Here is a 72,089-nt window from a genome sequence, read left to right on the forward strand (position 1 = left end):
TTTCCAAGCTCACATAATTGTTGGCAGCACTTAGTTTCTTGTGGGTTGCTGGACCGAGGGCCTCAGTTTTTTGTGGGCTGGAGGCTGCCCTCCACTCCTCACTGTGTGGCCCTCTCCATATGACAGCACACAAGATTGCAGCTTGCTTCTTCAAAGCCAACAAGAGGGAGGGAGAGTCTCTTAGCAAGACATTAAAATCTTCTGCAACACAATCACATCTGTGTAATCACAGACATCGTATCACCCTTGCCATATTCTGTTGCTTAGAAACAAGCCCCATGTCCCACCTACACTCAAGGGAGGGAATTATATAAGGACATGAACACCAGGAAGTGGGGATCATGAGAGCCACCCTAGAATCTGTCTGCCACAGGTGGGAAAGTTTGAGAAGCAAAACCTTAAGCTATTGCTGGCTATTAACATTTTAGCTGTAATAATGTATCAATCAAGAAACAGATTAAGTGCTGGTTATAGGTGCAGAGTACAAAAAAGCAGTAGTAAAGATTGTTTCCTTTTATGGATCAAGATACAACCTATTCACAGGGGAACAGTTAGCACTATGCCAACTTGAACAATAATAACTGTGTATTTGAATTCTTTTTATTTAAAACATAAGAGCCCTAGAAAAGAAGGGCCTTGGCAAGACAAAAATGAGGCAGGGCAGAAGATGAAGGGAGAGTCCAGAAAAGGTTGGAAAATGAATGAGAAAACAAGGAGGAGAGAGATACCTAGACCCATCTCCCTGAAAATGTAAGCGTCCAGTCCCATCTCTGACCTTGCTGACTCTTAGATCCAATTCCTTCTCCTTGCCCAGATTTTGTCTGACTTCCAAGCTCTGATGGTATTGCTCATCCATGAGGTGATGTCGAATAGTAGTTACTTACGTGGACTCTGCTACCCACTGCTTATCTCTGGTCCCCAGTTCCACCCCTTATCAGGTGGGTAAATTGTTCACATTATGAATGCTTACCAACTGTAAAATAGAATCGTAATAACACTTCCTTCACAGAGTTGATGGAATGAAACAAATTGTGACATGGAAAGTGCTAGAACAGCACCTAAACACAGTAAAGCCTTCAGAAATGAGAGCTACTACTATTGGTTTTTGAACAAGCATTGACTGGGTGTCAGTTATGTGTACAAGTAGACCATCTCTTTCACCACCCAGTTATTCGAGGACCATTGGCAAATTCCATCCTTGTTTCCATATTTGACAACGCCACTGTGTTGGCCTTAGTAATGCAGTGCTTGGCCGTCTCAAACATTTTCTCATAAAAATAAAAAGCTGAATGCATCATAAAGTTCTCTATTGATCTAAAATTACTGTAATTCGCTGCAATAGTTCTGAATGGATATGGTTCAGCCAATTTATTTTCCCCCTCCTCAAAAAGAAAAAGTAGGATTCACAAGCCCTCATCTATCAAGTGTAGTCGGCCTCTTCAATGTAATGTCATGAGAAATCACTGACCTGTAATGTAAAATCACTCGCATCCGTAGTGGTAGTCACCCTTTCTGCATTTCGACCATGAAATTTCACCTCATGTTTATGCCTCATTTTCCGTCTCCCTTAGAATTTAAAGCTAGAGTCATGATTGTGATTCCAGTATTTTAAAACATTTCATCGTAGTAGCCCCTAGGGCCTAAAGAAAGACATGAAATCTGACGATTGTTGCTCAGTTTGGGGATATATATAACTCTTGATGTAGCACCTCACTACTCAATCTGGTAGCTCTCAGACTACATTCTCAGCTATATTTTTATCTTCCCTTTACAAAATCCCTCACCTATTGCATTTCTGCAAAGATTCGTTTAAAGCAGTGCTTCTCAAACTTCATTGTGCACACTTTCCCCTGAGAGTCTAGTTGAAGTTCAGATTCTGACTTAGTGCACCTCGGGTGGGGCCCAAGGTTCTACATTTCTGACAAGCTCCCAGGTAATGCCCATGCTGCAGGTCAAAGGACCACACTTTGAGTAGAAAGGATTTAAAGGACAGATGCCAAAAACAGTTACAAAATCTAACTCAGATGAGCCTCTTGAGAGATTCTGACCAACTCTCAACTGTGAAGTCAGCTCTCGATGCTGAAACTCAATCTTGGCTGCTCTGTGAGTGCCATCTGTCGTGGCGTTGCCCAAACAGAGGTGTCCTATGGGTGATGGACCCTAAGAAAGGGTGGCGGCTTCATGTTTAATCAGACTTTTAAAAGCAAAAGCTGTCTTTAAGCCAAAGAAAATTCACCTCATATTTCTCAGTGTAAAAACTGGAAGGGGGTGGGGGAGGGAATAGGGAAAAATTATATCATTGATCTATTTATGCTCAGAAAAGAGTATGCATCCTATCCCCCAGCTCTGATCTGGAGATTGTGTTTCCAGAGGGCATGTGTTTTTTCCACCTTCTGCCAAGAACAACAAATGACCACAGATGGGCCCAGCGATGGCTTTGAGCTTTGATCTTTCAGAGCCCATATTAAGTGGTTGAAAAAAATGCCCTGTGAAATCAATGGGTTAAATAGTTTTGAAGTCAGTTCCGCACAATGGAAACGAGACGACTAGGGCACAGACATGATCGCCGTAGCCCCGTCTCAGTATACTTGGAGAAGAACGGAGACTCCAACAGTCCTTTTAAGTCTTTGTGTCGTAAGAATGGGTGCATGTCAGAATCACTGGGACCGTTAAAAACAGACGCCTGAGTCCTGCCCCTAGGGTCTGATGTCAGTGGTCTGGGGTAGGCCCAGGGGGTTCTAATGTGTAGCCAAGGCTAAGAAAACTCTTCTAGACCAGTGAGTCTCAAAGTTGAGTCAGCATCCAAACCACCTGGAAGTCTCGTTAAAACAGATTCTTGGATTCTACCCTCAGATTTCCTGCTTTAGTTGGTTTGGAGGTAAGCCTGAGAATTTGCGTTTCTGTTGATAAGTGGCCCCATTTGGTGCCGCTGCTGGTCTCAGGCCACACTTTAGAGCCATTGTTTTATATTAGGGGCCAGCCGTTTATGGCCCTGGGACCAAATCCTGCCCTCCAACTGTTTTTATAAGTAAAGTTTTATTGGAACACACCATTGCCCATTTGTTTACCTAATGCCGGTGGCAGAGTTGAGTCTTTGCAACAGGGACCATTTGGCAGTAAGTCCTAAAACATTTACTTTCCGGTCCTTGATATAAAAAGTTTGCCAACCCCTGCTCTAGGTGCAAAAGGTTAAGGAAACTATATTATCTGTTGTCACATTTTTACTCTATAGAGAGATGGGTTACAAGAAGGGTGGGCAGCCAGGAATGGAAGGGGAAGGGGGAGCCGGGGAAAGGGATCATGAGGGCGCTTTACAATTTACCAAGCCACAGTATCACCCTCTGTCTCTTTAAAGAAACTCACGATGATGATGTCTTCTGTTTGTTTCGCCCAGTGGTTCTCAAAGTGTGGTCCCTGCCACACAGCATCACCATCCCACAGAATGTGTTGGCAATGCGAATTTTCAAGCCCGACCTAAGACAGACTGTTTGAGAAACTCTGGGGGGAAGAGCCCAGCAATCTGTAGTACAAGGTGATTTGGATACACACTCGAGTTTGAGAACCACTGGCGTAGTACTCAGAGTTTACAAAGACCATGGACCTCATTGAACTCACCACAGAATGGAAAGCTTAGTCCACTTTGCTCTTTGAGTGAATTCAACACTAAGTTAAACTTCTGAATGTATCGTTTTTTTGTGTAAAAATGTAAACAAATGGTATGACCTCTGGAGGGAATACTTGGGTGTATCCAAACAACCGGAAGTTGAAGGAAGGCACTAGTTAGAGCAGGGTCTCTAATGTTAGGGTATCAACATCAAATGGACGAGGGTTTGTGAAGACACAGATTCAGTAGGTCTGGGGTGGAGCCTGAGAATTTGCATTTCTAACAAGTTCCCTGGTGAGGCTCATGCTGCTAGGCCAAGGACCACTGCTTGAGAACCGCTGAGTTTCAGTATTATCTGTAGCCTTCTGTAAAACTGGACTTTCTTACGAGCTCTGAGTGTCTAAGGAGTGTGAATGGGTATGTGGTGGGTCTAATGAAGACCAGACCTCTTTCATACATCTTTGTCAGAGAGTGGGAGCAGAAGGGAAAGGCTGAGACGTTACTTTGGGATTTGAATAGGAAAAAAAAAAACCTCAGTTGCAAAATCCCGTTTCTTCTTACAGGTAGTAGATTGGAAGTCAGAGCCAGCAGCAGGAGGCAGTTTCTTTTTTTCTCTGGAAAGCTGTAATTAATGATGAGTTGACATGTTAGATGTTTTAGATATAAAAACTGTTGGTGAAGCAGGCAGATTTAGAGGGAGTGAACCCCAAGAGGGCTGCAGCTCAGTGGCATGAGAACTCAAACACATTCTGCAAGTAGAAAGCAAAAGTGCACATAAATAGGTATCGGCAGCAGTTGAGTCCAGAGAGTAGCGTCCTTGGTGGACTCGTGCGTTTCCTATTTTCCTAATTGCTCCCCATCCTTTGACCCTGCTGCTCTATGATGTCGTTTAGTCGTGTTGTTGCGAAGCTTTCTCTCTGTCTCTCTCTCTCTCAGCTGGGCTTTCCTTTGTGGCCCCTTCATTCTCAGGTGTGCTTTTGGTGGCTGCCAAGCTTTCCCAGGCTTCTGTCTTCGCAGATCAGCAACCTCAGCCAAGGGAACTACTCTTTCCCAATAGTTGAAACCCCAGTGCAGGGATTGGCTCTGACTTTGGTCAGTGCGTCTCCCCAGGTCACTCACTCCCAGGGATAGAATACCCTGGGATTGTCCCTGGTTTCTCGGCATGGTGTCAGCCTTACCCAAACCCCTTGGACTGGGGGTGGCAAAGGTATGGTCCCTTGAGGACCACCAAGGGGAACGGGAGCTGGGAAGTACAGCCGCAGAGGCCCTCTTCAACCTCTCTTCACTGAGGAATGGGACTAATGGCTTTCTTGAGAGTCAAGAGCAGAGTGTCCCACGCTAGGCTTCATTTTGAGAGCTCTCAGGTCTGGGCCAGTATATGGAAGGCTTTGAATGGGAGGAGAACGAGAAAGAGCGTGGACATTCTTACCGGTGGAGAGCTAATAAGGTTTTGGAGCCACATGATGGTGTAATGGAGTAATTTTTGAAAGAATTCATTAAACTCATCTCACAAGGAAGCTTGAAAAGCAGGGAGACAGTTTAAGGACCACTGAAACACGACAGAAGTAGAGCGCTATGAAAGAGAGCTGTGGAGCTGATGGGAGGAAATGTACTTGGTAGACCATCTTGTCTCTCTAGGAAGTTGGTAGACTTGTTAGACACAGATGCCAACTCCACACATTCACTCACCAGGGCTGGAGTCGACAGGGGGCAGGTGTCAATCCCCCTGGCTTGGCTGGGAGAGCCACCAACAAACCAAGTTCCTTTTTTTAAAAAAAATTTTTATTTTATATTGGAGTATAGTTGATTAACAATGATATGTTAGTTACAGGTGTACAGCAAAGCGATTCAGTTATACCCATACAAGTATCAATTCCTTTTCAAATTCTTTTCCCATTTAGGCCAAACCAGGTTCTGCGCCTTGGCCCCTGTGGGCACTGCTACTCCCTTATACACCCCCAACTCCTGTCGCCTCTTCCTCTTCTTGGCCTAGGCTCCACCTGGATCATCAATGTCTGCTTCTGTTCCATTTCTGCCCTGCTTATCTTGAGCGTTGGCTTTATGTTTCCTAATATAGTTTATATCTTTAACTTAGTGTGAAATGTTTAGAACTAAGGAGCCCTCAAGCTGTGAACTTACAGTCTTGCCATCTTGACCAAAATCTGCCCACTGGCTCATCTTAAAAACTTTCCCAAGCATTTTATGACACGTTCCAATCCTGGCTACCCAACGTCACTCCGTTGTCCCTCTCAATAGTAAAGGGAAAAGCGGAGAAACTATATCTAATTTACTTTATAAAAAATACAGTTGGGGAGGGTGGGAGGGAGGGAGATGCATGAGGGAAGGGATGTGGGAACAGGTATATATGTATGACTGATTCACTTTGTTATAAAGCAGAAACTAATAAAAAATTAAAAAAAAATACAGTTGGATAACTTTTCTATACATGTCAGTTTAAAAAATACTGTGATTAGAATCAGAGCTGTAACAGATCTGGGTAAAGTAATTTTCAAAGTGTACCTTATGAATCGTGAATAATTGTGTTGACAGTAAACAAGGAGGACATGGAGAATTTTACGAAAAATATGAGAAGCTTATGGTTTTCGTTAGTAGAGGAATGAACCCAGTGTAGTGTGTCTTGGGAGGGAAGGGACAAGCGCCCATCAGTATCACCACTGAGTTTGCTACTTTGGTCATCATTCAGTAGTGGCTTTCACTATGGGCTTTTCAGATAAACGTGTACTGAAAGGGACGTGGCCCTGTGTCTGCCAGTAGTGCTCAGCTGATGTCCTGCTCTATCCTCATTAGTGCCTTTGGCTTTTGCTGTCTGGTTCCACAGGATGCCTGCGTGGGTGAGCCTCAATGGAGGGAAATAACTGGATAGGTTATATCGTGGGTGTACTTTTGCAAATGTGGTATTTCAGCAGCCTGGAGAATTACCAAGGCAAAAGGAACGATTCTGCAGGCAAATTTAATGACTTTTAAAGAATGAGCAATTCCAAATTCCAAGTCTCAAATGAGGTTCTTATCGACTTTCTCAGGTGTTTAAACAGGCTGCTTTCACTTGGAAATCTTAGCTTAGGGCAAAGAATCAGAGCGGATGTCGAGTTTCTTGAAGTCTTTTTAAATTACAGAGGTACTAGAGGCTTACAAAAACTATTCAAAACAGTGGTTTAGAAATTATAAAATGCAAGCTTGCTGAACTCATCCCTTACCTTCTAGGGTAGCTTGTGAAAAGAGCTTTCAGTCCATTTTCTGTGCATATGTCTATATCCATAATATATCTCTGTCTATAATTATATCTATAACTATAGCAATGGCTCTCAACTGGGGTGGTTTTGCCCCCAGGGGCCACTTGGGAATGTCTGGGGACATTTTTGCTGGTCAAAATGGGGCAGGGGTAGAGGCTACTGACATCTAGTAGGTAGAGACCAGGGATGCTGCTGAACACCCCACAGTGCACAGGACGGCCCTACCACGACGGATTATCCTACCCAAAAGATTGAGAGTGCCATGGCTGAGAAACCCTAATCTCAGATTTTCTTTATATAGGAAAACTTTAACAAGGAATGATGGTTTTAGAAGATAACAGTCCTGAGAATTAAAGCACCTTGATTTCTTAGAAGTTTTCATATGGGGCATCTACCTACTAATGATCTAGTTTTCTTTTCTCTTTCTCGTTAGAAGTCTTCAAATCGTTTTTAGAGCAAACACTGGAATACATTTACTCCCAGTTCCATTCATTCATTTCGGCCTTAGGGATGTGGCCAGGTTGTTCCTAGGCTGGGGGGATTCAGGGCAACAGATGTCGGGTTTGGGGCTCCACAGCTGCTTGGATGAGTAGCCCCCCAAACCCTCACAGCAGAGATGCAATGGGGGAAGGGGAGCTCCTGGATGGCACCAGGCAGCATCTGAGGCACAATCTGCTCCTTCCTTCTTTCCTTCCTTCCAGAGAATATCTTAGAAAACTTTAAAGCTCTTAGGAAACTACTTACAGAAAAGAACAAATACACAAAATCAGAACATTTCAGGTTCACCATTCTATATGGAAGAAGTAAAGGGAACAAGATGGAGGAGAATCAAGTTCAAGGTCATTCGTGGGTGTTTTGGAAATCTCCTTCCATAAATAACGTTTCATTATGCACTTCTGTTTCAAAATATGTTAAATCATTAATTAGCATTTGTCACCAATAGATATTTATTAAGCACTGAATGTGGGCCTAGCATTTTGCCAGTCACGATGCATATTTATTCCAGCCTAGTAAACATGAAAATCCTTCCTGTGGCCTTTGTCAAATACCATGATTTGTCACTTGCATGAAATCTAAATGTTCTTTATCTCACGTTTACTTTAAGCCTTCATCATTGAAACGGGTGTATGGTTGAAGAGGAAAAACTACAGAGCGTTGAGTCAGGCAAACCAGCTTGAATTCCAAATCCCACTATTAGCTTGCACTAGGATATGGTTGCAATTTCCTGGGACAAAAACATCCAAAGTTTACCCCAAGATAATGTCACGCACGATACCTTTCTCCTAGCTCTTTGCTTCTTCTGCTCAGCTTCTAAGGAGATCAAAGGAGAAACAAATACATCCAAAATCCGATCATTTCCCACCACTCCCACTGCGCCACCCTGCTCCCAGGTACAGTCTTTCCTAGTAGATTAATCCAGATTCTTCTCATCTGTCTCCCTGCTTCTGCCCGGGCCCCGCTGCAGCCTCTTCTTCACAGAGCAAGTGGAGTAATTTTCTCAAGAAGGAAGAAAGACCATGTCATGCCTCTGCTCAACAGCCCCCAAAGGCTCCCCATTTCACTCGAAGCCAATGCTGCATCTTTGGCTCTCCCCTCCTCAGGGCCTTTGCACATGCTGCCCCCTCCACCTGGAAGCCCTTCCCTCCCTCAATGGTCAAGGCTCACTCTCAGCTCCAGTATCACTTCATCAAAGAGGACTCCACCAACCATCTTCCCACCGCCACAGCACTCCTTGTGCTCCTTTCCCTAAAATTGTCTCTCCACATCACTTATAACTCACCCAATCCACTTTGTTTATTGGTTATTATCTGCCCCATTAAAATGAAAGTTCCATGTGGACAAGAATTTTTTTCTGTTTTATGCATGGCTATATCCCCCATGGCCAGAAGTGTGCCTGGTAAAAATATTTGTTTAATGAATAAAAAATAAAAAGTAAACCTCTTCAATAACTGCTTCTACTTTTCTGCCCCACTGAAAGGAGTACAGGTAGACCCAATCATGAGGAATGCTGAGCAGATGAGGATCCATCCAGATTTCTTTATACCCAATTTCAAATGTAAAATATCTAGTTAGGGTTCTTTGATTAAGTGGCTAATTACAAAATCTTTTTGATAATTGGTTAATATATGCAGAATGCATAAAAATGTAGCCAGATGTATTACAGATGTGCAACTAACAGCAGATACATCTTTATATTGGCCAAATCAAGTTCTTCCACCAGTCAGTTCACCTTCTCCTAGCTGGGGGCAATATTTTGCCAACCTCTTGAGAGGAGAACCAAATATCAAGTAATCCCTTTGATTTTTCTTTCTCTTTTCCTTCTGCCAGACAAACTCACTAACGGCAGGTCTCCGAGTTCTGTATATGACTCCTTGTGTGGGTGTTCAAGATAAGCAGGTAGCCCAGCACTGTCTAAGAGAAACATAACATGAGCTACGTTTAGAATTTTCTAGCATCTTAATTGAAAAAGTAAAAGGAAACAGGTGAAAATTATGTAATTTGAATAATATATTTTATTTCACCCAGGATATCCAAAATATTATTTCAGCAAGTGATCAATATTAAAAAGATTAATGAGATATTTGGCGTTCTTTTTTTGTATTAAGTCTTCAAAGTCCAGTGTGTATTTGATACTTACATCACATCTCAGTTTGGACCCATTTCAAGTGCTCAGTCACCACGTGTGGGGCTAACGGCTACTGTTATGGATTGGATGTTTGTCTGCCCCCCAAATTCATCTGTTGAATCCCGTCCCGCCATGTGATGCTCTTAGGAGGTGGGGCCTTTGGGAGATCATTAGGATGGATGAGGGTCATGAAGGCAGAGCTTCATGAATGGAATTAGTGCCCTTACAAGGGTCACAGAAGAGCTTGTTGCTTTGTGTTCTCTGCCATGTAAAGATACAAGAAGATGGCCGTCTGTGAACAAGGAAGCGGGCCCTCACCAGACACCGAACCTGCCAGCACTTTGATCTTGGGCTTCCGGCCTCCAGAACTGTGGGAAATGCATATTTGTTATTTAAGCCTCTCAGTCTATGGTGTTTTGTTAGAGCAGCCCGAGCTAAGACAGCTACCGTATTGGACAGTGCAGACGTGGACTTTCTTTTTAAGTGTCTCAGTGGCCCAGTTTAAAAATGTTATTACTTGCTCACTCAAACAAAACAAACTTTTGAGCGCCTACCATGTGTCAGGCGCTGTTCTAGGCTACAGCAGTGAACAAAGCAGACAAACTTCCCTTCCCATCCAGCATTTATCTTCTAGTCATGAACAGAGTAAGTGGTAACAGGTTCATAGCAGGGAAGACAAGGGGTAATGCCATGGAGAGGTGTGACAGGGAGAGCCTGGGGTAGGGAGGGTTGTAATTGTAAGAGGATGGTTCTAGAAGGCTTTGCTGAGACCATGGCCCCTGAGCAGCCTGAGGGAGGTGGGAGAGTCAGGCGCAAGGACATCTGGGGGAAGAGGGCTCTAAGTGGAGGGCAGAAGGGGACGGAGGCCGTCCGTGGAGTGTCCCGGAATCTGTCCTAGGGCCACTGTGGCCTGGGTCGGCGGAGAGAGCGAGAGGCAGCGTGGTAGGAGGGGAGGTGGGGGAGGGGAAGGGAGCTTCATCGGGACTCTGTGGGACTTGGGCTTTTCCCCTGAATGTGGGTGGGAGCCTTGTGAGGGTTTTAAAGTGAGTAAGACCTACTAGCACCTTCTGACCAAGTCCATACATTTGCTGCAAATTCTGGTGCTCTTTTTCCCTATGTGTATTTCTGCACATTGCCCTAGGCATGCAGGCCTAGAATGCACAGCTGGGTGTGAAATGTGGGTGATCTCTTCAAAAGTGGCCCTCATCCGAATGGACTTGAGGACACGGGGAGGGGGAAGGGTAAGCTGGGACGAAGTGAGAGAGTGGCATGGACATATATACACTACCAAATGTAAAATAGATAGCTAGTGGGAAGCAGCCTCATAGCACAGGGAGATCAGCTCGGTGCTCTGTGACCACCTAGAGGGGTGGGATAGGGAGGGTGGGAGGGAGGGAGACACAAGAGGGAAGAGATATGGGAACATATGTATATGCATAACTGATTCACTTTGTTATAAAGCAGAAACTAACACACCATTGCAAAGCAATTATACTCCAATAAAGATGTTAAAAAACAAAAGTGACCCTCATCCTATTATCTGTTCTGCAACTCTTTTCTCTGCTATGATGGCTATCAGTGTTGGTAGAATGATGTTATCATTTTTGTTATCTCTTGGATAATTATTCATTTGGGTAAAAACCCTGATAGTGATGGGTGATGTCCTAATGATACTATAATGGTGAGGAAAAGGATTGTGATGGGAGGTGTTTTATCTCACGTGTGTGATAATGATACTCTTGTAGTACATGATCTGGGCATAACTAAGAAGCAGAGAGTGTTGTTATGATATAAATTAGTATGTTTAGGATTGTTATAATTGGAATATACTTTATAATAGCTGTTATTCATCCTATATGGGCAATTGATGAGGAGGGTGTAATTTTTTCCAGGTGAGTATGGCTAAGTCTGCCTCAGCCTCCAGCTATGATTTATAATATCACTATGATTAATAGTATATTTAGGTTGATGGATGGTGACATGTGGTATAAAACTGATAGGGGTGCACTTTTGTCATGTAAATAGCATCAGGCCTGCTGTTCATGGAATGCCTTGTGTTACTTCAGACACTCAGAAGTGAAATGGGGAAGTCCTACTTTTGTGACAAGGGCGATTTTCATGAGGGTGGATGCTGCTGGATTAAAGATTTCTGTTATTCTTTGTGTTCTTTGACCAGAGTACATTAGATTAATGATAATAGCCATTATAAGTAGTATTGATGTGGTGGATTGTTTTAGGAAATATTTCTTGGATGCTTCTGTAGCTTATGGGTTCGTGTTTTTTATTAGAATGGGGCTACCATTAACCAGTGTGAGCTTCTTATACAATTATATTTCCTGAGATAATAGTCAGTAGAATGATAGTAAAAACAATGAGAGTTTATTAGTACAGGAAGGATATACGACAACATTTTGGGGGTATGGGCCTGAACCTTACTTAGAGAACCTAACTATATAGCATGTGGTGTAATGTGGTAGCATGGAGAATGTAAAATTCTTAGGAAGAATTCAATTCCAGGAATAAGAGCATTGAAACCTCTGTGATTTACTCTATCAAAGTAACTCTTTTGTCAGACATATTTCTTAAGTTTGTGGTGGGTTGCCTGGTATGATGACAGGTAGCGAAAACTCTCATGTACATAGGGCTAATGTTAGTGGTAAAAAAAACTTTTTGTAAGAGATGTAGACGTTGATCATGTCAAACTTCTGGGTCGGATGCTCAAATTCATAGAAAGGAGATTGTTAGATGTGTTTTAGTGATGACTTGGGCTGTATATAATTCTGGCACCTAGGGATTGTCGAATGCTCCTAAAAATAGATTGTTGTGGAAATGTTGATTATAAGGAAATTGACATAATCTCTAGGAAGGACGGGGTGAATGGGCCTGCTACATTTTCTACACTGAAGACATACACAGGTTTTGATTCTACTTCTGTTAAATCAAGTGGGGCTTCATTGGATTTCTGCTACTGTGGAGATAATCAAATTCTGGGTAGCAGTCAGAAGAAAATTAGTCATAGGTGTTCGTGTAATAATTACTGTTGAAAGTGTAAATGATCCATTTATCAGTAAGACTGAGAATAGAATAACTGGTACATTACTTCATATGAGATAGTGTGTGCTACTGTCCCTAGAGCTCCAGTGAATGAATATTTTGAATGTGAAGCTCATCCAGATCTGAGGATGGAATAAATGGCTAGGTGTGATATGGCTAATATAAATAATATGCCTACATTTATATTAGTTAGCGGATAAGATACGGGAAGAGGAATTCATGTTGTGAGAGCCAGGGTTAAGGCTAGCATTGGGGCAATAATATATAAATTGATGATGTTGATGGACATAGTGGTTCTTTAATAAGAAATTTAAATGCCTCAGCAATGGGTTGTAGTCATCCATGGGGGCTGATGATTTTTGGCCCTTTCTGGATTTGTATATAGCCTAGGATTTTCCATTTAGTTAATATGAGGAATGCTATGGTGAATTAAATTGGGTCATCTGTGAAAGAATGTTGATTATAAACATACTCTTAGGAAGAGGACTTGAACCAGCACAGATAAAGGTTTCAGTTTTACATAATTACTGGGCTCTGCCACCGTAACAAACCCGGTTCTACAGTAGGGTATGTATAAATTAATTGAATGTAGATTATATCATCATTTAGTTTCCAGACATTTTGTAAAGTAAGCCGTATTGCTCTTGTCCTTTCATACTGGGAGAAATCTGCAATAGACAGAAAGCAACCAGGATGACTCCAGTCTGAACTCGGATCACCTGAGACTTTAATCGTTGAACAAACAGACAATTAATAGCAGTTATACCACTGACATGTCGTGATCCAGCACCAAGGTCATAAACCATATTGCCGATATGAACTCCAGAATACAATTACACTGTTATCCCTAGTAAAACTTGTTCCGTTGATCAGTGTTTTAGAAGAACAGGTGATAAAGCATTTTGACTAGCTGGTCGAAATTTTAATCACTCAGAGGTGGTTTTATTCTCCGAAAAATAAATGGTGCATGGGCACAAGGCGCACTGGCTTCAGTAGTTGTGGCGCACAGGCTCAGTAGGTGTGGCCCAATGGCTTAGTTGCTCCGTGGCAAGTGGGATCTTCCCGGACCGGGGATCGAACCCGTGTCCCCTGCATTGGCAGGCGAATTCTTAAGCACTGCATCACCAGGGAAGTCCCAGAATCGCGGTCTCCCTTTTAATATACCTTAAGCCCAAAGAATCCATGGAAAATTGTTACAGAAAATAAGACAATAAAATATTGTAAGGACTATAACAGAAGCATGTAGTACACAGTTCATATAGACACATCCCAAGCAGTTACAAAGTATATTAAAAGGGAGGCTGCAATTTTATTTATTTTTTATTATATTTTTTGACATCTTTATTGGAGTAAAATTGCTTTACAATGATGTGTTACTTTCTGCTTTATAACAAAGTGAATCAGTTATACATATGCATATGTTCCCATATTTCTTCCCTCTTGCATCTTCCTCCCTCCCACCCTCCCTATCCCACCCCTCTAGGTGGTCACAAAGCACTGAGCTGCTCTCCCTGTGCTATGTGGCTGAGGGAGGCTGCAATATTAAAAGAATAAGATAAATTATACCCACAAACTCCCAGTATTTCCTGAAACATTGCAATCTGAAACCCTACTGTAGGAAGCCGAAGATTCCAGGAGACATTCTACAAATGAAGGACTCTAAACCCTGTGGTTGGATAAGGAATTCTGGAAGGAAGGTATCCTCACCCAAGGAGAGCAGGTTCCTATACTTCTCTAATATCACATCCCTGTACAGTTCCCACTGATCTTAGTCCAGGCATTCTCACTCCTCTTGAGAGAAATCTATGGGCACATCCTGGAATGTCAGCAGTCCCTGAAATTAAAAGTACACATACCGTGTGGCCAAGGGAAGAGTTCATAATGTGACCCAAGAAGAAAACAGCAAGTTAAGAGAACTGGTTTTAATTTAGAAGAGTGTCTTCAATTACCCACTAATATATATACATATATATATATATATATATATATATATATATATATATATATTTTTTTTTTTACAGAGTAACTTTCTCTACCTTATTTCTAACTAGAAGAAAAGAGTATGGCATGTGATCCACAAAACCAGTATAGAGACTATACTTATCTGGAAAAGAAATGATAAAATGATGGTTTCAACACAGGCATATGCATTTTTGAGTGTTTTATTTATATCAAATTGGATAAAATGTGTGTGTTTCTCAGACGGAAAAGACACGTCGAGGTAGAAATGTACCTATCAACGATTCATGGGTACACAAGTACACTGGGGAGATAGTAAAAGTGCAGATGGTGATTCAGTAGGTCCGGTGGGCCTGAGTTCTATTTTTTTTAACAAGCTCATTTTTAACTAGTGATGCCACAGTCTCTGATTCATTAACGACAATTGTGAATAGCAGAGACATAATTAGAAAGGTAAAAATTCATATTTAACTTTGAACTTAAAGTGTTTTATGGATTTTACACGTTTAATAGAATAGGAAGCACAGCAGCAACAATCATTTGTGAATATTTACTGTAGAGCGCGTTTCTTTCTAACGTTTTTGTGTAGGATTCCAGGAAAACTGCCTGGGCTGCAGTGAGAGTGGGCGGGGCCCTCAGGTCGGGCCGCCCCTCCAGGACCCCCGACGGGGCCCTGCGCTCCTGGCGGCTCCCTCCCCCCCGCCCCCCCTCACTCCCAGAAGGCCTCGGGGCAGAGCGGTCCCACCCCCTGCGCCCAGAACGGAGCCCGCGTTTCCACATTGCTGGAACTCCCGGCTCGGGGTCTCTTCCCTCCGCCGTCACGGAAGTGCCCCGGGGCCCGAGGGGAGGGCGGCCTCACTGAGGCTGCCGGCTGTTGAGGGGCCCTGGCGGCCGAAGCCGCGACAGTCGTGGGGACGGCGGGCCGGGTAAGTGGGCGCAGCCCCTCCGCCTGGTCCGGTGCCCGGGCGGCAGCGCAAGACCAGGTTCTGAGGGGCAGGGGTTCGCTGCCACCCGCCGCTGCTGTGCAGGAAGGGCTGCCCCCAGCGTCTGGTCCTGGGGAATTTCGGTCCCTCCTCTCGTCCCTGCCCTCGGCCTGGCTCGTGGGGCCTGGGGGGCGTGGGGAGGGGCGTCTGCCCGAGCGTCCTGAGGGGAAACGGGGCAAGCGAGGCGCAGGGTCCGGCTGCAGCGTCAGCGCCCCTCCCCCCGGCTATGGGGAGAGCGGCTAAAAACTCCTCCCGAGGCTCGCAGGCCCCTTATTCAGCCGAGTCCCTCTGTGCTCCTTCCTCCGTGAGCTAAAGTACAGGGGGGAGGGGACAGGGCAGGGGACTGGCGCAGGTAATGGGGACCATCAACAGCTGATTGTTAACTAAGGAAAACCAGCTCTAACGTGAGGAACGGAGCGCTCTTCTTTCTATGCGAAGATGCCAGAGTCTGGGCCCACTGAAATCCTTCTTTTGTTATGCACCTCAGCGCCCTGGGGCCTGCAGATTCTGTATTTGCATATCCTGAGTTCCTCAGGGCCCACGCCTCACACTGGAGGGCTGCAAGGGCTGATGACTGTGACATCCTTTGTTTACTGAGATGGCAAGAAATATTCCATTTCTCACAGGCTTGAGGGGCACAGAGTGAAAAGAGTAGGAGAATCTCACTTGGCATGTAATTTACCTTATATATATATAATATTTATATTTAACTGTGCTAATAGAGGCTCTCAAGTCCAATCAACTTGTACTACTGCCCTCTATGTATTAATTTCATCAATATCATATGATAAATGCCTATAAAATTGACTTTATTTAAACAGGATAATGATTTTTAAAGGAAACACAATAGAAATATCAACAAAAATGAAAAATAATAAGGGCAGTGGAATGCTGAAATGTTCTGTCTTTATCATTAAAGTGGCAGAAAATCATGTATTGGTAGGCACTGGGGGCAGAGGATGCCTGATATTATATCTTTTTCATATTTGTGCAGTTGTTTCAACAAGTAACTTAAAAACAAAATGGAAAAACAAGGAGGTTTGTGCCTGAGATCATGATGATGCGAAACCAGGGATGGCCACCTTGTCCCAGGTGAGTTAAGTTTACCTGGCCAGGTAGACTGCACAGCTCCTGAGAAGCCAGGGCTGGAATTCTTCTGCTGGGTGCCCCTTAGCTTCTGTGACTTGATTGATTGTGAGTCATGTTGGGGGAAAGACCTGATCACAGGAAATGGGTGGAAACAGAGTGATTTGGGGAGCAGCTAACAACATTCATCACGGCTCACGGCCTGAATGAATTTTAGAGAAGCAGGAAAACAAATGCTTCTTATGGAATCAGAGTATGTGAGGGCTGCACAATCCGAGAAAATGAGGAACACCCATCCCATTTTCCAGATGAGAAAACAGAGGCCCAGCAAGGTGAAATCCCTCACCCAAGTTGCACCTGTCTCTCCTCCCCACTACATGGTTCATGAAAGCAGGACTCTTCCTGTCTTGATCACTGCTGAACCCCAAAAAGGGCCAGGCATCTAGCAGCTGCTCCAAAAATTTTGGTTGACTGTAGGAACAATGCTGTTTCTTTCTTTCTCACTCTTATTCAGGATTGTGCCAAGAACCCCCCAGGTTGCAATGTAATTCGATAAATGTAAATATTAATTGAGTTTTGTTGTGATGAGGACTTAGGCTTTGAAGGTAACAGACTTGGTTCAGATCCTGGTTCTGCCACTCAGTAGCTGTTTGGCTTTGGGAAAATTACTAAACCTCTCTGAGCTTATTTCCTCCTTTGTATAGTGGGGATAAATGTATCTGAGCCAGCAGAGCACCTGCATGAGAAATGTGCACTAAATATGGGTCTTTCTCACTCTCCCATGCCATCTCTCTGTTCTTTCCAGAGAAGTTGTACAGAAGGGTATAGTACTTAAAAAAAATTAATTACTTAATTTTTGACTGCGTTGGGTCTTCGTTGCTATGCGCGGGCTTTCTCTAGTTGCGGTGAGTGGGGGCTACTCTTTGTTGGGGTGTGTGGGCTTCTCATTGCGGTGGCTTCTCTTGCTGCGCTTGTTGTGGAGCACCGGCTCTAGGCGCATGGGCTTCAGTAGTTGTGGCGCATGGGCATAGCTGCTCCGCGGCATGTGCGATCTTCCCTGACCAGGACTCGAACCCATGTCTCCTGTGTTGGCAGGCAGATTCTTAACCACTGCACCACCAGGGAAGTCCGATATAGGACCTTTTAAAGAGGGGGTTTAATTTATTTCAGATAGTGTACATTTTTCTTGTAGAAAAGATTATTCCACTATAGAAACATTAACGCGCAATACCACTACAAATGCAGTATTCTATGGGTTAGATATTATCAGTCACATTTTTTAAGTAACTGGGCAAATGCCAAAGCACTAGCAACAGGGGAGTAAGAAGACTCAAATCTGGGGTGCCCCCACCCCAATTTCAAGAGCAGTGTGTGTTTTTCAGCTCCATATTTCATCTGGTCTTTGTTTCTCATCCATCCTCTGTGTCTGCCTTTCTCAAAAGGCTCAGATCCTCCACGTTCACACCTTCCCGGCTGGCTGTGCCCCAGCTCCCGTCCTGGAACCTCTGCATGCATGGGTGTTCCTTTTCTCCCTGTGCATCACCAGCTTTGCCAGGGAACTGCTGCATCGTGCACCGCTTGCTGTACCCCAGAGTACCTAGATCCTTCTGGTACATGAAGTACACTCTCATCACCATGAGTGCACGCCCATCCCCTTACCTTATATCCTGCCTCTAAGCCAGGCTTGGGGGTGACTACAGTGTGCATTCAGCTATGTGAGGGGCTGGGATCAAAATGAAGTTCCCAACTTTTGAAGCTGCAGGCTTGAGGGGCACACCGTGATTTAAAGTCGGGTCACCTGACTTAAAGGGGGGGCTGATTGATTTAAAGCCAGGGCAGCTGACTTAAACCCTGTGTCCCTCAGCTGCAGGACGAGACCAACTTTGGCGGTGCACGGGTTCGCTCCAAGCCAGCACTGCTGTTCAGGAAGAGCTTCCAGTAGCGCCCTAGTGCAGGGGGACTTGGTCCGTTGTCCTGCCGCTGCCCTCAGTGGGGGGCCACCTGCTCTTCTGGAGGAGAATCAGGGAGGGGGAATTGCAGAGACCCGGCTGGAGTTGCGGCACCCCTTGTCTGACGGCAGGGAAGTGGGGGCAGGGCTGTGCGGTGTCCTGGGACTGGACTCACCAGGTCGACTTAGCCTCTCAGCCTCCTCACCTCCCCCCACACACCCCACAAGGGTCTCCAATAATATGTAATTGTGCCTTAGGTTCTTGGTCTTCAAACTCATAACCAGGTTCCCAGGTCCCTTGACTCATCCAATTCCTCTGTGCTCTTTCTTCTATTAGATACAGTCCCAGAGGGAGGGGCTGGGGGATGGGACTGGAGGGACCCCGGCAGCACTGGCCTCAGCTGACTAAAGAGATCCGGGGCCTGCGCTCTCACATATGTGCGAGGACCCTTAAGGTGGAATCGAGGGGGCCAGTTAGAGGCAGTCCTTGCTGCCTCAAGTGAGTATGGATCACCGTCGGGTGGGGAGCACACTGAGCCTTGAGAAGTACTGTTAGGAGGATGTGTTCCTCCCTGCGCTTCAAGGACGTGAGTGGGCTTCAGGGCTCCAGTTCCCCTCCAGGCCTCCAGGTCCGACTGCACCCCAGCGGCCTTGCAGACCTGGCTTGTTGTCCCAGACCTTGTCAGGCTCCAGGAAGGATCCAGACTGCAGAGATGGTGCCTGAGCGCTCCAGCTTAAGAGGTGCTGTCCCTGGGGACCCAACAGTGGAGGGAGGAAGGGTGAAGGGAGTAGGGGGGTGGGGTAGGGAGGGGTGGCTGCCCTGGGAGACGTTGAGAGAGAAATATCGCCCCCACACCCCCTGCCCCCTGCACCTGACCCATTGATGCCGTAGGATCTCAGGGCCGTTTAGTCAGAGATGCCTCTGTTTCTTTACTCCTGTGTTCAGAACTATGCAAAACCAACTCTTCATCTTCTTGCTGCCTTGCCAGGACTTTTCAAGCACTGTTCTTTTGAAGCACTCATTCCCTAAACTGCAGTTTGGAGCTGTCCCAGCTACGTAAAAGTGTTTTCCTTAAACTGAGACTAAATCCTTCTCTTTTGGAAAGATGACCTTCCCTTCAGAGGAGATCGTCTTTTCTGCCCATTCCTTCCTTCTCCTTCCCTCCTAAGAACCCCTGTGCACAAAGAGCTTGGTGATTTATTTTTTGCTTGATGTCAAAAAGAAACCTTCCCCATGCACCCCAAAAACCTTTCCTGGAACATAGGTGTTTCCAAAGCATGACAGTGTTTTGCAGTTAGTATACCCTGGGTAGACTGCCTAGCAATCCCTCCAAGAGCCAGAGGTGAGCGACACCATTACTTATTTGATTGGATGCCCTTCAAGTTTAGGAAGGTCCCATTCTTATGTCCCAGCAGATAAGACAAGAGCCCTGGATGGCTGTGGCTGCGATTAGATAACTTCTGATGGTTTTATTTCCCTTACTGAGCTGCTGCTTCTAGGTTAAATTCATCTTATTACCTGTCCTTTTTTTTGGGGGGGTGGTGGTAAGCGGGCCTCTCACTGTTGTGGCCTCTCCCGTTGCGGAGCACAGGCTCCGGACGCGCAGGCTCAGCGGCCATGGCTCACGGGCCCAGCCGCTCCGCGGCATGTGGGATCTTCCTGGACCGGGGCACGAACCCGTGTCCCCTGCATCGGCAGGCGGACTCTCAACCACTGCGCCACCAGGGAAACCCTGTAACATGTTTTTGTATATAATAATTTATCCTAGATATACAAAATTGTGAGAATGGGTACCATTTTTCACCACTTAAATGAATAGATCGTACACTTTAAATGCCAATGTTGTGTGTTACATGTCATTTTTTAATTCCTTGATTTCCAAAACTTGTGTTTATTTAATTGATTTCTATCTGATAATCAGTGTCTCCCCTTTATTGTTTCTTACTTTATATTTTATTGATCTATAGTTAATTTACATTATTATATTAGTTTCAGAGGTACAACATAGTGATTCATAAATGTTTAGGTTGTTCTCCATTTATACTTATTATAAAAGAGTGGCTCTATTCCCCATGCTATACAGTACGTCACTGTAGATGATTGATTTTATACAAAGTGGATTCTTCCTCAGAATCTCCTACCACTATTTTGCTCCTCCACCCTGTCTCTCCCTGCTGGTAACCACTAGTCTGTTCTTTAATCTGTGAGTCTGTTTTGTTGTTGTTGTTGTATTCAGTTGTTTAGATGCCACGTGTAAGTGATAACCTACCAGGCTTGTTTTCTCTGCGGCTTATTTTACTAAGCACAATACCCTCCAAGTCCATCCATGTTCTTGCAAGTGGCAAAATTTCATTTTTTGCTGAAGTCATCATAAAAAATCATTTTTATCCCCTAACCTATTGATGAACACTTAGTTTGACTCTACATCTTGGCTATGGCAAATAACACTGTTATGAACATTGGTGTGTAGTTAACGTTTTTGAAATAGTGTTTTTGTTTTCTTCTGATATACCCAAGAGTGAAATTGCTGGATATTATGGTAGTTCTATTTTTAGTTTTTTGTGGAACCTCCATTCTGCTTTCCACAGTAGCTGCACTATTTCACATTCACATCAAGAGTTTACAAGAGTTTCCCTTTCTCCACATCCTCACTAACCTTTGTTATTTGTGACCTTTTTGATGACAGCCATTCTGACAAGACTGAGGTGATATATCTCATTGTTTTGATTTGCATTTTATTGCCAATTAGCTATGTTTAGCATCTTTGTGAGCTCTGGCTGTCTGTGTGTATTTTTTCTTTGGAAAAATATCTATTTAGGTCTTCTCATTTTTTTAAAAAAGATTTTGGGTGTTGTTCTGATATTGAGATGTATGTGCTGTTTCTGTAGTTTAGATATGAACCCTTGCTTGGTCATCTTTTTGGTGTTAACCTCTTATCATGTGCAAATATTGTCTCTCCTTCAGCAGGTTGTCTTTGGTTTCCTTTGCTGTGCAAAATCTTTTAAGTTTAGTGAAGTCCTATTTGTTTATTTTTGCTTTTGTTTCATTTGCCTTAGTAGACTGAACCTAAAACTGTTGCTTTCATTTATGTTGAAGAATGTTCTGTATTTTCCTCTAGGGATTTTATGATCCTACATTTAGGTCTTTATTCAGTTTTGCGTTTATTTTATATGTGGTATGCTAAAATACTCTAGTTTTATTCTTTTCCATGTAGCTGATCAGTTTTCCCAGTACCACTTAATGAAGAGACAGTTTTTTCTCCATATTGCCTGCTTTGTCATAAATCAATTAAATATAAGTGTGTGGGCTTATTTCTGGGATCTCTATCCTGTTCCAGTGATCTTTGTGTCTGTTTTTGCTCCGGTACGATTCTCTTTGATTTCTGTCGCTTTGAAGTATAATCTGAAGTCAAGGTGCATGATGCCTCCAGCTCTGTTCTTTCTCAAGATTGTTTGGCTATTTGGGGTCTTTGTGTTTCTATACAAATTTTAAAATTACTTTTTCAAGTTCTGTGAAAATGCTTTGATATTCTGATAGGGATTGCATTAAATCTGTAGATTGTCTTTGGTAGTTTGGTTATTTTAACAGTATTAATTCTTCCAGTCCATGCACCTGCTATATTTTCCCATCTTTTTCTGTTGCCTTCAATTTCTTCCACCAATGGCTGATAGATTTCTGAGTACATGTCTTTTTCCTGCTTAGGTGTGTTTGTTCCTAGGTATCTTATTCTTTTTGGTGTGATTGCATATGGTATTGTTTTCTTAATTTTTTTCTTTCTGACAGCTTTGAGTTTTGTTTTTTCTTCTTTTTCTAATTCCTTCAGGTGTAATGTTAGGTTGTTTATTTGATATTTTTCTTGTTTCCTAAGAATAAGCTTGTATCACTATAACTTCCCCCTGTGAACTGCGTTGGCTGTGTCCCATCAATTTTGGATCATTGTGTGTTCATTTTCACTTGTCTTGGGTACTTTTAGAATCCCTCTTTAATTTCTTCAGTGTTCCTTTCTTCCCCTTTTATTCCCTTCATCTGTGATGTGAGGACTATCTTTAATATTATGTTCGGATTTCTTTCAGTTGTGTGTGTGTGTGTGTGTGTGTGTGTGTTTGTGTGATTATTTAAGTTGCTGAGCTCTTAATTTCACATGGACACTAACAACCCTGCATTGTTACTCTGCTCCCCCACAGTTACTGAATTTGACCTTATATTTTACATGTACTTGTTTTGTGTGTCCCTTAACTTCTTATTGTGAATATAGATGATTTTATTACTGTTTTCTTTCATCCTTCCTATTAGCTGTGTACATGGTTGATTTACTGCCTTTGTTGAATATTTGCCTTATTCAATGAGGTTTTTCCTTTAGTAAGTTTCCTTTCCTAATTTTTATGTTTCAGTCGTGGCATTTTCTTTTTCACTGAGAAAAGCCCCTTTAAGATTTCTCATAAAGCTGGTTTGGCGATGCTGAGCTCTTAGTTTTGCTTCTCTGTAAAACTTTAGATCTCACCATCAAATCTGAAGGAGAGCCTTGCTGGGTAGAGTTTTTTTTGTTTTGTTTTGTTTTTTGCGGTACACAGGCCTCTCACTGTTGTGGCCTCTCCCGTTGCGGAGCACAGGCTCCGGATGTGCAGGCTCAGCAGCCATGGCTCACGGGCCCAGCCGCTCCGCGGCATGTGGGATCTTCCCAGACCGGGGCACGAACCCGTGTCCCCTGCATCGGCAGGCGGACTCTCAACGACTGCGCCACCAGGGAAGCCCTGGGTAGAGTATTTTTGGATATAGGCTTTTCCCTTTCATGACTTTAAATATACCATGCCACTCCTTTCTGGCATGCAGAGGTTATCCTGAAAAGTCAGCTGATAACTTTATGCAAGTTCCCATGTTTGTAACTTGTTGCTTTTCCTTTGCTCCTTTTAATAGTGTCTTTTTATCTTTATTTTTTTGCCATTTTAATTACAATGAGTCTTGGTGTGGTCCTCTTTGGGTTGATCCTGTTTTGGCCTTACTGCGTTTACTGGACTTGGATGTCTGTTTTCTTTCCCAGGTTATGGAAGTTTTCAGCTCTTATGTCTTCAGGTATGTTCTACACTGCTTTCTCTTTCCTTTTTGCTTCTGGGACCAGTATAATGCAAATATTAGTACACTTGATGTTGTTTCACAAGTCTGTTCAACTTTCCTCATTTCATTTTAATCTGTTGTTTTACTGTTCATCTTCAGTGATTGCCAGTACTTTGTCCTTCAGTTTTCTGATTCATTCCTCTGTATCATTTAGTCTACAGTAGTTTCCTTTTAGTGTATTTTTCATTTCAGTTATTGTATTCCTCATCTCTGTTTTGTTGTTCTTTAATGGTCTAACTCTTTTTTAAAAACTTCTAACTTCTTGCCCTGGTTGTCCATTCTTCTCCTGAGTTCCTTGATCATCTTTATAGTCATTACCTTGAACTCTTTGTTGAGGAGATTGGCTATCTCCACTTCACTTAGATCTTCTTCTCACTTATTATCTTGTTCCTTCATTTGGATCGTGTTTCTGTGTCATCTCATTTTTCTTAACTTGCTGTTTTTATTGCTATGTATGTAGTAGGTTCGTTACATTTCCTGACCATGGAGAAGTGGCCTTTTGTAGGAGAGGTCCTATGTGTCCCAGCAGCCCACTGTCCCCTGGTCACTAGAACTATATGTTCTAGGTGTATCCCCTATGTGGGCTGCTTGGGCTCTTCTGCTGTGGTGGGCTGACTACTGTGGGTGGTCTGGTAGGCTTGGCTGCCCCCAGAGTGCTTGTTTGCCAGACTCTGCCTTGTATGGAGGCTGTCTGTGCTGCTTGGTGAGGCTAAATCATAAGGCAGCTGGCTGAACAACTGTGGGGGACACCAAATCTAGTGCTGGTTCACTTACGGGTAGAACTGCAGTCCAGGTGATATCAGGGCTAGTGCCCAGTCACTGGTCCTGGGGCTACGTTCACTACTGGGAGGAAGACACAGGTCCTGAGTTCTGGCTGCAGGGCCCAGGAGTCGCAGAGTTGGTGTTGGATCACTGTTCCTGACACATCTATCTGCAGGGTCTGGGGGTATCCCTAATCTTGTGTTGGCATTCTGATGGGCAGGGTTAGGACCCAGCTGAGTCCATGGCTGCTTCTGGCCTGCAAGTGAGTGTTCTGGTCACACACGCTGCTGGGCTGTGGTATTCCTGGAGCTGGTGTGTGCCTGTTGGTGTATGAGGCTGATCCCACTGCTAGAGCAGGTTTGCTGTTGGGTAGGTCCAAGCTCCATCCAGACCCTGTGCAGTAATCACCTGCCAACGGTGAGGCTGATTCCAAGGCCAGAGCAGGCTCACTTGTCAGAGGGGCCAGGGACTCTGGGGCTGGTGCCTGTCCACTGAGGTGTGGAGGCTGGTCCTGGGGCTTTTGGTGGCTGAGCCCATGTCCAGGGCCAGCTGTGCTTTGAGAGGGTCTGAAGGCAGCCTGTTTGCTGGTGGATGAGGCTATGCCCCTGCTCAGTTAGTTGCTTGGCCTGCGGCATCCTAGTACTTGTGTCTATAGTCTGGTGGAAGTGGGTAGGCCAAGTCCTGAGGCTAAAATGATAGAGGGAGGAATCTGAAATTATGCTTGCTGGTACCAGTTGCCACGAGGTAGAAGGAGCTCCCCCAAATGGCTGCTGCCAGTGTCTATGACCCTGAGGCTGTGCTGTAGTTGCCTCTTGCCTCTCTGGGAGACTCTCCAAGATCAGGAGGTAGGTGTGACCCAGGATCCTTTCAAATGACTGCTTCTGTTCTGATTCTCAGGTCATGTGGGATTTTGTGAGCATGTTTTTTTTTTTGCGGTACGCGGGCCTCTCACCGTTGTGGCCTCTCCCGTTGCGGAGCACAGGCTCCGGATGCACAGGCCCCAGACGCACAGGCCCAGCGGCCATGGCTCACGGGCCCAGCCGCTCCACGGCATGTGGGATCCTCCCGGACCGGGGCACAAACCCGTGTCCCCTGCATCGGCAGGCGGACTCTTAACCACTGCGCCACCCGGGAAGCCCTGTGAGCATCTTTTAAGTGTGGAATCTCTATTTCCCACAACCCTCTGGCTCTCTGGAAAATAAGCACTACTGGTCTTCAAAGCCCAACTTTCTAGGAACTCTTCTTTCCAGCACAGGATCCCTGGGCTTGGGAGCCTGATGTTCTGTTCATACCTCTTGCTACCTGGGAGCACCTCAGAAATTGTAATTATTCTCCCATTTGTGGGCCACCCACCTGGTGGTATGGGTTTGACTCTATTGAGATTTTGCCCTTCCTTCTTGTCTTGACGAGGTGCCTTCCTTATATCTTTAGCTCTAAGACATCTTTTATGGTAGGTCCCGGCCTTTTTCATCAACTGCTGTTCTGTAAACAGTTGTGACTTTGGTGTGCCCATGAGAGGCATCAAGCTCTGGGTATTTGAATGCTACCATCTTGGACAATCTCTCCACTTCATTCTTAAATCATATTATTTAATTTTTCTTAGTATCTTATTTGATTAGCGACAGTTTGAAATCTATTATCACTCATGTTTACTTCTCCTGTTTTAAAAAATTGAATAGTGCATTCATTCATTTTGAAATGAAGGTAGTGACCTGTGAATTTCCATACCTCAAAAATCAAATATAGGACAAAAGCCTTTTCTACCTGTGTTACCCTCAAACTTTGCACCCCACCCCAGCCTGGGGATTAACCTCTTGCACCCATGCTCACCTTCTGTTTTTGGGCCGTTAACCATCACTGCATCTGTATGTGTGTTGACAAAGTGAACTCTAGTCTTTGCAGTTTTTGTGTTTTGTTTTTTTGGATTAGGGAACAGTCCTACTATGAATGTACATTTACTGGTCTGCTGAAGTTCATATATAAACCTGTCAAGCACATTACCAGCATTGGAATTGCTTGTATATACACTTTGATAAATTTTAGAGAGAATGGTAGAACAGAAGTAAATTGTATTTCAAATCCCACAGTATTCTCACACCATGAAAACCCTTCCCTTTTTAATATATTTGTGTGTAGTTTATCTTTATGCCCATACTGTATTTCCCAGAGATGAGTAAGTGCTATGTTTCTTGCTAGCACATTTACCGTATTGTTCAAAGTCAGGTATTTAGTGGTTTAACATGATCATATTTCCATGAACTTGCAAATACAAGATCTTGTCTCACACTGTCTTTTACTCCCTGCTGTTTTATATTGCCCTCCTAATTCTCAGTCCTGGTCTTTCTTTATGTTTTTTTTTTTTTTTTTGCGGTACGCGGGCCTCTCACTGCTGTGGCCTCTCCCGTTGCAGAGCACAGGCTCCGGACGCTCAGGCTCAGCGGCCATGGTTCACGGGCCCAGCCGCTCCACGGCATGTGGGATCCTCCCAGACCAGGGCACGAACCCGTGTCCCCCGCATCACCAGGCGGACTCTCAACTATTGCGCCACCAGGGAAGCCCCTTTCTTTATGTTTTTCATCAACCTGGATAGGTTATACTATTTTCTCCCTTATTCAAGACCAATAGGATAGAATAGAACACCCAGAAATAAACCCTGATATATGGCCAAATGATTTTTGACAAGTTTCCAAGACTTTTCAAAGTAGAAAGGATAGTATTTTCAACAAATGGTGCTGAGAAGTCTTGTTGTCAACATGCAAAAGAAGGAAGATGGACCCTTACCTAACATCATATGCAAAAATTAATGAAAATGTATCAAGAAACTAAATATAAGACCTTATAAAATAAAAAGTCTTAGAAGAAGACACAGGACAAGAGCTTCATGACATTGGATTTGGCAGTGTTTTCCTCAATATGAAACGAAGGAACAACAAAGGTACAGCTAACAAAAAAATAAACAATTTGCAGTACATAATTAAAAAATGTGTATCAAAGAAATGTAAACAGAATAAAATGGCAACCCAGTAGATGGGAGAAAATATTTGAAAGCCATCTATCTGACAAGAGATTTCTATTCAGAATATACAGAGAACTCCTATAACTCAACAAAAAGCAAACACCCTGATTCAAAAGTGGATAAAAGACTTGAATAGATGGTTCTTCAAAAAGATGTACAGGGCTTCCCTGGTGGCGCAGTGGTTGAGAGTCCGCTTGCCGATGCAGGGGACATGGGTTCGTGCCCCAGTCCGGGAAGATCCCACGTGCCACGGAGCGGCTGGGCCTGTGAGCCACGGCCGCTGAGCCTGCGTGTCTGGAGCCTGTGCTCCGCAATGGGAGAGGCCACAGCAGTGAGAGGCCTGCGTACCACAAAAAAAAAAAAAAAAAAAGATGTACATATGACTAAGCACTTGAATAGATGCTCCGTGTCACTAAATGCATGTTTATATATTTGTGTGCATACATACACACACAAGCACACACACACACATACACAAACAGAAAACAAGTATTGGTGAGGATGTGAGGGAGTTGGAAGCATTGTGCTCTGTCAGTGGGAACGTAGAATGATACAGCCGCTTTGCAAAAGAGTATGGCAATTTTTCAGATATTGAAAAATAGAATTACTACATGATCCAGGAATTGTACTATGAGGCATACCCAAAGGAATTGAAATCAGGGTCCTAAAGAAATACTTGTACTCCAGTGTTTAGAGCAGTAATAATCACAGTAGCTAAAACATGAAAGCAACCTAAGTGTTCATCCACTAGTTCCTGGGTAAACATAGTGTGGTATACCCATATAATACAATATTATTCAGTGTTAAGAAGGAAAAGATCTAGGAATATGCTACAACATGGATGAATCTTGAGGAAATTTAGCTACCAAAATGCCATTTTTGTGACTTTTAGTGAGTCATAACAATACAACTACTTATTTCAATTATATGGGGTACTTGGTACAGTCAAAACCATAGAAATTGGGAGGGCAATGATGCTTTTCAGGTGGTTCTGGAACAAAAAGGAAAGTTATGTTTAAAGGATATAGAGTTACAGTTTTAAAACGTAGAAAAGAATTAGAAAGATAAATGGTGATGTTCATGGCCCAATAATATGAATGTATTTAATATCACTGAACGGTGCAGTTTATAATAATTAACATGTTATACTTTATGTTATTTGATTTTACTAACATACAAAATTGGGAAAGAATGTAATATCAGGAAAGGGAGTGGCCCTAGGATAGAGCAGAGAGTAATCAGAAGGGTGAGACACTGCATATTTTGGAGAAGAGCTGAGAGTCTTCATTGGACAGAAGAGACTTTATAAAAAAGAAAAAAAATTACTCTGAGGGTGTATTAAATAGATATCTGTGGGTGTACTGCTATCTCCCATGGGTTATCTTAAAGAGTCTTTAATAAAGTCCATACGGCTTGCTGAGGCTTTTTTAAAAACTGGATTCCCTAGGAGATAATTAGAGGGTGGTACTTAAGTCTATATCTAGGTTGACAGATTTTGCAGGGAAGACGAACCTGAGAACAGTGAAGGTCCTGAGAGTGTAAGTACATGGAAATGAGAAAAAAATTATAAAGGGAATTAGGAAAACTTTGGACTTCGAAGGTCATGTATTACTGAGTCAGACCTGAGGTTTCTAAGGAGTTATATACAAAGTTGCTCTTTGGATTACTTGTTGATAAAGATAAGTGGAAAAACTAGAGTCGTTTCCAAGTGTAGGTAAGATATAATGAGAGGATGGAGGTGGAAAGTAGGGAGGCCCAGAGAAAAGTGGGAAGGTCCTATTGGGCCAAGATGGTGGTAATATCCAGCAGAACAGGTGGTAGGGCAGACTGTGGATTCATCTTTCTTATTTCGGCTCCCCACCTCATCCTTAATAAATCTTTGGGAATATTTCATTGCTCTGTGACGCAGGTACAGAATTCGAGTGAGGAGACTACACCCTCAGTGTCCAGCTGTCTGAGTCCTCAGTGTGCTTCAAATGATGGAGAACTATTGCTTCTTTATGAGAAGAGTTAGTACCTCGTAGCCAAGCTTAAGCTGGAGCTTATGCAATATTGATTCCATTTTATATCTACTGTTGGCATGGAGGTTCCTCCTCCTCTTTTCTTGACCATTATGAAATGAATCTATATTTCTCAATATTTGGGTATATCAGATAAATACATTAAGTAAAGGAATCTTATATATTGCTCCCTGCATAGTTTGCTCTTTCTTGTTTCTCTTTTGCCTTTAGGAAATTAGCACAGGGAGAGACCTTGAAATGTTCTGATCAGGAGAGATTAGAACATCATATTTCTAGAGAGGTTGGTTGGACAGAGCAGGGGTCCCAGTGAGAATCAAAGCCTCTGTTTCTACTTGGAAGTGTACCTGTATAGAGAAGAGGGCTCCAGGCAATATCCTAGAATATTGCAATGTCCCTGTGGGAGATCCTTAAGAGAGGCAGGATCCGGTACGAGATCAGTGTACTATGACATGTTTGTCAGTCGTCTGATGTGAGATTCTCAGAGCCAATCCCATATGGTAGGGCTGAGTGCAGAGTGATGAAGAACCTGTGAAAGCCTCTGATTGCATGTTAAAGATGAAGCTCTGATTTTGGGGAGAATTTTCTTACCTGACTGAATGTCACCCTTCTGTGGGGATGAGATTCTGTGCTTTTCCTCTCTTGATGACCACTGACTGAAAATCATTAGAGGATCATGTCTAGAAAGCATTCTTTATTTAATTTCTTAAAGAAGAAAACATTTTTATCCACTTTCAAATTGAGGATCAAGGGGAATGACACCAGTGAAAATGTCAGTAGGGAGCTCTGGCTTGTGTCCATCCCCAGAAACACTGACATACGTGGTAAAACCTGTCAGAATGATCTTATCAACACATGTAAGTTTTCTTTTCTTTTTCACCCTGTAGATTTATCTTTCATTGAAACTTAACTTACTACAGGATGTGGAGAATAAACAGGGAAGTAGAAATTGTATTTCCTGATGAGAGAATCACTAAGTCACATTAGCTGTTCTGAGCTATGTCTTACTCACCGTGACTAATTAAAACAAACAAACAAACAAAACACTTTTTTTTTGGTAAGTCAGTTCTGACATTTCCTCGTTAAAGCCAAGGTAACAGATACAGACTTAGATCTACCAGAATTGAGCAAAATTTTGATTGTACCTGTGTTGAATATATGAGCATGACCTGCTACAAATCTTCATTATACTTATTGCCACAACTGACAAATTCCCTTTTTCCACTCCTGATATGTTGCATGTAAGGAATGCATAGGTCACTAACCCCAGCTGGTCACAGGTAAACTCTGCCACATGGATTACTGCATGTTTTCCTGCTGGAAGACCACACATTCTCGAGTATCATGCCTCCAGAGTATCTAGGCTCTTCTTTTTTCTGGATAAAGGTTAGATAATCACCTAATTTTATGAGAAATATATAAATTGTATTTGCATATTCTTCAGGTTTTTATTTATCCATTCCCTTTCAAGTCCTAAGTGCAAATATTAAAGTGATTTCCAAGAGGGTGGTAAATAAGACAGCTACATTTATGCTCCAAAATTAGCAATAAAGCATAATACAATTGTAAATGCATTAATGTGTGATTAATATGTAGATACTTAACGTAAATGCAATTTTAGTAATGCTTTGTGGAGAGATTCAGAATCTAGGTATTAAAAAAAAGAGAAGGAGTTCTTGAAACTCTCAGGGAATTATAGAGAAGTCTTTGTGTCTATAAATATCAATCTGAAATAATGCATATTCTCAGAAATAAACTAGGCATAAAATTGTAGGAAAGCACTTCATGAAATGAAAGAGCATGTGATGACCATACAAGGAAAAGAATATTCTCCGAGAATAATGAACAGTGTGGAGTTCAGCAGAAGGGTAATACAGATTCAGAGAGTAATACTTTGGAGAGCCTAATTATGAGTTCCTCATATTTCATCTTTGGAGAGACGGTAGTCATTTGAAATATGATGTTATAAGATGACGTTAACATACTTAAATACTTTCGTTTAGAAATGACCACGTAGAACCAGAATAAATGAAAGAGAACACAAAATTATGTTTTTGTTGATTTTTGAAGATCTCAGGTGAGTGCTGATAATTTAAAAATACATGATGTCTTTCACTGCAAAGTAAAGGAGCTGTTACAGTGGAGGATTCCTGGACTGAATGTCAATATTATGACATAGTGTGAGTGTGCTTCGTGTTTGGTAATTGCAATCATTGTTGCTCTTGTTGTGGTCATCCATTTACAATGCTTGGTGTCAGTTGATTTATCTTTTGTAAAAACAAAATACAGTATGTGTGTGTGAAAAAAACATACATGATGTCTTGATAAAGTTGTATGGAATTTGAGATCTGGAAAAAAGCATTTCTTTTCTGTAATGCTAGGATGCTAATTGGACATTTTTGCAAGAAAGAGATTTCAGAATGCAAATCTTGTGTCTCTAAGGTGGGAAGTCAGTTCATGGTGGAACATTCTATTAAACTTGTGTGAGTGCAGAAATATTTCTTTGGAAGGAAGAGGTCACGAATCCCTTTTTAACAGTTAGTGGTTTATAGTATACTGAATGAGCAAAATGGCTATTTCTGAACTTTAGAAAAAAATAATATAGTTTTTCTGCATTTATATTATGAAGCTGATGTAGAATATCAAAAATTCTTTATTTTGAAAAACAGTGTAATCAATTTGACATAATTCATATATATTGAACCTGTGGTACACACACACAAAACTTACATTAAAAAAAATGGGCAGAAGACCTAAATAGACATTTCTCCAAAGAAGATATACAAACTGCCAACAAACACATGAAAGAATGCTCAACATCATTAATACTTAGAGAAATGCAAATCAAAACTACAGTGAGATATCATCTCACACCAGTCAGAATGGCCATCATCAAAAAATCTAGAAGCAATAAATGCTGCAGAGGGTGTGGAGAAAAGGGAACACTCTTGCACTGCTGGTGGGAATGTGAATTGGTACAGCCACTATGGAGAACAGTATGGAGGTTCCTTAAAAAACTACAAACAGAACTACCATACGACCCAGCAATCCCACTACTGGGCATATACCCTGAGAAAACCATAATTCAAAAAGAGTGATGTACCAAAATGTTCATTGCAGCTCTATTTACAATAGCCCAGAGATGGAAACAACCTAAGTGTCCATCATCGGATGAATGGATAAAGAAGATGTGGCACATATATATAATGGAATATTACTCAGCCATAAAAAGAAACGAAATTGATCTGTTTGTAATGAGGTGGATGGACCTAGAGTCTGTCATACAGAGTGAAGTAAGTCAGAAAGAGAAAGACAAATACCGTATGCTAACACATATATATGGAATTTAAGGGAAAAAAATGTCATGAAGAACCTAGGGCTAAGACAGGAATAAAGACACAGACCTACTAGAGAATGGACTTGAGGATATGGGGAGGGGGAAGGGTAAGCTGTGACGAAGCGAGAGAGTGGCATGGACATATATACACTACCAAAAGTAAAATAGGTAGCTAGTGGGAAGCAGCCACATAGCACAGGGAGATCAACTCGGTGCTTTGTGACCACCTAGAGGAGTGGGATAGGGAGGGTGGGAGGGAGGGAGATGCAAGAGGAAAGGGATATGGGGACATATGTACACATATAGCTGATTCACTTTGTTATACAGCAGGTACTAACACACCACTGTAAAGCAATTATACTCCAATAAAGATGTAAAAAAAATCTTTTGCACTTAAGAAATATTTTCTAGTGTAGTTGATTTACAATGTTGTGGGTTTTTAAAATATGTTTATTGGAGTATAATTGCTTTATAACACTGTATTAGTTTCTGCTTTACAACAAACTGAATCACCTATATGTACACATATATCCCTATATCCCCCTCTCTTGAGCCTCCCTCCCACACTCCCTATCCCACCCCTGTGGGGGGCATAAAGCACCGAGCTGATCTCCCTGTGCTATGTGGCAGCTTACCACTAGCTCTTTTACATTTGGTAGTGTATATATGTCAGTGCTACTCTCTCACTGCGTCCCTGTCTCCCCTTCCACCCTGTGTCCTGAAGTCCGTTCTCTACATCTGTGTCTTTATTCCTGCCCTGTCACTAGGTTCGTCAGTACCATTTTTCTATATTCCTTATATATGTGTTCGCATACGGTATTTGTTTTTCTCTTTCTGACTTACTTCATTCACTCTGTGTGACAGACTCTAGGTCCAACCACCTCAATACAAATAACTCAATTTTGTTCCTTTTTATGGCTGAGTAATACTCCATTGTATATATGGGCCACATCTTCTTTATATATTCATCTGTTGATGGACATTTAGGTTGCTTATATGTTCTGGCTATTGTAATAGTGCTACAGTGAACATTGTGGTACATGTATTGTTTTTTCTTTTTTTGGGGGGGAGGTACACGGGCCTCTAAATGCTGTGGCCTCTCCCATAGCGGAGCACAGGCTCCGGATGTGCAGGCTCAGCAGCCATAGCTCACGGGACCAGCCGCTCCACGGCCTGTGGGATCTTCCTGGACTGGGACACGAACCCGTGTCCCCTGCATCGGCAGGCGGACTCAACCACTGTGCCACCAGTGAAGCCCAGCCTGTGACTTTTTGATTCTCATACTCTCAGGCGATAGGCACAGCAGTGGGTATGCTTGATTGAATGGTAGCTCAATATTTACCTTTTCAAGGCACCTCCTTTGTGTTTTCATTACTGGCTCTTACCATGTCCCACGTTGAACCAAGGGTAGGCATTTCTCCACAACCCCTTCAGCATTTATTGTTTGCAAAATTTTTGCTGATGGCCATTCTGACTGGTGTGAGCTGATAGGTATTTGTAATTTGGATTTGCATGTCTTTAATTATTCCTAATGTTCAGCTTTTTCCACAAGTTTTAAAATTTCTGTTAAACAAAAACAGAAAAAACGGTGAGTACAATAAACCTCTTGAAATTGTCTTCTTGGAAGGTTGCCATCTTTTGAATTTTTTGGTCGATTTTCGACCACAGGATTTTTCTTTTTCTTTTTTTTTTTTTTTTGCAGTACGCAGGCCTCTCACTGCTGTGGCCTCTCCCGTTGCGGAGCACAGGCTCCAGACGCGCACGCTCAGCAGCCATGGCTCACGGGCCCAGCCGCTCCACGGTATGTGGGATCCTCCCGGACCGGGGCACAAACCCGTATCCCCTGCACCGGCAGGCGGAGTCTCAATCACTGCGCCACAGGGAAGCCCCCCAGTATTTTTTTGAGGGCAGGTGTCATTTACAGGCCTGCAATGAGTGTGAATATTTAGTGACCGTTAGAACTGGGGTTAAAGCTGCTGTTGTGGGAAATGGCCACAAGGGGGCAGCATTTCTCCATTCCCAAATCTGGTTACTAGGGCAGCAGAGCCTTTCTGGAAGTCCTGTTCCTAGGTTGTAAATTACAATGGAATGTGCCAGGAAAAACCCCCATGAGTTTATGTCACATTACTTCTTGTTCGTTGTTTTAATTTTTTTTTTTTTTTTTTTTGCGGTATGTGGGCCTCTCACTGTTGTGGCCTCTCACTGTTGTGGCCTCTCCCGTTGCGGAGCACAGGCTCCGGACGCACAGGCCCAGCGGCCATGGCTCACGGGCCCAGCCGCTCCGCGGCATGTGGGATCTTCCCAGACCAGGGCACGAACCCGTTTCCCCTGCATCGGCAGGCGGACTCTCAACCACTGCGCCACCAGGGAAGCCCTAATTTTTTTTAATCGGGGTAATGATTAGAATATTGTTTGTCCTAGGTGTACACAATCTGGTTCATTTGTACATTACATATATATATATATATATATATTCATGTACAGAGCCACTTCCCATGTAAATTATTGCAGAGTGTTCCATAGACCTCCCTTGCTATATGGTCGGTCTTTTTGATATATGTATTTAATAGGTATTTGTACATGTATGGTAACCCTAATCTTAATTTTTCCATTCCCCCCATCTTTCCTTTTAGATAAGCATAGTTTGTTTTCTAAGTCTGTGAGTGTCTTTCTCTGTGGAAATATGTTCATTTGTGTCAGTTGTTAGATAATGCCTATAAGTGATATCATAGGATATGTCTTTTGCTTTCCGACTTACCTCATGTTCTGTGATTATCTCTAGGCTCATCTGTGGTGCCCCAAAGAGCAGTGTTTCATTGTTTTCCATGGCTAATATTCCATTGTGTACATGGACCACTTCTTCTTGATCCATTCATCTGCTAATGGACATTTTGGTTGCTTCCATGTCTTGGCTATTGTGAAAATTCCTGCAGTGCAGCTGTTGAAGCCTGTGCCTTCTCGACTCTGGACTTCTCAGGTGAGAGTCTCAGCGGTGGGCCTGCTGAATGGAATGGTGGCTCAATTTTTACTTTTAAACGCAGCTCCTTTCTGTTCTCATTATTGGCTGTTACCACTTTACATCTCACCAGCAGCTAGAGGGTACACAGTTCTCTAAAAACCCTTAAGCATTTATTGTTGGTAGACTTTTAGCTGATGGTAGTTGGCATGTGTGAGTTGAAACCTTTTTGGAGGGTAGATTCGCATGAGTCTAATAATTCCTGATGTTGAGCTTTTATCCATTTTCTTCTTTTTTGAAAATGAGTGAGTAAAACTTACCCCTCCATACTATCTCCTTGAAAAATTGGCCAGTTTTGAATTTTTGGGCCATTCCCTACCTCAGGATATTTTTTGACGGCAGGTGTCCTTTACAGCCCTGAGTCCTTGTGAATGTTAAGTGACCATTAGCTGTGGGTTTAAAGCCGCTCTTGTGGGAAGCGGCCCCAAGGCGGCAGCATTTCTACATTTCCAACTCTGGGTTTTTGGGCAACAGAGCTTTCCTGGAAATCCTGTTAGTTAGCTGCAAATTAGAGTGGAATTTGCCAGTGGAAACCCCCATAGCTTATATCTCCTAAATAGTTGTTTGTTTTTTAACTTTAATTTTTATTAATTATCAGAGCAAATTTGATAAAAATGTAGATTCTCCTAGGTGTACAGTTTCTGGTTCATCCTACCAATGTATCTGTCTATTCGTCTTTGGATCCTTTTCCGTGTATGTTATTATAGAGTGTTAAGTAGACCTCTCCGTATCCCATAGGTACTTTGTGATTATATATTTCATATGTATTAGTACATGTCTGTTAACCCCCATGTCCTAATTCATAGATTCCTTACACCTTTCCATTTGGTTAAACATTAATTGGTTTTCTGAATCTATGCGTGTCCTTCTGTTGGAAATTATTTCATGGGTGTCAATGTTTAGGTAACACCTATAAGTAATGTCATAGGATGTCTGTCTTTCGGTTTCTTTCTTACTTCAATATGGGTGATTATCTCTAGATCCTTCTATGGTGGTGCCAACGGCACTGTTCCATGCTTTTTCATGTCTAATATTCCATTGCGTACATGGACGACTTCTTCTTGGTGCATTTTTCTGTTGATGGACATTTCGGTTTCTTCCAGGTCTTGGCCCTGGTACATGTTGCTGCAGTGCAGGATTGTCAGCCTGTGTCTTTTTGATTCTGGTCTAATCAGGTGAAAGGCCCATGAGTGGGCCTACCAGATCCCATGGTAGCTCCATTTTTACCCTTAAACGCACCTCCATTCTGTTCTCACCACTGGCTGTTACCAGGTTACATCCCACCAGCAGCTAAAGGGTACGCAGTTCTCTAATACCCCTTCAGCATTTATTCTCTGTAGACTTTTTTTGCTGATGATCATTCTGATGGCTGTGAGGTGAACGTTTTTGTACACTGGATTTGCATGGCTTTATTAATTCCTGATGTTCAGCCTTTTTCCATTCCCGTTTTGTAACAAAAAAAAGAAAGAAAAGGAAACAGAAGACAAATGTGCATAAAATATGCCTCTTGAAGCTGTCGTTTTGAAACGTGGACATCTTTTGAATTTTTTGGTCTATATACGACCCTAGGATATGTTTTCACGTCAGGTGTCCTTTACAGGCCTGCAATTATTTTGAATATCAACTGACCATTAGCGCTGGGATTAAAGCTGCTGTTGTGTGAGACGGACACAAGGTGGCTGCAGTTCTCCTTTACCAAATGTGGTTAGTACGGCAACAGAGCCTCAATGGAAGTCCTGTTCTAGGTTGTAATTTAGAATGGAATGTGCCAGGAAAAAGCCCCTTAAGTTTATGTCTCACTACTTCTTGTTCTTTTTTAAATTTAATTTTTATTTTTTATCACAGCAAGGTTGATTACAATGTTTGGCTTGTTCTAAGTGTGCAAGATGTGGTTCTTTTACACATTTACATATGTGTGTTCTTCCTGGGATCCTTTTCCCATGTACATTATGACAGAATGTTGAGTAGTCATCTCTTGGTATTCCTTAGGGCTTTGGTGATTATATATATTTCACCTGTGTTTGTGTATGTCTCTTAACTCCTATATCCTAATGTATCCAATCCTCACACCTTTCCATTGGTGAACCATAAGTTTGTTTAATGAATCTGTGATTGCCCTTCTCTGTGGAAATATCTTAACTGCTATCAATTTTTAGGTAACACCTATAAGTGATATCATACGATATGTGTCTTTCTCTTTCTGACTTACTACAAGTCGCGTGATTACCTCTAGACTCCTCTACGGTGCTGCACATGGCATTGTGTCCTTTTTTTCCTTGGCTAATATTTCATCTGTACATGCACCACTTCATCTTTGTCCATTTATCTGTTGATGGACTTTTTAGTTGCTTCCGTGTCTTGGCTAATGTAGTAACTGCGGCAATGCACATTTGCCTGCCTGTGTCTTTCCAATTCCGTCTTCTTAGTTTATAGGCCCAGGAGTGGGCCTGCTGGATCACATGGTAGCAAAATGTTTACCTTGTAGAGGCACCTCCATTCTGTTCTAATTAGTGGCTCTTACCAGGTTACGTCCTACTTAAAGTTGAGGGTATGCACTTCTCCACAACACCTTCAGCATTTATTGTTTGTAGTTTTTTTGCTGATGTTTATTCTGACTAGTGTGAGCTGATACCTCTTTGTGGTTGGATTTGCATGTGTCTCATAATCCCTTGAAATTGAGCTTTCTGGCATGTCCTTTTTTTCTTCAAACTGTGAGTATAGATTACCCCTTCAAATTGTTTTTGTGAAGTATGTGTGACATTTAGAAATATTTTGGCCATTACCTCCCTCAAGACATTTTGTGGGCAGGTTTCATTTAGAGCCCTCCAGTACTGGTGCATATGAAGTGACCCTTAGCACATGCTTTAAAGCTGCGGTTGCAGGTAACGGCCAGAGTGCGGCAGCATTTCTGCTTTTCCCAATCTGCTAACTAGGGAAAGAGACCGTCCTGGCAGTGGTGTTCCTCGGTTATAAATTAGAGTGGAATGTGCCCGGATAAACCCCCAAAAGCTGATGTCTCCTTACTTATGTTTGTTTTGTAAATTGAATTTATATATTTTTCATTGGAGTCATATTCCGTTGTGTACATGGACCACTTCTTCTTTGTGCATTCCTCTGTGGATGGACATTTTCGTAGCTTCCAAGTGTTGGCTATGGTAAATATTGCTGGAGTGCAGGATTGCCAGCCTGTGTCTTTTTTTGTGTGTGTGTGTGTGGTACGTGGGCCTCTCACTGGCGTGGCCCCTCACCATGCAGATCACAGGCTCCAGAAGCGCAGGCCCAGCAGCCATAACTCACGGAACCAGCCACTCCGCGGCATGTGGGATCTTCCCGAACCGGGGCATGAACCCGTGTCCCTTGCATCGGTAGGCGGACTCTCAACCACTGCGCCACCAGTGAAGCCCAGCCTGTTTATTTTTGATTCTCATCCTGTCAGGAGATAGGCCCAGCAGTGGGTATGCTTGCTTGAATGGTAGCTCAGTATTTACCTTTCCAAGGCACCTCCTTTGTGTTTTCCTTACTGGCTCTTACCATGTCCCACGTTGAACCAAGGGCAGGCATTTCTCCTCAAACCCTTCAGCATTTATTGTTTGCAGAATTTTTGCTGATGGCCATTCTGACTGGTGTGAGCTGATAGGTTTTTTGTCGTTTGGATTTGCATGTCTTTAATTATTCCTAATGTTCAGCATTTTCCCACGCCTTTTAAAATTTCTGGTAAAGAAAAACAGGAAAAAACGGAGAGTTCAATTAACCTCTTGAAATTGTCTTCTTGGAAGGTTGCCCTGTTTCGAATTTTTTGGTCAATTTTCGACCCCAGGATTGTTTTTGCGGGCAGGCGTCATTGACAGGCCTGCAATGAGTGTGAATATTTAGTGACCATTAGCACTGGTTTTAAAGCTGCAGTTGTGGGAAACGGCCACAAGGCGGCAGCATTTCTCCATTCCCAAATCTGGTTACTAGGGCAGCAGAGCCTTTCTGGGACTAAAGGAATACAGAAGAAGGCATCATTGAAGTCTAATACAGAATAGCATGTCCTGGTGGATGGTAGAATGACCAGCAGGGTGTAGGAATTAGGAACTACTGGATGTATATCCTCGGTGGCTTCACTGACTGTCCTGACATCCTTTACCAGGTCCCCAGCAGCCCACGGGGCTCTCGTGGTCAGGGCAATCCCAGGATATGGAGCTCACCTGGGCAGGTCCCCAGCAGCCAATGGGGCTTTTGTAGTCAGGCCACTCCCAGGTTATGGAGCTCACCTGTGCAACTACCCAGCAGCCCATGGGGCTCTCCTGGTCAGGCCCCTCCCAGGATATGGGGCTCACCTGGGCAGGTCCCCAGCAGCCCACGGGGCTCTCATGGTCAGGCCACTCCCAGGTTATGGAGCTCACGTGTGCAACTACCCAGCAGCCCATGGGGCTCTCGTGGTCAGACCCCTCCCAGGATACGGAGCTCCCCTGGGCAGGTACCACGGCAGGGCTGGGCACACAGGAACCGTGCACATAGCCCTCATTTCAGAGCACGCCAGATCGCCTGTCACTCGGAGCTGACACAGAGCACCTGAGAGCAGGACTTGAACGAACAAACAGCAGCTCCGACAGGTCTGTGACCCTGGGCATCACTCTGTGCGGCCTCCCTCTGCCTGGTCTTCCAGAGACTTCCACTGCAGCCGGGGCACCAGGCCTCTGTCTCCACCCATCACCCCTCCTCTCCCTGACTCCTGGGTTCCTCTCATTAGGAGAGGCGGAGTGTCTTCTTGAAGTTGTCTCCCACTCACGAGCCAGATAAAATGATGAGAAAACAAGCCGGAGCTGCAGCCCCTTGTCTCTCCTGACTCTCAGGACCTGGCCGGTTCAGCGAGGTCCATTTTCTGCAATGTGAGCCCCTGAGGGGTGAGGATTGGCTGACCTGGGCAGCCTGACCCTGCCAGCCAGCCCTCCCCAGGTGTGCCTGGCTTGAGGTTAATATAAACACGACTCCAGGCAGCAAGAGCCCCTGCAGCTGTGCCTGACGCCATATTCTCTGCCCCGTCAGCAGTCTCGGGGCTGTGCTGGTGGGAGCGAGTGAGGGGCCACGGCTTTGTGGGTGGCCCGGTGTGAGTGGGGCTCTGCTGGACTTTCTGCAGGAGTTGCCAGGCTGCCACCTGCTAAAGAAGAGGATGTGTCACCCATACCTTCCGCTGGAATTTCTCCCCGGGCAGAGGTGAGGAAGGGAAAAAGCAGTGGGGGCCGGGACAGGAGGGGTATCTCAGGCAGGGAAATGGAAAGCTTCCAGAAGAGCGCCCGGGGCCAGGACCGTCCTGGCTGGCCTGCAGGCACCGAGTCGGCCTGCGTGCTGTCGCTGGTGTGGCTGCACGGCCATTCCTCTAGGCTTTCAAGTCCTTGTACATATTCAGGTGTTTTACCTGGGAAGGGTGGGAACAGTTCAGCAGCAGCTGGCCTGGGACTCAGCTCACGTTTACTCACAGATGCCTCGGCGCGGTCCCCCAGCTTTGCAATGAGGACGCTCCTTGAGGGGTGGCTGCTGGCTGCGTGGGAGATGATTCCCCACCTCTGACCAACTTCAGAATTGTTTCCCACTGGAGCAAGTGCCCTGATAGGGTTTTCCTCTGTATAACTGGTGGGTTCTGTTTTTTTTTTTCTTTCTTGGTTCAATGTAGATTTTATTCCTCTTTTATGTATTTATAGTTATAAGCATGGAAATAATTCATTCATATAAATACATCTGTGAGAAGGGAAGAACGTTTTTCTGTTTTATTTTTAAATTTTATTTATTTTTCAAACTTTTGAAATTTAATTTTATTTATTTTTTTATACAGCAGGTTATTATTAGTTATCTATTTTATACATATACATGTATACAGGTCAATCCCAATCTCCAGACTCATCCCACCACCACCACCCCATGGCTTCACCCCTTGGTGTCCATACGTTTGTTCCCTACCTCTGTGTCTCTATTTCTGCCCTGCAAACTGGTTCATCTGTACCATTTTTCTAGGTTCCACATATATGCATTAATATACAATATTTGTTTTTCTCTTTCTGACTTACTTCACTCTGTATGACAGTCTCTAGATCCATCGACGTCTCTACAAATGACCCAGTTTCATTCCTTTGTATGGCTGAGTAATATTCCATTTTATATATGTACCACATCTTTATCCATTCGTCTGTCTGTGGGCATTTATGTTGCTTCCATTACCTGGCTATTGTAAATAGCGCTGCAATGAACATTGTGGTGAATGTGTCTTTTTGATTTATGGTTTTCTCTGGGTATATGCCCAGAAGTGGGATTGCTGGATCATATGGTAATTGTATTTTTAGTTTTTTAAGGAACCTCCATACTGTTCTCTATAGTGACTGCATCAATTTACATTCCCACCAATAGTGGAAGAGGGTTCCTTTTGTCCACACCCTCCCCAGCATTTGTTGTTTGTAGATTTTCTGATGATGCCCATTCTAACAGGTGTGTGGTGATACCTCATTGTAGTTTTGATTTGCATTTCTCTACTAATTAGTGATGTTGAGCAGCTTTTCATGTGCGTCTTGGCCATCTCTGTGTCTTCTTTGAAGAAATGTCTATTTAGATCTTCTACCCAGTTTTGTATTGGGTTGTTTGTTTTTTTAATATTAAGCTGCATGAGATGTTTATATATATTGGAGATTAAACCTTTGTCCATTGATTCGTTTGCAAATATTTCCTCCCACTCTGAGGGTTGCCTATTTCCATTCCCGTTTCGAAACAAAAAAAATAAGGAAGGAAAAGGAAGCAGAACACAAATGTGCGTAAAATATGCCTCTTGAAACTGTCGTTTCGAAATACGGACGTCTGCTGAATTTTTTGGTCGATATACGACCCCAGGATTTGTTTTCAGGGCAGGTGTCATTTACAGGCCTGCAATTATTTTGAATATCAACTGACCATTAGCGCTGGGATTAAAGCTGCTGTTGTGTGAAACGGCCACAAGGTGGCAGCAGCTCTCGTTTACCAAATCTGGTTACTAGGGCAACAGAGCCTCAATGGAAGTCGTGTTCTAGGTTGTAATTTAGAATGGAATGTGCCAGGAAAAAGCCCCTTAAGTTTGTCTCACTACTTCTTGTTCGTTTTTTAAATTTAATTTTTATTTTTTATCACAGCAAGTTTGATTACAATGTTTGGCTTGTTGTAGGTGTGCAACATGTGGTTCTTTTACACATGTACATATGTCTGTTCTTCCTGGGATCCTTTTCCCATGTACGTTATGACAGAATGTTGAGTAGTCTTCTCTTGGTATTCCGTAGGTGTTTGGTGATGATATATTTCACCTGTGTTTGTATATGTCTGTTAACCCCAATATCCTAATGTATCCAATCCTCACGCCTTTCCATTGGTGAACCATAAGTTTGTTTAATGAATCTGTGATTGCCCTTCTCTGTGGAAATATCTTCACTGGTATCAATTTTTCGGTAACACCTATAAGTGATATCATACGATATGTGACTCTCTCTTTCTGACTTACTACAAGTCACGTGAGTACCTCTAGACTCATCTACGGTGCTGCACATGGCATTGTGTCCTCTTTTCCCTTGGCTAATATTCCGTCTAGCACATGTACCGGTTCTTCCTTGTCCACTCATCTGTTGATGGACTTTTTGGTTGCTTCCATGTCTTGGTTATTGTAATACTGAGGCAACGTACATTTGCCTGCCTGTTTCTTTCCAATTGTGTCTTCTTACGTTATAGGCCCAGGAGTGGGCCTGCTGGATCATACGGTAGCAAAATGGTTACTTTACAAAGGCACCTCCATTCTGTTCTCATTAGTGGCTCTTACCAGGTTACGTCCCTCTTAAAGTTGAGGGTGTGCACTTCTCCACAACACCTTCAGCATTTACTGTTTGTAGTTTTTTTGCTGATGTTTATTCTGACTAGTGTGAGCTGATACCTCTTTGTGGTTGCATTTGCATGCGTCTCATAATCCCTTGAAATTGAGCTTTCTGGCATGTCCTTTTTTTCTTCAAACTGTGAGTACAGCTTACCTCTTCAAATTGTTTTTGTGAAGTATGTGTGACATTTAGAAATATTTTGGCCATTACCTCCCTCAAGACATTTTGAGGGCAGGTTTCATTTAGAGCCCTCCAGTACTGGTGCATATGAAGTGACCTATGCACAGGTTTTAAAGCTGCTGTTGCAGGTAACGGCCAGAGGGCGGCAGCATTTCTGCTTTTCCCAATCTGGTAACTAGGGAAACAGACCATCCTGCCAGTGGTGTTCCTCGGTTATATATTAGAGTGGAATGTGCCCCCAAAAGCTGATGTCTCCTTACTTATGTTTGTTTTATAAATTGAATTTATATATTTTTTAATGGAGTCATATTCCATTGTGTACATGGACCACTTCTTTGTGCATTCCTCTGTGGATGGACATTTTCGTAGCTTCCAAGTGTTGGCTATGGTAAATATTGCTGGAGTGCAGGATTGCCAGCCTGTGTCTTTTTTTGTTTTTTTTTTGCACTACATGGGCCTCTCACTGCCGTGGACCCTCCCATTGCAGAGCACAGGCTCCGGACGTGCAGGCCCAGCAGCCATAGCTCACGGGACCAGCCGCTCCGCGGCATGTGGGATCTTCCCGAACCGGGGCATGAACCCGTGTCCCCTGCATTGGCAGGCGGACTCTCAACCTCTGCGCCACCAGTGAAGCCCAGCCTTGTCTTTTTGATTCTCATCCCCTCAGGCGTTAGGCCCAGCAGTGGGTAAGCTTGATTGAATGGTAGCTCAGTATTTACCTTTACAAGGCACCTCATTTTTGTTTTCATTACTGGCTCTTACCATGTCCCATGTTGAACCAAGGTTAGGCATTTCTCCAAAACCCCTTCAGCATTTATTGTTTGCAGAATTTTTGCTGATGGCCATTCTGACTTGTGTGAGCTGATAGGTTTTTGTAATTTGGATTTGCATATCTTTAATTATTCCTAATGTTCAGCATTTTTCCATGCCTTTTTAAATTCCTGGTACAGAAAAACAGAAAAAAACGGAGAGTACAATGAACCTCTTGAAATTGTGTTCTTGGATGGTTGCCCTCTTTTGAATTTTTTGGTCAATTTTCGACCCCAGGATTGTTTTTGAGGGCAGGTGTCATTCACAGGCCTGTAATGAGTGTGAATATTTAGTGAGCATTAGCACTCGGTTTAAAGCTGCTGTTGTGGGAAACGGCCACAAGGCGGCAGCATTTCTCCATTCCCAAATCTGGTTCCTAGGGCAGCAGAGCCTTTCTGGAAGTCCTGTTCCTAGGTTGTAAATTAAAATGGAATGTGCCAGGAGAAACCCCAATAAGTTTATGTCACATTACTTCTTGTTTTAGTTTTTTTAATCGGGGTAATGATTAGAATACTGTTTGGCCTCAGTGTACACAATCTGGTTCATTTGTGCAGAACATATATATATATATATATATATATATATATATATATATATATATATGTTCATGTACAGAGCCACTTCCCATGTAAATTATTGCAGAGTGTTCCATAGACAACCCTTGCTATATGGACGGTCTTTCTGTTATATGTATTTAATAGGTATTTGTACACGTATGGTAACCCTAATCTTAATTTTTCCATTCCTCCCCACCTGTCCTTTTAGATAAGCATAGTTTGTTTTCTAAGCCTGTGAGTGTCTTTCTCTGTGGAAATATGTTCATTTGTGTCAGTTGTTAGATGACGCCTATAAGTGATATCATACGATATGTCTTTTGCTTTCCGGCTTACCTCATGTTCTGTGATTATCTCTAGGCTCATCTGTGGTGCCTCAAAGAGCAGTGTTTCATTGTTTTCCATGGCTAATATTCCATTGTGTACATGGACCACTTCTTCTTTTTCCACTCATCTGGTGATGGACATTTTGGTTGCTTCCATGTCTTGGCTATTGTGAAAATTCCTGCAGTGCAGCTGTTGAAGCCTGTGCCTTCTCGACTCTGGACTTCTCAGGTGAGAGTCTCAGCGGTGGGCCTGCTGAATGGAATGGTGGCTCAATTTTTACTTTGAAACGTGCCTCCTTTCTGTTCTCATTATTGGCTGTTACCACTTTACATCTCACCAGCAGCTAGAGGGTACACAGTTCTCTAAAACCCCTTCAGCGTTTATTGTTTGTAGACTTTTAGCTGATGGTAGTTGGCATGTGTGAGTTGAAACCTTTTTGGAGGTTAGATTTGCATGAGTCTAATAATTCCTGATGTTGAGCTTTTATCCATTTTCCTCTTTTTTGAAAATGAGTGAGTAAAACTTACCCCTCCATACTATCTCCTTGAAAAATGTGCCAGTTTGCAATTTCTCTGGCCATTCCCTACCTCCGCACAATTATGTAGGGCAGGTGTCCTTTACAGCCCTGAGTCCTTGTGAATGTTAAGTGACCATTAGCTGTGGGTTTAAAGCCGCTCTTGTGGGAAACGGCCACAAGGCGGCAGCATTTCTACATTTCCAACTCTGGGTTTTTGGGCAACAGAGCTTTCCTGGAAATCGTGTTAGTAAGCTGCAAATTAGAGTGGAATGTGACAGCGCAAACCCCCAAGAGCTTATGTCTCCTAATTTGTTGTTCGTTTATTAAATTTAATTTTTATTAATTATCAGAGCAAATTTGATAAAAATGTAGATTCTCCTAGGCGTACAGTTTCTGGTTCATCCTATCAATGTATCTGTGTATTCCTCTTTGGATCCTTTCCCGTGTATGTTATTATAGTGTTGAGTAGACCTCTCTTCATATTCCATAGGCACTTTGTGATTATATATTTCATATGTATTAGTGCATATCTGTTAACCCCCATGTCCTAATTCATACATTCCTTATTCCTTTCCATTTGGTTCAACATTAATTGGTTTTCTGAATCTATGCGTGTCCGTCTCTTGGAAATTATTTCATGGGTATCAATTTTTAAGTAACACCTATAAGTGATGTCATAAGATGTCTGTCTTTCGGTTTCTTTCTTACTTCAAGTTGGGTGATTATCTCTAGATCCTTCTGTGATGGTGCCAACGGCACTGTTCCATGCTTTTTCATGGATAATATTCCATTGTGTACATGGACGACTTCTTCTTGGTGCATTTTTCTGTTGATGGACATTTCGGTTTCTTCCAGGTCTGGCTATGGCTATGGTACGTGTTGCTGCAGTGCAGGATTGCCAGCCTGTGTCTTTTCGATTCTGGTCTAATCAGGTGAAAGGCCCATGAGTGGGCCTACCAGATCACATGGTAGCTCCATATTTACCCTTAAACGCACCTCCATTCTGTTCTCACTACTGGCTGTGACCAGGTTTCATCCCACCAGCAGCTAAAGGGTACGCAGTTCTCTAAAACCCCTTCAGCATTTATTCTTTGTAGACTTTTTTGCTGATGATCATTCTGACGGCTGTGAGGTGAACTTTTCTGTACACTGGATTTGCACGGCTTTATTGATTCCTGATGTTCAGCCTTTTTCCATTCCCATTTTGTTAACAAAAAAGAAAGAAAGTAAAAGAAACAGAAGACAAATGTGCATAAAATATGCCTCTTGAAACTGTCGTTTTGAAACATGGACGTCTTTTGAATGTTTTGATCAATATACGACCCCAGGATTTTTTTTCAGGGCATGTGTCATTTACAGGCCTGCAATTACTTTGAATCTCAACTGACCATTTGCGCTGGGGTTAAAGCTGCTGTTGTGTGAAACGGCCACAAGGTGGCAGCAGTTCTCCTTTACCAAATCTGGTTACTAGGGCAACAGAACCTCAATGGAAGTCGTGTTCTAGGTTGTAATTTAGAATGGAATGTATCAGGAAAGCCCCTTCAATTTATGTCTCACTATTTCTTGTTCGTTTTTTAACTTAATTTTTATTTTTCATCACAGCAAGTTTGATTACAATGTTTGGCATGTTGTAGGTGTGCAAGATGTGGTTCTTTTACACATATACATATGTCTATTCTTCCTGGGATCCTCGTCCCATGTACGTTATGACAGAATGTTGAGTAGTCTTCTCTTGGTATTCCGTAGGGCTTTGGTGACTATATATTTCCCCTGTGTTTGTATATGTCTGTTAACCCCAATATCCTAATGTATCCAATCCTCACACCTTTCCATTGGTGAACCATAAGTTTGTTTAATGAATCTGTGATTGCCCTTCTCTGTGGAAATATCTTCACTGCTATCAATTTTTAGGTAACACCTATAAGTGATATCATACGATATGTGTCTCTCTCTTTCTGACTTAGCACAAGTTGCATGACTACCTCTAGACTCATCTGCGGTGCTGCACATGGCATAGTGTCCTTTTTTCCCTTGGCTAATATTCCGCCTGTACATGTACCAGTTCTTCTTTGTCCACTCATCTGTTGACGGACTTTTTGGTTGCTTCCATGTCTTGGCTATTTTAATACTGCGGCAACGCACATTTGCCTGCCTGTGTCTTTCCAATTCTGTCTTCTTAGGTTATAGTCCCAGGAGTGGGCCTGCTGGATCATACGGTAGCAAAATGTTTACTTTACAAAGGCACCTCCATTCTGTTCTCATTCGTGGCTCTTACCAGGTTACGTCCCTCTTAAAGTTGAGGGTATGCACTTCTCCACAACACCTTCAGCATTTATTATTTGTAGATTTTTGCTGTTGTTTATTCTGACTAGTGTGAGCTGATACCTCTTTGTGGTTGGATTTGCATGCGTCTCATAATCCCTTGAAATTGAGCTTTCTGGCATGTCCTTTTTTTCTTCAAACTTGTGAGTACGGGTTACCTCTTCAAATTGTTTGCGTGAAGTATGTGTGACATTTAGAAATATTTTGGCCATTACCTCCCTCAAGACATTTTGTGTGCAGGTTTCATTTACAGCCCTCCAGTACTGGTGCATATGAAGTGACCCTTAGCACAGGTTTTAAAGCTGCTGTTGCAGGTAACGGCCAGAGGGTGGCAGCATTTCTGCTTTTCCCAATCTGGTAACTAGGGAAACAGACCTTCCTGGCAGTGGTGTTCCTCGGTTATATATTAGAGTGGAATGTGCCCGGATAAACCCCCAAATGCTGATGTCTCCTTACATATGTTTGTTTTCTAAATTGAATTTATATTTTGTATTGGAGTCATATCCCATTGTGTACATGGACCACTTCTTCTTGGTGCATTTTTCTGTTGATGCACATTTCGGTTCCTTCCAGGTCTTGGCTATGGTACGTGTTGCTGCAGTGCAGGATTGCCAGCCTGTGTCTTTTTGATTCTGGTCTAATCAGGTGAAAGGCCCATGAGTGGGCCTACCAGATCCCATGGTAGCTCCATATTTACCCTTAAACGCACCTCCATTCTGTTCTCACTACTGGCTGTGACCAGGTTTCATCCCACCAGCAGCTAAAGGGTACGCAGTTCTCTAAAACCCCTTCAGCATTTATTCTTTGTAGACTTTTTTGCTGATGACCATTCTGACGGCTGTGAGGTGAACTTTTCTGTACACTGGATTTGCATGGCTTTATTGATTCCTGATGTTCAGCCTTTTTCCATTCCCATTTTGTTAACAAAAAAGAAAGAAAGTAAAAGAAACAGAAGACACATGTGCATAAAATATGCCTCTTGAAACTGTCGTTTTGAAATATGGACGTCTTTTGAATGTTTTGATCGATATATGACCCCAGGATTTTTTTTCAGGGAGGTGTCATTTACAGGCCTGCAATTATTTTGAATATCACCTGACCATTAGTGCTGGGATTAAAGCTGCTGTTGTGTGAAACGGCCACAAGGTGGCAGCAGTTCTCCTTTACCAAATCCAGTTACTAGGGCAACAGAACCTCAATGGAAGTCGTGTTCTAGGTTGTAATTTAGAATGGAATGTATCAGGAAAGCCCCTTCAATTTATGTCTCACTATTTCTTGTTTGTTTTTTTAATTTTTAGTTTTCATCACAGCAAGTTTGATTACAATGTTTAGCATGTTGTAGGTGTGCAAGATGTGGTTCTTTTACACATATACATATGTCTATTCTTCCTGGGATCCTTGTCCCATGTACGTTATGACAGAAGGTTGAGTAGTCTTCTGTTGGTATTCCGTAGGTCTTTGGTGATTATATAGTTCACCTGTGTTTGTATATGTCTGCTAACCCCAATATCCTCATGTATCCAATCCTCACACCTTTCCATTGGTGAACCATAAGTTTGTTTAATGAATCTGTGATTGCCCTTCTCTGTGGAAATATCTTCACTGCTATCAATTTTTAGGTAACACCTATAAGTGATATCATACGATATGTGTCTCTCTCTTTCTGACTTAGTACAAGTCGCGTGACTACCTCTAGACTCATCTACGGTGCTGCACATGGCATTGTGTCCTTTTTTCCCTTGGCTAATATTCCATCTGTACATGTACCAGTTCTTCTTTGTCCACTCCTCTGTTGATGGACTTTTTGGTTGCTTCCATGTCTTGGCTATTGTAATACTGTGGCAACGCACATTTGCCTGCCTGTGTCTTTCCAATTCTGTCTTCTTAGGTTATAGGCCCAGGAGTGGGCCTGCTGGATCATACGGTAGCAAAATGTTTACTTTACAAAGGCACCTCCATTCTGTTCTCATTCGTGGCTCTTACCAGGTTACGTCCCTCTTAAAGTTGAGGGTATGCACTTCTCCACAACACCTTCAGCATTTACTGTTTGTAGTTTTTTTTGCTGATGTTTATTCTGACTGGTGTGAGATGATACCTCTTTGTGGTTGGATTTGCATGCGTCTCATAAACTCTTGAAATTGAGCTTTCTGGCATGTCCTTTTTTTCTTCAAACTGTGAGTACAGCTTACCTCTTCAAATTGTTTTCGTGAAGTATGTGTGACATTTAGAAATATTTTGGCCATTACCTCCACCAAGACATTTTGTGGGCAGGTTTCATTTACAGCCCTCCAGTACTGGTGCATATGAAGTGACCCTTAGCACAGGTTTTAAAGCTGCTGCTGCAGGTAACGGCCAGAGGGCGGCAGCATTTCTGCTTTTCCCAATCTGGTAACTAGGGAAACAGACCTTCCTGGCAGTGGTGTTCCTCGGTTATATATTAGAGTGGAATGTGCCCGGATAAACCCCCAAATGCTGATGTCTCCTTACTTATGTTTGTTTTCTAAATTGAATTTATATTTTTTATTGGAGTCATTTTCCATTGTGTACATGGACCACTTCTTCTTGGTGCATTCCTCTGTTGATGGAAATTTTCGTAGCTTCCAAGTGTTGTCTATGGTAAATATTGCTGGAGTGCAGGATATTCAGCCAGTATCTTTTTTATGGTTTTGATTTCTTCTGCGGTACGTGGGCCTCTCACTGCGGCGGCCCCTCCCGTTGCAGAGCAGAGGCTCCGGATGTACAGGCCCAGCAGCCATAGCTCACGGGACCAGCCTCTCCACGGCATGTGGGATCTTCCCGGAACGGGGCATGAACCCGTGTCCCCTGCATCGGCAGGCGGACTCTCAACCTCTGCGCCACCAGGGAAGCCCAGCCTGTTTATTTGTGATTCTCATCCTGTCAGGCGATAGGCCCAGCAGTGGGTATGCTTGATTGAATGGTAGCTCAGTATTTACCTTTCCAAGTCACCTCCTTTGTGTTTTCCTTACTGGCTCTTACCATGTCCCACGTTGAACCAAGGGTAGGTATTTCTCCTCAAACCCTTCAGCATTTACTGTTTGCAGAATTTTTGCTGATGGCCATTCTGACTGGTGTGAGCTGATAGGTTTTTTTGTAATTTGGATTTGCATGTCTTTAATTATTCCTAGTGTTCAGCATTTCTCCACGCCTTTTTAAAGTTCTGTTAAAATAACAGAAAAAAACAGAGAGTACAATGAACGTCTTGAAATTGTCTTCTTGAAAGGTTGCCCTCTTTTGAATTTTTCGGTCAATTTTCGAACCCAGGATTGTTTTTGAGGTCAGGTGTCATTCATAGGCCTGTAATGAGTGTGAATATTTAGTGAGCATTAGGACTGGGTTTAAAGCTGCTGTTTTGGGAAACGGCCACAAGGCGGCAGCATTTCTCCATTCCCAAATCTGGTTCCTAGGGCAGCAGAGCCTTTCTGGAAGTCCTGTTCCTAGGTTGTAAATTAAAATGGAATGTGCCAGGAGAAACCCCAATAAGTTTATGTCACATTACTTCTTGTTTTAGTTTTTTTAATCGGGGTAATGATTAGAATACTGTTTGTCCTCAGTGTACACAATCTGGTTCATTTGTGCATAACATATATATATATATATATATATATATATATATATATATATATATATATATATATTTTCATGTACAGAGCCACTTCCCATGTAAATTATTGCAGAGTGTTCCATAGACAACCCTTGCTATATGGACGGTCTTTCTGTTATATGTATTTAATAGGTATTTGTACACGTATGGTAACCCTAATCTTAATTTTTCCATTCCCCCCCACCTGTCCTTTTAGATAAGCATAGTTTGTTTTCTAAGCCTGTGAGTGTCTTTCTCTGTGGAAATATGTTCATTTGTGTCAGTTGTTAGATAATGCCTATAGGTGATATCATAGGATATGTCTTTTGCTTTCCGACTTACCTCATGTTCTGTGATTATCTCTAGGCTCATCTGTGGTGCCCCAAAGAGCAGTGTTTCATTGTTTTCCATGGCTAATATTCCATTGTGTACATGGACCACTTCTTCTTTATCCCTTCATCTGCTGATGGACATTTTGGTTGCTTCCGTGCCTTGGCTATTGTGACAATTCCTGCAGTGCAGCTGCTGAAGCCTGTGCCTTCTCGACTCTGGACTTCTCAGGTGAGAGGCTCAGCGGCGGGCCTGCTGAATGGAATGGTGGCTCAATTTTTACTTTTAAACGCAGCTCCTTTCTGTTCTCATTATTGGCTGTTACCACTTTACATCTCACCAGCAGCTAGAGGGTACACAGTTGTCTAAAACCCCTTCAGCATTTATTGTTGGTAGACTTTTTGCTGATGGTAGTTGACATGTGTGAGTTGAAACCTTTTTGGAGGGTAGACTTGCATGAGTCTAATAATTCCTGATGTTGAGCTTTTATCCATTTTCTTCTTTCTTGAAAATGAGTGAGTAAAACTTACCCCTCCATACTATCTCCTTGAAAAATGTACAAGTTTGGAATTTTTTTGGCCATTCCCTACCTCCGCACAATTATGTAGGGCAGGTGTCCTTTACAGCCCTGAGTCCTTGTGAATGTTAAGTGACCATTAGCTGTGGGTTTAATGCCGCTCTTGCGGGAAACGGCCACAAGGTGGCAGCATTCCTACATTTCCAACTCTGGGTTTTTGGGCAACAGAGCTTTCCTGGAAATCGTGTTAGTAAGCTGCAAATTAGAGTGGAATGTGCCAGCGCAAACCCCCAAGAGCTTATATCTCCTAAATTGTTGTTTGTTTATTAAATTTAATTTTTATTAATTATCAGAGCAAATTTGATAAAAATGTAGATTCTCCTAGGTGTACAGTTTCTGGTTCATCCTATCAATGTATCTGTCTATTCCTCTTTCGATCCTTTCCCATGTATGTTATTATAGAGTGTTGAGTAGACCTCTCTTCGTGTTCCATAGGCACTTTGTGACTATATATTTCATATGTATTAGGGCATATCTGTTAACCCCCATGTCCTAATTCATACATTCCTTATTCCTTTCCATTTGGTTAAACACTAATTGGTTTTCTGAATCTATGCGTGTCCGTCTCTTGGAAATTAATTCATGGGTATCAATGTTTAGGTAACACCTATAAGTGATGTCATAAGATGTCTCTTTCGGTTTCTTTCTTCCTTCAAGTTGGGTGATTATCTCTAGATCCTTGTATGATGGTGCCAACGGCACTGTTCCATGCTTTTTCATGGCTAATATTCCATTGTGTACATGGACGACTTCTTTTTGGTGCATTTTTCTGTTGATGGACATTTCGGTTTCTTCCAGGTCTTGGCTATGGTACGTGTTGCTGCAGTGCAGGATTGCCAGCCTGTGTCTTTTTGATTCTGGTCTAATCAGGTGAAAGGCCCATGAGTGGGCCTACCAGATCCCATGGTAGCTCCATATTTACCCTTAAACGCACCTCCATTCTGTTCTCACTACTGGCTGTGACCAGGTTTCATCCCACCAGCAGCTAAAGGGTACGCAGTTCTCTAAAACCCCTTCAGCATTTATTCTTTGAAGACTTTTTTGCTGATGACCATTCTGACGGCTGTGAGGTGAACTTTTTTGTACACTGGATTTGCATGGCGTTATTGATTCCTGATGTTCAGCCTTTTTCCATTCCCATTTTGTTAACAAAAAAGAAAGAAAGTAAAAGAAACAGAAGACACATGTGCATAAAATATGCCTCTTGAAACTGTCGTTTTGAAATATGGACGTCTTTTGAATGTTTTGATCGATATATGACCCCAGGATTTTTTTTCAGGGAGGTGTCATTTACAGGCCTGCAATTATTTTGAATATCACCTGACCATTAGTGCTGGGATTAAAGCTGCTGTTGTGTGAAACGGCCACAAGGTGGCAGCAGTTCTCCTTTACCAAATCCAGTTACTAGGGCAACAGAACCTCAATGGAAGTCGTGTTCTAGGTTGTAATTTAGAATGGAATGTATCAGGAAAGCCCCTTCAATTTATGTCTCACTATTTCTTGTTTGTTTTTTTAATTTTTAGTTTTCATCACAGCAAGTTTGATTACAATGTTTAGCATGTTGTAGGTGTGCAAGATGTGGTTCTTTTACACATATACATATGTCTATTCTTCCTGGGATCCTTGTCCCATGTACGTTATGACAGAAGGTTGAGTAGTCTTCTGTTGGTATTCTGTAGGTCTTTGGTGATTATATAGTTCACCTGTGTTTGTATATGTCTGCTAACCCCAATATCCTCATGTATCCAATCCTCACACCTTTCCATTGGTGAACCATAAGTTTGTTTAATGAATCTGTGATTGCCCTTCTCTGTGGAAATATCTTCACTGCTATCAATTTTTAGGTAACACCTATAAGTGATATCATACGATATGTGTCTCTCTCTTTCTGACTTAGTACAAGTCGCGTGACTACCTCTAGACTCATCTACGGTGCTGCACATGGCATTGTGTCCTTTTTTCCCTTGGCTAATATTCCATCTGTACATGTACCAGTTCTTCTTTGTCCACTCCTCTGTTGATGGACTTTTTGGTTGCTTCCATGTCTTGGCTATTGTAATACTGTGGCAACGCACATTTGCCTGCCTGTGTCTTTCCAATTCTGTCTTCTTAGGTTATAGGCCCAGGAGTGGGCCTGCTGGATCATACGGTAGCAAAATGTTTACTTTACAAAGGCACCTCCATTCTGTTCTCATTCGTGGCTCTTACCAGGTTACGTCCCTCTTAAAGTTGAGGGTATGCACTTCTCCACAACACCTTCAGCATTTACTGTTTGTAGTTTTTTTTGCTGATGTTTATTCTGACTGGTGTGAGATGATACCTCTTTGTGGTTGGATTTGCATGCGTCTCATAAACTCTTGAAATTGAGCTTTCTGGCATGTCCTTTTTTTCTTCAAACTGTGAGTACAGCTTACCTCTTCAAATTGTTTTCGTGAAGTATGTGTGACATTTAGAAATATTTTGGCCATTACCTCCACCAAGACATTTTGTGGGCAGGTTTCATTTACAGCCCTCCAGTACTGGTGCATATGAAGTGACCCTTAGCACAGGTTTTAAAGCTGCTGCTGCAGGTAACGGCCAGAGGGCGGCAGCATTTCTGCTTTTCCCAATCTGGTAACTAGGGAAACAGACCTTCCTGGCAGTGGTGTTCCTCGGTTATATATTAGAGTGGAATGTGCCCGGATAAACCCCCAAATGCTGATGTCTCCTTACTTATGTTTGTTTTCTAAATTGAATTTATATTTTTTATTGGAGTCATTTTCCATTGTGTACATGGACCACTTCTTCTTGGTGCATTCCTCTGTTGATGGAAATTTTCGTAGCTTCCAAGTGTTGTCTATGGTAAATATTGCTGGAGTGCAGGATATTCAGCCAGTATCTTTTTTATGGTTTTGATTTCTTCTGCGGTACGTGGGCCTCTCACTGCGGCGGCCCCTCCCGTTGCAGAGCAGAGGCTCTGGATGTACAGGCCCAGCAGCCATAGCTCACGGGACCAGCCTCTCCACGGCATGTGGGATCTTCCCGGAACGGGGCATGAACCCGTGTCCCCTGCATCGGCAGGCGGACTCTCAACCTCTGCGCCACCAGGGAAGCCCAGCCTGTTTATTTGTGATTCTCATCCTGTCAGGCGATAGGCCCAGCAGTGGGTATGCTTGATTGAATGGTAGCTCAGTATTTACCTTTCCAAGTCACCTCCTTTGTGTTTTCCTTACTGGCTCTTACCATGTCCCACGTTGAACCAAGGGTAGGTATTTCTCCTCAAACCCTTCAGCATTTACTGTTTGCAGAATTTTTGCTGATGGCCATTCTGACTGGTGTGAGCTGATAGGTTTTTTTGTAATTTGGATTTGCATGTCTTTAATTATTCCTAGTGTTCAGCATTTCTCCACGCCTTTTTAAAGTTCTGTTAAAATAACAGAAAAAAACAGAGAGTACAATGAACGTCTTGAAATTGTCTTCTTGAAAGGTTGCCCTCTTTTGAATTTTTCGGTCAATTTTCGAACCCAGGATTGTTTTTGAGGTCAGGTGTCATTCATAGGCCTGTAATGAGTGTGAATATTTAGTGAGCATTAGGACTGGGTTTAAAGCTGCTGTTTTGGGAAACGGCCACAAGGCGGCAGCATTTCTCCATTCCCAAATCTGGTTCCTAGGGCAGCAGAGCCTTTCTGGAAGTCCTGTTCCTAGGTTGTAAATTAAAATGGAATGTGCCAGGAGAAACCCCAATAAGTTTATGTCACATTACTTCTTGTTTTAGTTTTTTTAATCGGGGTAATGATTAGAATACTGTTTGTCCTCAGTGTACACAATCTGGTTCATTTGTGCATAACATATATATATATATATATATATATATATATATATATATATATATATATATTTTCATGTACAGAGCCACTTCCCATGTAAATTATTGCAGAGTGTTCCATAGACAACCCTTGCTATATGGACGGTCTTTCTGTTATATGTATTTAATAGGTATTTGTACACGTATGGTAACCCTAATCTTAATTTTTCCATTCCCCCCCACCTGTCCTTTTAGATAAGCATAGTTTGTTTTCTAAGCCTGTGAGTGTCTTTCTCTGTGGAAATATGTTCATTTGTGTCAGTTGTTAGATAATGCCTATAGGTGATATCATAGGATATGTCTTTTGCTTTCCGACTTACCTCATGTTCTGTGATTATCTCTAGGCTCATCTGTGGTGCCCCAAAGAGCAGTGTTTCATTGTTTTCCATGGCTAATATTCCATTGTGTACATGGACCACTTCTTCTTTATCCCTTCATCTGCTGATGGACATTTTGGTTGCTTCCGTGCCTTGGCTATTGTGACAATTCCTGCAGTGCAGCTGCTGAAGCCTGTGCCTTCTCGACTCTGGACTTCTCAGGTGAGAGGCTCAGCGGCGGGCCTGCTGAATGGAATGGTGGCTCAATTTTTACTTTTAAACGCAGCTCCTTTCTGTTCTCATTATTGGCTGTTACCACTTTACATCTCACCAGCAGCTAGAGGGTACACAGTTGTCTAAAACCCCTTCAGCATTTATTGTTGGTAGACTTTTTGCTGATGGTAGTTGACATGTGTGAGTTGAAACCTTTTTGGAGGGTAGACTTGCATGAGTCTAATAATTCCTGATGTTGAGCTTTTATCCATTTTCTTCTTTCTTGAAAATGAGTGAGTAAAACTTACCCCTCCATACTATCTCCTTGAAAAATGTACAAGTTTGGAATTTTTTTGGCCATTCCCTACCTCCGCACAATTATGTAGGGCAGGTGTCCTTTACAGCCCTGAGTCCTTGTGAATGTTAAGTGACCATTAGCTGTGGGTTTAATGCCGCTCTTGCGGGAAACGGCCACAAGGTGGCAGCATTCCTACATTTCCAACTCTGGGTTTTTGGGCAACAGAGCTTTCCTGGAAATCGTGTTAGTAAGCTGCAAATTAGAGTGGAATGTGCCAGCGCAAACCCCCAAGAGCTTATATCTCCTAAATTGTTGTTTGTTTATTAAATTTAATTTTTATTAATTATCAGAGCAAATTTGATAAAAATGTAGATTCTCCTAGGTGTACAGTTTCTGGTTCATCCTATCAATGTATCTGTCTATTCCTCTTTCGATCCTTTCCCATGTATGTTATTATAGAGTGTTGAGTAGACCTCTCTTCGTGTTCCATAGGCACTTTGTGACTATATATTTCATATGTATTAGGGCATATCTGTTAACCCCCATGTCCTAATTCATACATTCCTTATTCCTTTCCATTTGGTTAAACACTAATTGGTTTTCTGAATCTATGCGTGTCCGTCTCTTGGAAATTAATTCATGGGTATCAATGTTTAGGTAACACCTATAAGTGATGTCATAAGATGTCTCTTTCGGTTTCTTTCTTCCTTCAAGTTGGGTGATTATCTCTAGATCCTTGTATGATGGTGCCAACGGCACTGTTCCATGCTTTTTCATGGCTAATATTCCATTGTGTACATGGACGACTTCTTTTTGGTGCATTTTTCTGTTGATGGACATTTCGGTTTCTTCCAGGTCTTGGCTATGGTACGTGTTGCTGCAGTGCAGGATTGCCAGCCTGTGTCTTTTTGATTCTGGTCTAATCAGGTGAAAGGCCCATGAGTGGGCCTACCAGATCCCATGGTAGCTCCATATTTACCCTTAAACGCACCTCCATTCTGTTCTCACTACTGGCTGTGACCAGGTTTCATCCCACCAGCAGCTAAAGGGTACGCAGTTCTCTAAAACCCCTTCAGCATTTATTCTTTGAAGACTTTTTTGCTGATGACCATTCTGACGGCTGTGAGGTGAACTTTTTTGTACACTGGATTTGCATGGCGTTATTGATTCCTGATGTTCAGCCTTTTTCCATTCCCATTTTGTTAACAAAAAAGAAAGAAAGTAAAAGAAACAGAAGACACATGTGCATAAAATATGCCTCTTGAAACTGTCGTTTTGAAATATGGACGTCTTTTGAATGTTTTGATCGATATATGACCCCAGGATTTTTTTTCAGGGAGGTGTCATTTACAGGCCTGCAATTATTTTGAATATCACCTGACCATTAGTGCTGGGATTAAAGCTGCTGTTGTGTGAAACGGCCACAAGGTGGCAGCAGTTCTCCTTTACCAAATCCAGTTACTAGGGCAACAGAACCTCAATGGAAGTCGTGTTCTAGGTTGTAATTTAGAATGGAATGTATCAGGAAAGCCCCTTCAATTTATGTCTCACTATTTCTTGTTTGTTTTTTTAATTTTTAGTTTTCATCACAGCAAGTTTGATTACAATGTTTAGCATGTTGTAGGTGTGCAAGATGTGGTTCTTTTACACATATACATATGTCTATTCTTCCTGGGATCCTTGTCCCATGTACGTTATGACAGAAGGTTGAGTAGTCTTCTGTTGGTATTCTGTAGGTCTTTGGTGATTATATAGTTCACCTGTGTTTGTATATGTCTGCTAACCCCAATATCCTCATGTATCCAATCCTCACACCTTTCCATTGGTGAACCATAAGTTTGTTTAATGAATCTGTGATTGCCCTTCTCTGTGGAAATATCTTCACTGCTATCAATTTTTAGGTAACACCTATAAGTGATATCATACGATATGTGTCTCTCTCTTTCTGACTTAGTACAAGTCGCGTGACTACCTCTAGACTCATCTACGGTGCTGCACATGGCATTGTGTCCTTTTTTCCCTTGGCTAATATTCCATCTGTACATGTACCAGTTCTTCTTTGTCCACTCCTCTGTTGATGGACTTTTTGGTTGCTTCCATGTCTTGGCTATTGTAATACTGTGGCAACGCACATTTGCCTGCCTGTGTCTTTCCAATTCTGTCTTCTTAGGTTATAGGCCCAGGAGTGGGCCTGCTGGATCATACGGTAGCAAAATGTTTACTTTACAAAGGCACCTCCATTCTGTTCTCATTCGTGGCTCTTACCAGGTTACGTCCCTCTTAAAGTTGAGGGTATGCACTTCTCCACAACACCTTCAGCATTTACTGTTTGTAGTTTTTTTTGCTGATGTTTATTCTGACTGGTGTGAGATGATACCTCTTTGTGGTTGGATTTGCATGCGTCTCATAAACTCTTGAAATTGAGCTTTCTGGCATGTCCTTTTTTTCTTCAAACTGTGAGTACAGCTTACCTCTTCAAATTGTTTTCGTGAAGTATGTGTGACATTTAGAAATATTTTGGCCATTACCTCCACCAAGACATTTTGTGGGCAGGTTTCATTTACAGCCCTCCAGTACTGGTGCATATGAAGTGACCCTTAGCACAGGTTTTAAAGCTGCTGCTGCAGGTAACGGCCAGAGGGCGGCAGCATTTCTGCTTTTCCCAATCTGGTAACTAGGGAAACAGACCTTCCTGGCAGTGGTGTTCCTCGGTTATATATTAGAGTGGAATGTGCCCGGATAAACCCCCAAATGCTGATGTCTCCTTACTTATGTTTGTTTTCTAAATTGAATTTATATTTTTTATTGGAGTCATTTTCCATTGTGTACATGGACCACTTCTTCTTGGTGCATTCCTCTGTTGATGGAAATTTTCGTAGCTTCCAAGTGTTGTCTATGGTAAATATTGCTGGAGTGCAGGATATTCAGCCAGTATCTTTTTTATGGTTTTGATTTCTTCTGCGGTACGTGGGCCTCTCACTGCGGCGGCCCCTCCCGTTGCAGAGCAGAGGCTCTGGATGTACAGGCCCAGCAGCCATAGCTCACGGGACCAGCCTCTCCACGGCATGTGGGATCTTCCCGGAACGGGGCATGAACCCGTGTCCCCTGCATCGGCAGGCGGACTCTCAACCTCTGCGCCACCAGGGAAGCCCAGCCTGTTTATTTGTGATTCTCATCCTGTCAGGCGATAGGCCCAGCAGTGGGTATGCTTGATTGAATGGTAGCTCAGTATTTACCTTTCCAAGTCACCTCCTTTGTGTTTTCCTTACTGGCTCTTACCATGTCCCACGTTGAACCAAGGGTAGGTATTTCTCCTCAAACCCTTCAGCATTTACTGTTTGCAGAATTTTTGCTGATGGCCATTCTGACTGGTGTGAGCTGATAGGTTTTTTTGTAATTTGGATTTGCATGTCTTTAATTATTCCTAGTGTTCAGCATTTCTCCACGCCTTTTTAAAGTTCTGTTAAAATAACAGAAAAAAACAGAGAGTACAATGAACGTCTTGAAATTGTCTTCTTGAAAGGTTGCCCTCTTTTGAATTTTTCGGTCAATTTTCGAACCCAGGATTGTTTTTGAGGTCAGGTGTCATTCATAGGCCTGTAATGAGTGTGAATATTTAGTGAGCATTAGGACTGGGTTTAAAGCTGCTGTTTTGGGAAACGGCCACAAGGCGGCAGCATTTCTCCATTCCCAAATCTGGTTCCTAGGGCAGCAGAGCCTTTCTGGAAGTCCTGTTCCTAGGTTGTAAATTAAAATGGAATGTGCCAGGAGAAACCCCAATAAGTTTATGTCACATTACTTCTTGTTTTAGTTTTTTTAATCGGGGTAATGATTAGAATACTGTTTGTCCTCAGTGTACACAATCTGGTTCATTTGTGCATAACATATATATATATATATATATATTCATGTACAGAGCCACTTCCCATGTAAATTATTGCAGAGTGTTCCATAGACAACCCTTGCTATATGGACGGTCTTTCTGTTATATGTATTTAATAGGTATTTGTACACGTATGGTAACCCTAATCTTAATTTTTCCATTCCCCCCCACCTGTCCTTTTAGATAAGCATAGTTTGTTTTCTAAGCCTGTGAGTGTCTTTCTCTGTGGAAATATGTTCATTTGTGTCAGTTGTTAGATAATGCCTATAGGTGATATCATAGGATATGTCTTTTGCTTTCCGACTTACCTCATGTTCTGTGATTATCTCTAGGCTCATCTGTGGTGCCCCAAAGAGCAGTGTTTCATTGTTTTCCATGGCTAATATTCCATTGTGTACATGGACCACTTCTTCTTTATCCCTTCATCTGCTGATGGACATTTTGGTTGCTTCCGTGCCTTGGCTATTGTGACAATTCCTGCAGTGCAGCTGCTGAAGCCTGTGCCTTCTCGACTCTGGACTTCTCAGGTGAGAGGCTCAGCGGCGGGCCTGCTGAATGGAATGGTGGCTCAATTTTTACTTTTAAACGCAGCTCCTTTCTGTTCTCATTATTGGCTGTTACCACTTTACATCTCACCAGCAGCTAGAGGGTACACAGTTGTCTAAAACCCCTTCAGCATTTATTGTTGGTAGACTTTTTGCTGATGGTAGTTGACATGTGTGAGTTGAAACCTTTTTGGAGGGTAGACTTGCATGAGTCTAATAATTCCTGATGTTGAGCTTTTATCCATTTTCTTCTTTCTTGAAAATGAGTGAGTAAAACTTACCCCTCCATACTATCTCCTTGAAAAATGTACAAGTTTGGAATTTTTTTGGCCATTCCCTACCTCCGCACAATTATGTAGGGCAGGTGTCCTTTACAGCCCTGAGTCCTTGTGAATGTTAAGTGACCATTAGCTGTGGGTTTAATGCCGCTCTTGCGGGAAACGGCCACAAGGTGGCAGCATTCCTACATTTCCAACTCTGGGTTTTTGGGCAACAGAGCTTTCCTGGAAATCGTGTTAGTAAGCTGCAAATTAGAGTGGAATGTGCCAGCGCAAACCCCCAAGAGCTTATATCTCCTAAATTGTTGTTTGTTTATTAAATTTAATTTTTATTAATTATCAGAGCAAATTTGATAAAAATGTAGATTCTCCTAGGTGTACAGTTTCTGGTTCATCCTATCAATGTATCTGTCTATTCCTCTTTCGATCCTTTCCCATGTATGTTATTATAGAGTGTTGAGTAGACCTCTCTTCGTGTTCCATAGGCACTTTGTGACTATATATTTCATATGTATTAGGGCATATCTGTTAACCCCCATGTCCTAATTCATACATTCCTTATTCCTTTCCATTTGGTTAAACACTAATTGGTTTTCTGAATCTATGCGTGTCCGTCTCTTGGAAATTAATTCATGGGTATCAATGTTTAGGTAACACCTATAAGTGATGTCATAAGATGTCTGTCTTTCGGTTTCTTTCTTCCTTCAAGTTGGGTGATTATCTCTAGATCCTTGTATGATGGTGCCAACGGCACTGTTCCATGCTTTTTCATGGCTAATATTCCATTGTGTACATGGACGACTTCTTTTTGGTGCATTTTTCTGTTGATGGACATTTCGGTTTCTTCCAGGTCTTGGCTATGGTACGTGTTGCTGCAGTGCAGGATTGCCAGCCTGTGTCTTTTTGATTCTGGTCTAATCAGGTGAAAGGCCCATGAGTGGGCCTACCAGATCCCATGGTAGCTCCATATTTACCCTTAAACGCACCTCCATTCTGTTCTCACTACTGGCTGTGACCAGGTTTCATCCCACCAGCAGCTAAAGGGTACGCAGTTCTCTAAAACCCCTTCAGCATTTATTCTTTGAAGACTTTTTTGCTGATGACCATTCTGACGGCTGTGAGGTGAACTTTTTTGTACACTGGATTTGCATGGCGTTATTGATTCCTGATGTTCAGCCTTTTTCCATTCCCATTTTGTTAACAAAAAAGAAAGAAAGTAAAAGAAACAGAAGACACATGTGCATAAAATATGCCTCTTGAAACTGTCGTTTTGAAATATGGACGTCTTTTGAATGTTTTGATCGATATATGACCCCAGGATTTTTTTTCAGGGAGGTGTCATTTACAGGCCTGCAATTATTTTGAATATCACCTGACCATTAGTGCTGGGATTAAAGCTGCTGTTGTGTGAAACGGCCACAAGGTGGCAGCAGTTCTCCTTTACCAAATCCAGTTACTAGGGCAACAGAACCTCAATGGAAGTCGTGTTCTAGGTTGTAATTTAGAATGGAATGTATCAGGAAAGCCCCTTCAATTTATGTCTCACTATTTCTTGTTTGTTTTTTTAATTTTTAGTTTTCATCACAGCAAGTTTGATTACAATGTTTAGCATGTTGTAGGTGTGCAAGATGTGGTTCTTTTACACATATACATATGTCTATTCTTCCTGGGATCCTTGTCCCATGTACGTTATGACAGAAGGTTGAGTAGTCTTCTGTTGGTATTCTGTAGGTCTTTGGTGATTATATAGTTCACCTGTGTTTGTATATGTCTGCTAACCCCAATATCCTCATGTATCCAATCCTCACACCTTTCCATTGGTGAACCATAAGTTTGTTTAATGAATCTGTGATTGCCCTTCTCTGTGGAAATATCTTCACTGCTATCAATTTTTAGGTAACACCTATAAGTGATATCATACGATATGTGTCTCTCTCTTTCTGACTTAGTACAAGTCGCGTGACTACCTCTAGACTCATCTACGGTGCTGCACATGGCATTGTGTCCTTTTTTCCCTTGGCTAATATTCCATCTGTACATGTACCAGTTCTTCTTTGTCCACTCCTCTGTTGATGGACTTTTTGGTTGCTTCCATGTCTTGGCTATTGTAATACTGTGGCAACGCACATTTGCCTGCCTGTGTCTTTCCAATTCTGTCTTCTTAGGTTATAGGCCCAGGAGTGGGCCTGCTGGATCATACGGTAGCAAAATGTTTACTTTACAAAGGCACCTCCATTCTGTTCTCATTCGTGGCTCTTACCAGGTTACGTCCCTCTTAAAGTTGAGGGTATGCACTTCTCCACAACACCTTCAGCATTTACTGTTTGTAGTTTTTTTTGCTGATGTTTATTCTGACTGGTGTGAGATGATACCTCTTTGTGGTTGGATTTGCATGCGTCTCATAAACTCTTGAAATTGAGCTTTCTGGCATGTCCTTTTTTTCTTCAAACTGTGAGTACAGCTTACCTCTTCAAATTGTTTTCGTGAAGTATGTGTGACATTTAGAAATATTTTGGCCATTACCTCCACCAAGACATTTTGTGGGCAGGTTTCATTTACAGCCCTCCAGTACTGGTGCATATGAAGTGACCCTTAGCACAGGTTTTAAAGCTGCTGCTGCAGGTAACGGCCAGAGGGCGGCAGCATTTCTGCTTTTCCCAATCTGGTAACTAGGGAAACAGACCTTCCTGGCAGTGGTGTTCCTCGGTTATATATTAGAGTGGAATGTGCCCGGATAAACCCCCAAATGCTGATGTCTCCTTACTTATGTTTGTTTTCTAAATTGAATTTATATTTTTTATTGGAGTCATTTTCCATTGTGTACATGGACCACTTCTTCTTGGTGCATTCCTCTGTTGATGGAAATTTTCGTAGCTTCCAAGTGTTGTCTATGGTAAATATTGCTGGAGTGCAGGATATTCAGCCAGTATCTTTTTTATGGTTTTGATTTCTTCTGCGGTACGTGGGCCTCTCACTGCGGCGGCCCCTCCCGTTGCAGAGCAGAGGCTCTGGATGTACAGGCCCAGCAGCCATAGCTCACGGGACCAGCCTCTCCACGGCATGTGGGATCTTCCCGGAACGGGGCATGAACCCGTGTCCCCTGCATCGGCAGGCGGACTCTCAACCTCTGCGCCACCAGGGAAGCCCAGCCTGTTTATTTGTGATTCTCATCCTGTCAGGCGATAGGCCCAGCAGTGGGTATGCTTGATTGAATGGTAGCTCAGTATTTACCTTTCCAAGTCACCTCCTTTGTGTTTTCCTTACTGGCTCTTACCATGTCCCACGTTGAACCAAGGGTAGGTATTTCTCCTCAAACCCTTCAGCATTTACTGTTTGCAGAATTTTTGCTGATGGCCATTCTGACTGGTGTGAGCTGATAGGTTTTTTTGTAATTTGGATTTGCATGTCTTTAATTATTCCTAGTGTTCAGCATTTCTCCACGCCTTTTTAAAGTTCTGTTAAAATAACAGAAAAAAACAGAGAGTACAATGAACGTCTTGAAATTGTCTTCTTGAAAGGTTGCCCTCTTTTGAATTTTTCGGTCAATTTTCGAACCCAGGATTGTTTTTGAGGTCAGGTGTCATTCATAGGCCTGTAATGAGTGTGAATATTTAGTGAGCATTAGCACTGGGTTTAAAGCTGCTGTTTTGGGAAACGGCCACAAGGCGGCAGCATTTCTCCATTCCCAAATCTGGTTCCTAGGGCAGCAGAGCCTTTCTGGAAGTCCTGTTCCTAGGTTGTAAATTAAAATGGAATGTGCCAGGAGAAACCCCAATAAGTTTATGTCACATTACTTCTTGTTTTAGTTTTTTTAATCGGGGTAATGATTAGAATACTGTTTGTCCTCAGTGTACACAATCTGGTTCATTTGTGCATAACATATATATATATATATATATATTCATGTACAGAGCCACTTCCCATGTAAATTATTGCAGAGTGTTCCATAGACAACCCTTGCTATATGGACGGTCTTTCTGTTATATGTATTTAATAGGTATTTGTACACGTATGGTAACCCTAATCTTAATTTTTCCATTCCCCCCCACCTGTCCTTTTAGATAAGCATAGTTTGTTTTCTAAGCCTGTGAGTGTCTTTCTCTGTGGAAATATGTTCATTTGTGTCAGTTGTTAGATAATGCCTATAGGTGATATCATAGGATATGTCTTTTGCTTTCCGACTTACCTCATGTTCTGTGATTATCTCTAGGCTCATCTGTGGTGCCCCAAAGAGCAGTGTTTCATTGTTTTCCATGGCTAATATTCCATTGTGTACATGGACCACTTCTTCTTTATCCCTTCATCTGCTGATGGACATTTTGGTTGCTTCCGTGCCTTGGCTATTGTGACAATTCCTGCAGTGCAGCTGCTGAAGCCTGTGCCTTCTCGACTCTGGACTTCTCAGGTGAGAGGCTCAGCGGCGGGCCTGCTGAATGGAATGGTGGCTCAATTTTTACTTTTAAACGCAGCTCCTTTCTGTTCTCATTATTGGCTGTTACCACTTTACATCTCACCAGCAGCTAGAGGGTACACAGTTGTCTAAAACCCCTTCAGCATTTATTGTTGGTAGACTTTTTGCTGATGGTAGTTGACATGTGTGAGTTGAAACCTTTTTGGAGGGTAGACTTGCATGAGTCTAATAATTCCTGATGTTGAGCTTTTATCCATTTTCTTCTTTCTTGAAAATGAGTGAGTAAAACTTACCCCTCCATACTATCTCCTTGAAAAATGTACAAGTTTGGAATTTTTTTGGCCATTCCCTACCTCCGCACAATTATGTAGGGCAGGTGTCCTTTACAGCCCTGAGTCCTTGTGAATGTTAAGTGACCATTAGCTGTGGGTTTAATGCCGCTCTTGCGGGAAACGGCCACAAGGTGGCAGCATTCCTACATTTCCAACTCTGGGTTTTTGGGCAACAGAGCTTTCCTGGAAATCGTGTTAGTAAGCTGCAAATTAGAGTGGAATGTGCCAGCGCAAACCCCCAAGAGCTTATATCTCCTAAATTGTTGTTTGTTTATTAAATTTAATTTTTATTAATTATCAGAGCAAATTTGATAAAAATGTAGATTCTCCTAGGTGTACAGTTTCTGGTTCATCCTATCAATGTATCTGTCTATTCCTCTTTCGATCCTTTCCCATGTATGTTATTATAGAGTGTTGAGTAGACCTCTCTTCGTGTTCCATAGGCACTTTGTGACTATATATTTCATATGTATTAGGGCATATCTGTTAACCCCCATGTCCTAATTCATACATTCCTTATTCCTTTCCATTTGGTTAAACACTAATTGGTTTTCTGAATCTATGCGTGTCCGTCTCTTGGAAATTAATTCATGGGTATCAATGTTTAGGTAACACCTATAAGTGATGTCATAAGATGTCTGTCTTTCGGTTTCTTTCTTCCTTCAAGTTGGGTGATTATCTCTAGATCCTTGTATGATGGTGCCAACGGCACTGTTCCATGCTTTTTCATGGCTAATATTCCATTGTGTACATGGACGACTTCTTTTTGGTGCATTTTTCTGTTGATGGACATTTCGGTTTCTTCCAGGTCTTGGCTATGGTACGTGTTGCTGCAGTGCAGGATTGCCAGCCTGTGTCTTTTTGATTCTGGTCTAATCAGGTGAAAGGCCCATGAGTGGGCCTACCAGATCCCATGGTAGCTCCATATTTACCCTTAAACGCACCTCCATTCTGTTCTCACTACTGGCTGTGACCAGGTTTCATCCCACCAGCAGCTAAAGGGTACGCAGTTCTCTAAAACCCCTTCAGCATTTATTCTTTGAAGACTTTTTTGCTGATGACCATTCTGACGGCTGTGAGGTGAACTTTTTTGTACACTGGATTTGCATGGCGTTATTGATTCCTGATGTTCAGCCTTTTTCCATTCCCATTTTGTTAACAAAAAAGAAAGAAAGTAAAAGAAACAGAAGACACATGTGCATAAAATATGCCTCTTGAAACTGTCGTTTTGAAATATGGACGTCTTTTGAATGTTTTGATCGATATATGACCCCAGGATTTTTTTTCAGGGAGGTGTCATTTACAGGCCTGCAATTATTTTGAATATCACCTGACCATTAGTGCTGGGATTAAAGCTGCTGTTGTGTGAAACGGCCACAAGAAGGTGTTGTGGAGAAGAGCATAACCTCAACTTTAAGTGGGACGTAACCTGGTAAGAGCCACGAATGAGAACAGAATGGAGGTGCCTTTGTAAAGTAAACATTTTGCTACCGTATGATCCAGCAGGCCCACTCCTGGGCCTATAACCTAAGAAGACAGAATTGGAAAGACACAGGCAGGCAAATGTGCGTTCCCGCAGTATTACAATAGCCAAGACATGGAAGCAACCAAAAAGTCCATCAACAAAGGAGTGGACAAAGAAGAACTGGTACATGTACAGACGGAATATTAGCCAAGGGAAAAAAGGACACAATGCCATGTGCGGCACCGTAGATGAGTCTAGAGGTAGTCACGCGACTTGTACTAAGTCAGAAAGAGAGAGACACATATCGTATGATATCACTTATAGGTGTTACCTAAAAATTGATAGCAGTGAAGATATTTCCACAGAGAAGGGCAATCACAGATTCATTAAACAAACTTATGGTTCACCAATGGAAAGGTGTGAGGATTGGATACATGAGGACATTGGGGTTAGCAGACATATACAAACACAGGTGAACTATATAATCACCAAAGACCTACGGAATACCAAGAGAAGAGCACTGAACATTTTGTCATAACGTACATGGGACAAGGATCCCAGGAAGAATAGACATATGTATATGTGTAAAAGAACCACATCTTGCACACCTACAACATGCCAAACATTGTAATCAAACTTGCTGTGATGAAAAATAAAAATTAAATTAAAAAAACAAACAAGAAATAGTGAGACATAAATTGAAGGGGCTTTCCTGATACATTCCATTCTAAATTACAACCTAGAACACGACTTCCATTGAGGTTCTGTTGCCCTAGTGACCGGATTTGGTAAAGGAGAACTGCTGCCACCTTGTGGCCGTTTCACACAACAGCAGCTTTAATCCCAGCGCTAATGGTCAGTTGATATTCAAAATAATTGCAGGCCTGTAAATGACACCTCCCTGAAAAAAAATCCTGGGGTCGTATATCAATCAAAACATTCAAAAGATGTCCATGTTTCAAAACGACAGTTTCAAGAGGCATATTTTATGCACATTTGTCTTCTGTTTCTTTTACTTTCTTTCTTTTTGGTTAACAAAATGGGAATGGAAAAAGGCTGAACATCAGGAATCAATAAAGCCATGCAAATCCAGTGTACAAAAAAGTTCACCTCACAGCCGTCAGAATGGTCATCAGCAAAAAAGTCTACAAAGAATAAATGCTGAAGGGGTTTTAGAGAACTGCGTACCCTTTAGCTGCTGGTGGGATGAAACCTGGTCACAGCCAGTAGTGAGAACAGAATGGAGGTGCGTTTAAGGGTAAATATGGAGCTACCATGGGATCTGGTAGGCCCACTCATGGGCCTTTCACCTGATTAGACCAGAATCAAAAAGACACAGGCTGCCAATCCTGCACTGCAGCAACACGTACCATAGCCAAGACCTGGAAGAAACCGAAATGTCCATCAACAGAAAAATGCACCAAGAAGAAGTCGTCCATGTACACAATGGAATATTAGCCATGAAAAAGCTTGGAACAGTGCCGTTGGCACCATCATAGAAGGATCTAGAGATAATCACCCAACTTGAAGTAAGAAAGAAACCAAAAGACAGACATCTTATGACATCACTTATAGGTGTTACCTAAACATTGATACCCATGAACTAATTTCCAAGAGACGGACACGCATAGATTCAGAAAACCAATTCATGTTTAACCAAATGGAAAGGTGTAAGGAATGTATGAATCAGGACATGGTGGTTAACAGATATGCACTAATACATATGAAATATATAATCACAAAGTGCCTATGGAACACGAAGAGAGGTCTACTCAACACTCTATAATAACATACACGGGAAAGGAACCTAAGAGGAATAGACAGATACATTGATAGGATGAACCAGAAACTGTACACCTAGGAGAATCTACATTTTTATCAAATTTGCTCTGATAATTAATAAAAATTAAATTTAATAAACAAACAACAATTTAGGAGATATAAGCTCTTGGGGGTTTGCGCTGGCACATTCCACTCTAATTTGCAGCTTACTAACACGATTTCCAGGAAAGCTCTGTTGCCCAAAAACCCAGAGTTGGAAATGTAGAAATGCTGCCGCCTTGTGGCCGTTTCCTGCAAGAGCGGCATTAAACCCACAGCTAATGGTCACTTAACATTCACAAGGACTCAGGGCTGTAAAGGACACCTGCCCTACATAATTGTGCGGAGGTAGCGAATGGCCAAAAAAATTCCAAACTGGCACATTTTTCAAGGAGATAGTATGGAGGGGTAAGTTTTACTCACTCATTTTCAAAAAAGAGGAAAATGGATAAAAGCTCAACATCAGGAATTATTAGACTCATGCAAATCTAACCTCCAAAAAGGTTTCAACTCACACATGCCAACTACCATCAGCTAAAAGTCTATAAACAATAAACGCTGAAGGGGTTTTAGAGAACTGTGTACCCTCTAGCTGCTGGTGAGATGTAAAGTGGTAACAGCCAATAATGAGAACAGAAAGGAGGCACGTTTCAAAGTAAAAATTGAGCCACCATTCCATTCAGCAGGCCCACCGCTGAGACTCTCACCTGAGAAGTCCAGAGTCGAGAAGGCACAGGCTTCAACAGCTGCACTGCAGGAATTTTCACGATAGCCAAGACACGGAAGCAACCAAAATGTACATCACCAGATGAGTGGAAAAAGAAGAAGTGGTCTATGTACACAATGGAATATTAGCCATGGAAAACAATGAAACACTGCTCTTTGAGGCACCATAGATGAGCCTAGAGATAATCACAGAACATGAGGTAAGCCGGAAAGCAAAAGACATATCCTATGATATCACTTATAGGCATTATCTAACAACTGACACAAATGAACATATTTCCACAGAGAAAGACACTCACAGGCTTAGAAAACAAACTATGCTTACCTAAAAGGGCACGTGGGGGGAATGGAAAAATTAACATTAGGGTTACCATACGTGTACAAATACCTATTAAATACATATAACAGTAAGACCGACCATATAGCAAGGGTTGTCTATGGAACACTCTGCAATAATTTACATGGGAAGTGGCTCTGTACATGAATATATATATATATATATATATATATATATATATATATATATATATATATGTTATGCACAAATGAACCAGATTGTGTACACTGAGGACAAACAGTATTCTAATCATTACCCTGATTAAAAACACGAAAACAAGAAGTAATGTGACATAAACTTATTGGGGTTTCTCCTGGCACATTCCATTTTAATTTACAACCTAGGAACAGGACTTCCAGAAAGGCTCTGCTGCCCTAGGAACCAGATTTGGGAATGGAGAAATGCTGCCGCCTTGTGGCCGTTTCCCAAAACAGCAGCTTTAAACCCAGTGCTAATGCTCCCTAAATATTCACACTCATTACAGGCCTATGAATGACACCTGACCTCAAAAACAATCCTGGGGTCGAAAATTGACCAAAAATTTCAAAAGAGGGCAACCATCCAAGAACACAATTTCAAGAGGTTAATTGTACTCTCCGTTTTTTTCTCTTTTTCTGTACCAGAAATTTAAAAAGGCATGGAAAAATGCTGAATATTAGGAATAATTAAAGATATGCAAATCCAAATTACAAAAACCTATCAGCTCACACAAGTCAGAATGGCCATCAGCAAAAATTCTGCAAACAATAAATGCTGAAGGGGTTTTGGA

The sequence above is a fragment of the Hyperoodon ampullatus genome (assembly GCF_949752795.1).
Source record: "Hyperoodon ampullatus genome assembly, chromosome: X".
NCBI lineage: Eukaryota > Metazoa > Chordata > Mammalia > Artiodactyla > Ziphiidae > Hyperoodon > Hyperoodon ampullatus.